A 71,443-nucleotide genomic window follows, 5' to 3' on the forward strand; every position below is an offset into this window, starting at 1 on the left:
CCAACACCCCTCTGACTAGTCCAGTAAAAGGGCCCCCTGCAAAGTCCTCTCCTACACATAGTTTGGGGAGATTCCAGGGCTTTCCATATGTGGATAGAAGCAAGACAGATCATGTGCTCTAACAGAGATTTATTCTTCTACTCCAGCCTCTTGCCTACTCTGTGCTCTAGGTCAGCCTGATGAGGATGTTGCCTCTCTGGGTACCACTGTTTCCATAGGATCCTTTTCTTTTTCTGATGGGCCCTAAACTACCTACCAGCCACTGCTTACGCTTCTGCTCTGTGCCATGTCATTCACCAAGCAATATAATACTGCAGACTCTATTGTTCCGGGCAGTGGGCTCCAACGTCCCTCCCAGGTAGCGTTTCCTGCTGAGTGGCACCTCTATTAATGAAGCACAAGAGGAAAACTTTTGCTCAAGGTTTTCCTTTTCCTTCTCTGAGTTGGAAGGGCAAAACTACAGTTCTGTATCTTGAGCCCCAATATCTTACACAGACTTTAGCACAAAGGCTCATCCAATTACATACATTCCTCACCAACCACTAAAATAGTAGTTATATCCTGGAATGAGGGAATGGAGATAACCTCACCCAGGATGCAAAATCCAGCAAAAACCCAGCTAAGCTCAGAATCCACTCATCCCTCCAAGAGCTATGGCTGTATTACTGGGTCGGTCCACTCTGCTGGCCCCTTGTCCTTACTTCAGGATGAGCTCCCTCCAGGAGGCACTTTACGCTGTTACACACAGGGGCTCCCAGTGGACCAATGTCTCCTTTCTGAAAGACCTGCCCCGACATTTCTGAACTACAAAAATTGGTGCTTCTCAGGTCTAAGCTGAGTTTCCCTCACACCTTTTCTCACATCCTCAGTATAAATATAATTACACTAATTAAATCGGAGATGGAAGTGGAGATTATAAGACCAAAGACTGTTCCCTGTGAAATGGATCTACAATCTAATGACTTATTCTTATTTCCTGGAAGTCATCTCAAGTGACCCCCTATCGAATGGGAGCCCATGGGACAATGATGTAGACAGACACCTTCCTACTTCTGTAGAATCCCACACACCTAGCCCTCTGTCACGGACCTGGAGATCGGAGCTCGGATGCACTGATTCTTCACTTGGACCTGCCTCAGGCACCAGGTTACCCTGCTTGTTACCCTTGTTTCCTAGGACCAACAAGCTCTGGTTCTGCGTCATTCCTTAGAGGCATGCAGCCTCAGTCTGCTGCATGGAATCTGCTTCGGATGCCTCACACCTCAACCAATCTCACTCATGCTAAAGAAATATCTACAAGATTCAGGGGCGCCTGGGTGGCTCAGTTGGTTAAGCGTCTGCCTTCAGCTCAGGTCATGATCCCACGGTCCTGGGATTGAGCCACACATCGGGCTCCCTACTCAGCGGGGAGCCTGCTTCTCCCTCTCCCTCTTCTCCTCCCCTCTGCTTGTGCTCTCTTGCTCTCTCACTCTCTCTCAAATAAATAAATAAAATCTTAAAAATATATATATATATCTACAAGATTTAATGAATTTTCAGATCTGGAACTAGTTGCAGTTTTTTTAAAAATATATTAAATTTTGGTTCACTCATTGTCAATGTCATTGGTAGACTACTCTTTCTATGCTCTTCCCTTAAAAGTGAGCTCACTGGGTATTTCACTAACACCAGAACTAACACGGACAACCCACCACGAACTCACCTGCCGTGACATCCTCCTTGGGATAGGTGGTTCATGGACACAGGTAGAATGTTCTTGAACCTGCTTTGCCAGACCGCTACATTAAGCCTTTCTCTGGTGGTTATACATTGGTGTCCCTCCTAAGCTCTCTCCCTTGAGGTACCATCTCTTTTTGTCCACAGTGTCCATGGATGCTAGCGTCACTGAAATCCCAGTGTCAGAAAAAAGGTGACTCTGTGATGTGACCAAAATATGTACCATGACCCGTCTGTACTTATTCAGACAAGAGCCAGGAATGAGGCTACAATTAATCTTTTACTCGGTGCCAAGAATACCAACACACGGGAAGTCCCTAAGAGATACGGTGTGTTTTTAAATAAGCCTGAGCATTTCTCCCAGCCTTCAGACGTCCAGCCCTTCTAGACATTTCTGCCAGCAGTTAACCCACAGCGCTGCACAGCCACTTCCTCTCTGCACAGAAAAGGTTGTCACAAGGGGAGAGGTGGTGCCCACAGGAGCCAGTGGGGGGGGACAGCACCTGTGAATGAGCTGCCACAGTCCTCTCCCCCGCACTTCCCTTTGGGGTTGACACAGGGCTTGTGCAGCCCAGACCACCTAAGAGAACTCACCTGGTACCATTTCGGCTTCCCTGGTGCCACCTGCTAGAGGGAGCGTCATTCTGCCCAGACGCATGGGTCTTCGGGGACTGGGTCCGGGGCCGCGGGCCATCCAGCCCTGTGCACTGCCCTACTCGCCATCGCCCACGTTCAGTGTAACTCTTCCACTCCACCGTTAGACAAACTGCCTTTCTAATTTCAGGTCTTGGCCTCTAGATTTCATTGCTCCAGAGCTCAACATCCTATTCGGTGTTATTTTATAACTGCATGTCAACTGTCCCTGCCACCTACGTACCACGATAACTTCCGACTGCACCTGTCCATTGCGCTGCCAGGCCCGCCTGGCAAACTCATTCTTACTCTTCTGATCTCACAATTGCTTCGCACGTTCCCCAGAATGTCTCTGGCCGTTTCCCGAACACACGCACCTTCTACACGTCTCAGTTCTGCAGTAGTCTTACTGTGGTGGTGGTGTTTGCTATAAGTCTCCCTTTGGGGCCGTCTGTTCTCTGATTTAAGGTCATGTATCTTCCCATGTTTGTATCACCAAACCACGACTGTGGCCGATACAGAGGATGGCGAAAGGAATGGAAGCTCTCTGAGGCATGGAGCATGCCTCTGTGGTCCGCGACTGTGTTCCCGGTGCCTGGCACACAGCAAGGGTGCAAGAAATATCGATGCAAGAATTCTAAGAGGACTTCAAGAATTTTAATCAGGATTTGTCTTCCTTACCTCTCTTTCCCAGCTAAGAGCCCTTTTAATGAGCAGCTTAGATAACGAAGCTTACGAATAAATTCTCTAAGAGAGAAGCTTTTTGCTTGGACGATGCTATATTATATTATTATAGATGCTGCCAATTTCTGCTCCAGACATGCCCCATTTCTGCGACACCCTCACCATCACGGGTGCAGGGATGGACTTTCCTAGTCACAGACTCCACAAGCAGCTCCAGTCCCAGAGAGGAGCTGTGGTGACCCCGGGTGGGGTAAGCACGTTCTCCTGGGGAGAGGCCCCTCATGTGAACTGCCTTGGTCACTGAGCTCAGAGCAGGTGGCATGTGGATCCTCTGCCACCAAACTGCTCTTGTGAGGACAGGAAGAAGATTGTGACAAAGTGACGACGTAGAAGGAAACTTCATCTGAGTATCTCTCAGTTTGGAATTTCTCTTCTTCATAGCAAATAACAGAAAGGGCCATAATCCTCTGCCTACCGCCCATGGCGTATCATCAATCTGGCTGCCAGAGCAAATGATATTTTAGCATCCCCTCCTTTACACAACAATATTATTTTTATTAACAGTCACGTATGTAATTACGAATCTCAGTGTGCACTAAAATCACCCACTGAGGATTTGTTTTGTTTTGTAGTTGTTTTTTAAAACTGTGTGTGTGTGATAAGAACATTTATAATGAGGTCCCTTTTACTAAGTGTTTAAACGTACAATCCAGTCTCCTTAACTCCAGGCACAATGTTGTAGGACAGATGTAATCATCTTGCAAGACTGGAACTTTGTATCTGTTCAACAGAGACTCCCGTTTCCCCTCCCCCAGCCCCTGGCAACTGCCATTCTTCTCTCTGCTTCTAGGTATTTAACCCCGCGCTAAGTGAATTAAGACAGTCACCAAAGGACAGACATTACACAGAAGGAGCCCTTCATCACCAAAATTGTTTAGAATTTCCGGCACATGGTGATAACACAAGCAGAACAACTTTCAGTTGGGTTTTATTATTGTGGTGTTTTTTTTTTTTTTTTTTACATCAGTATTTGTTACTTTATTCATATTTGGCAATTGTCCGAATAATGTCCTTCATAACAAAGAGGAAAACAGATTCTGGTCTATAATCCAATCCAGAATTATATTTTGCATTTAGTTGTTATTTCTCTTTACTCTGGAAAGCTCCTCAGTCTGTCCTTTGTAATTCCATACTTTTGAAGAGTATAAACCAGTTACTTTATAGAAGATGGTCTTAATTTAATATTGTGGTAAAGCATGTTGAAGGTGAAGCTTTAGATGAAAATAATTTGTACTTTCCCTGTTTCTCTTGGTATAACATTTTCAAGCTTTTTTTTTTAAAGAAAAATGTCAATCACAAAAGCAGAGAGAATAATACAATGAGCCCTATCGCCCAGATTCAATAATGAACACTTGCCATCCTTTTGTCTTCCATTCGCCCAGCGTTTTTGGTGGATATATTTTGAAGCAATTTCCAAGACATCAATATTTTATTTCAGATTTTAGTAGGCTCTAAAAAATAATATTTTGTTATACAATCATATCACCCACCTAACAAAATTATTTGTAATTCCTTAATATTATATGCTGCCAGAATTATATTTAAATTTCTCCAATTACCTTGAAAATGTCCTTTTAAATATTTGTTTTTGCATTTGATTGTCATGTTTCTTAAATTCTTCTTCCGTCTCTTCCCCCTCCTACCTCTTCCTCCCCTTCCTCCTCCTCCTCCTCCTCTTCTTCTTCTTCTCTTCTTCCTCTCCTCCTCCTCCTTCTTCTCCTCCTCCTCATCCTTCTTCTCCTCCTCCTCATCCTTCTTCTTCTCCTTCTTCTAAGTCTCTGCAGACGTTGCATCCCTAGTGATTGCACCCCACCATTGGTCCCCCGCTGTCTCCACCACATTGCCAGGTGGACATGCGCCTGTGGGCACCATTGTGTCTCCATCACCAACACAGCAGACAGAAAAGGCAAGTGTTTTATAAACAGACAGGTAAGAAATGAGAACTGAAGGATTGGTAATACTTTGCAATACGAGATGCCACCTGGATACAAGGATGTGCTCGGGATGGTAGGGGCTCCCGAATCTGATAAAATCCCCTAACCACTAAAGCTAATCATATCAAAAGCAGAGAACAGCACAACATGAAGATAGAATTTGTGCCAGAACACAAAGTCAGGCATATTTCTTCTGACCACTTCTGGTTATGAGCTTCACCAGGAATTTAGGGGAAAGAAATTGATGGCTAAGTCAGAATCAGAATTACACTGGACTTTGTAGCTTTTCCTTTCTAGTGGGTGAGTAGGATCTGACACTGTCTGAGTGAGGTCCCTATTACAGAAGTATCATGAAGGTTAAAGAAGGGATAGTAGGGGGGTGCCTGGGTGGCTCAGTCGGTTAAGTGTCTGCCTTCGGCTCAGGTCATGATCCCAGAGTCCTGGGATCGAGCCCCGCATCGGGCTCCCTGCTCCGCGGGAAGCCTGCTTCTCCTTCTCCCTCTCCCACTCCCCCTGCTTGTGTTCCCTCTCTCTCTGTGTCTCTCTCTGTCAAATAAATCAATAAAATCTTTAAAAAAAAAAAAAAAGAAGGGATAGTAGGGAAGGTGTAGGACACTTGGTAATGAACCATAGTTTACCAGCTTTCAGTGTGCTTTCAGTTTTATTGATTTGAATTCACTGAGAAACAATTCCTGCAGAAATATTTTGAAAGGCAAATCTAAAAAGACAATGATTTGGGGGTGTCTGGGTGGCTCAGTTGGTTGAGTGTCTGACTCTTGGTTTCAGCTCAGGTCATGATCTCAGGGTCGTGGGATCGAGCCCCACATCGGGCTCTGCGCTCAGCATGGAGTCTGCTTGGGGATTCTCTCTCCCTCTCCCTTTGCCCCTCCTCTCGCTCGCGTGCATGCTCTCTTTTCTCTCTCTCTCTCAAATAAATAAATAAATCTTTTTAAAATTTTTGAAGAAATAAAAATAAAAAGACAAAGGTTTTCCCCAAAAGGGTAACATAAGGATGAGTTCAAGAAACCATATCCGTGAAGAATTTGCACATACTGCTTGACACAAAATTAGTATTTAGTAAATGATGGTAGTAGTGATAAGATTCAATGCATTTAATGGCTGCATCCATTGAGCCCTGCAATGTTACAACCAGTTCATATGTACCAACCTGTCACATTCTTGCATTGGCTGGTACTTTTATTAGTAGTTGGTACTTCTTTAATTAGTCCCATTTTATATATAAGAGCACTGAGGCCCAGAATTTGCCCATGGTCACAGCCAGTTAATGACAGCGCCGGGTTTCAAACCCAGACAGTGTAGCTCCAAAGCCTGCCCTTGTAACCAATACACTACTAATTATGGTTATTAAATAAATATTAAATAAGATTGTTTGAAAAACTAAAATTGCTGTGAAGGAAATATGTATCGAGAGGGAGGGAGGGAGAGAGGGAGAGAAAAAAAAACAGTAATTTTTTCTCAATCAGAGTTCATCAGGGAAAAAAAAAAAATCCCCACTTGTGGAGATTCACTTCCTGAGACTCACTAGGAGGACCCAGGGGACCCGGCATATCAGGCCACGTGGCTTAAGATTTACTACACAGACCTCGTTAGGATACACAGGCAGATCGTAAGGGAAAGAGACAAGGCAGAGTTTGGATGAATCCATGGAGACATCCTCATGCTCTCTCCCTCTCTGGAGGATGCACACCTTCCCCAGCGAGGAAAATGCAGAGCCTGCGTGCCACAGCTCTGCCCAGGGAGCCCATTACAGACTCAGCATCCCGGACATTTCTGGCAGCTGGTGTTATGGGCTGAATTGTGCCCCCTCAAAATTCATATGTTGAAGTCCTAGCTCTCAGTACCTCAGGGTGTGATTATTTGCAGATAACCTCTTTAAAGAGATAATTCATGTCATGGGGGTGGCCCTTTCCCAATATGACCTGTGTCCCTATAAGAAGAGGGAATTAGGACACAGATGCTCACAGAGGCAAGACTGTGTGGAGACAGAGGGAGAAGAAGACCACCCACAAGCCGCGGAGCAAGGCCGCTGAGGAAACCAACCCTGCCAACACCTTGACTTTGGACTTCCAGCTTCTAGAATAGTGAGGAAACCAATTCCTGTTGGGTTAGTCGCCCGGTCTGTGGTACATTATGGCAGCCCCGGGAAAGCCACATAAGTGACGTCACAGGCACTCTCTGCCTAACACGTACCCGAATTCCAGACTCGAAGAAACAAAGCAGGTGTTTCGCATACACTGCATTGTGCTAGGAGTCTAGGCAAAACGAGCTACACTTACCAGTTACTCAACGGTGGGAACACTCCCGAAATCCAAGTTCCCAGATGCCAGCCGAGGGCCTACCTTGCAGGAGCCGGTCCTTCTGAAGATAGCCACCTTAGGCCTACTGTGTTAGCTGTTTTCTACACATGCACGCACATGCGTGGGCGCACACACACGCACACGCACACACACCCTGCCATGTGGAACAGCGTTGGCTTTCACTCTGGCAACTCTAAACTCTCTAGACTCCAGAGGATGACTAAGGGATGGTGAGTGTGGGCAGGGACGGTGGCATCACAGACAATCAGCCTCTAGCCTGAGCCTGAGCGAAGAGCCACTCCTGCCCCCAGCCCGCCATGGGGATCAGGCTCCTCTGCGGTGTGGCCTTCTGCTTCCTGGGAGTAGGTGAGTCCGGGGACTTAGCAGCAAACCCCAGTGCTGATATTTCCAGGCCCTGCTACGAGACTTTTCCCCACTCAGGCTTCCTGGCCTCTGGCTTCACCTCATCTGTCTTTCTCTCATAGGCCTTGTGGACGCACAAGTCACCCAAACCCTGAGACGTCTCATCGAACAAGTGGGAGCGAAAGTTGTGATGGAATGTTCACAAAATATGGACCCCGAAAGAATGTTCTGGTATTGACAAGGCCCGGGTCTGGGGCTGCAGCTGCTGCACTGGTCATATGATGTTGACGATACTGAGCAAGGAGACATCCCTTTCGGGTATGGCGTCTCTAGGAAGAAGAAGGAGGCCTTCCCCCGACCCTGGAGTCTGCCAGCACCAACCAGACATCTGTGTACCTCTGTGCCAGCAGTGAATCCACAGCGGGGCTCAGCCACATCCTCTCTGCACAAAAAGGGCAGGTATCAGGGGGAAGTGACCCTAACTCAGGGCTAGGTGGCCTCTAAGGAGGAACCAAGGCCACAGGCACACATCTCAGGCCCCACTCACCACCACCCCTCTCCAAGTCAGGGGCCCTTCTGAACTTAACCCACCCAACCTTACCTGTGGTCCCCAGCCTAAATTCATGAGACCCCACCCCAACCACCGGGAGACGTCTCTCACGTATTCACACTGGACACGCCCTGCTCTCCGATTGTTTACCCATCTCTCCTCCCCGTTCCTATCCTCGTCCCTCCATTGCCTACTTTGCCCCGTGTCTTTGCTCTTGACTGACGTTTCGCTAGAGGGCACTCACACATTCTAAACTCTTCCTTTAGATCAATTTTATTATCCATGTGCTGACTCAAGAGAAAGTTTGTGGAATTTGAATTCTGTTCATTCCATTGAAAAAGAGAAGAACACTGATAAAAATACATCCTTCTGAGGTTCTCGAAATGGTCAATAGTGTTTTACTGGAATGTCCTGATCGGGGAAGGAGTGCACTGTAACACAGAAGGTGGTAAGAATGGGTCGGACTATACCTGTATTCACAACCATCTGGAGAAAGTATCCGTTTGTTTATTTTAGGAATGAGACATACACTATCCTGTCAGTAAATATTAACTGAGCCTATTCTGCTTTGGGAATGCAAAAGAAATGTAAAGGGCATTGGAAATCCCAAATGTCAGGGAATTTGCAAAAGTAGTAACAAGACAAAACAGTCATATAAGATGTTTTGATTCAGTGCCAATTTTTTATGTTGTAGAATTCAAAGGAGTAAATCAACGTGTGTTACAATATTCAGGATTAAGTTCACATGAGAGATAGGACCTGAGCTGATTTTAGATCAAAATAAAGGCAAGAGGAAGTGTCAAAAGAAAGAAACATCCTGCAATGTTTCTGTGAGAGATCCTGCTGGAATGAAAAAGTGAATTCTTTCTCTGAGAAAAAGCAGGGATCACAGGTCTCCCAGCTGAGGCCAATGTCTAGAACAGAGAACACGCACCTTCCCAGAATAATGTTAAATGACAGAACACGTCTACAAACATCTATTTTCAGTGGGCTCTCAGGGTGTCTGGGAGTCCTGTGATTTCCAATAAGGTTTTTATTTCCCACCACAAGCATTGCACCGACTCAGAAGATGAACTTCGAGAGAGGGGAACAGTGACGAGCACTGTGGTTTCACTCCTGGTGCTTCCTGGGACCATCCTCACCTCAACGGAGACCCTCGTAGAAAGACCACCAACCTCAGACCCAGTTTCTGTCCTAATGCAGTGCTACCTGCTCCTTCCCATGCATCTCACCTCCCTAAGGAGCTGTCGCCCAAGCAGAGAGGTGGCACACATGAATTAAATGGAAAATACGCAGACACTGAATATCGTACATCAAATGAATTATACAAGACATATAAAGAGGTTGAAAGGATTGTAGACTGGGGTAGGAGACTTGAGCTTAGAAATAAATTGGATGAAGTGTTCTAAGGAGAGTTCACAGAATACGCTCTCAAAAGCACATAAAATTTTAACCAACGTTTACCATAAGAGCACAAGGAAACACTCAGAAAATGTAAACCATTATTTTGGATAAAGAGACATCACATTAGGATCCTGAAAAATTCACAGAAGGAAAAATGCTATCCTAAATCTCCAAGAAAGCAAGGTTTAAAATTTTGTGACTCCGGTAAATAGAACAAATTATTCTGTGTTAAATGAAAATATAAACAGGCTTTACTAGGACATGATGGGGAAGAGAAGATGGCTTCTTAAGAAACAGGGGCAATGAAAGGGAAGGAGAGAATATCCCCTTTTTTCTAGAAGAGAACTGAAATAATAAACAAGGTCAATGCTAGAGAAGAGAACATCTCCCCTTTTTTTCTAGACAAGAGTGAGATATCCCCAAGTAATTTATCTTAACATACACTTGTGACATACAAGGATTATTTTCTACTAATTATAAATGAAGAAACTAAATTTAAATAGCTTGCCCAAAGCTACACAGCTGATAAGTTAATGGCAGAAATCAGTGTTCCTGTATTGCTTTTGCAATGATCAGATAATCGAATCCAAGGTGGATAAATTTCCATGCTCACTTGAATGATTCTCAAATCCAACCATTAGTATAAAGATATAATTCATACAGCCAAAGATTTGGGTCTCTTATCTCTGTGCCAGCACCGTATCCAGGACCAAAGACGTTTCTCATGATGTAGCATAAACTTCCAACATTTCTATCTCGACATAGAACAATGACGTGTTAAGGGAAGAAACGGTATCATCCTATTGATGGACAAGTAGAGACAGCCATAAAAAAGGCCAGCTGTGTGTTTAAGGAATATAAAACAACTGAAACTAAGGCATATTTTCATTCAATTTCAGAACAGTGTGGATAAAATGATCTTCAAGTGATGCAAGACAAAGAAAAATGTTAAAAACCAAAACAAGCTGTAAATAAAGAAATGAGAAACAGAGCGGCTCACATTTCTCAGTAGCAACACTGAATGCCAGAAAACAATGGTGTAAAATAACTATGAAATCATGATAGAAAATAATTTTCAGCCTGCATTTCTCAGCTAACCCAAGCTATCCAAAAAATGCAATTTTCATTTCTGCCAGGATCTGAAAACTAAATAAATTTCCATTTCATCCTTTCTTAGGAAGTTCTTGGATAATGTGTCTCAGCAAACTGCAGGAACACATCAAAAAGAGAAGAAATCGTAGGATTCAGGAAATAGGGAATCCAATTCAGAATAACAACAAAGAAAAGCCCCAAGATAAGAACTGTGCAGAAGAACTGGTTAGCAACCAGTCCAGAAGGAAGCAGGGACACTCTAGGGTACATTTTCAAATACTGTCACAACATAGACTGTGATATGCTAAATGAGAAACTCCTTGGCTCAGGTCATGATTTCCAGGTCCTGGGATGGAGCCCCACGTCGGTCTCCCTGCTCAGGGAGGAGTCTGTTTCTCCCTCTCCCTCTGCCACTCCCCCTGCTTGTGCTCTCTCTCTCTTTCTCTCTCACAGATTAATAAATAAGATATTTTTAAAAAAGGAAAAAAACTTGGATTTTGAGGGGTACCTGGGTGGCTCAGTCGGTTAAGCATCCAGGTAACTCTTGGTTTCGCCTCAGGTCATGCTCTCAGGTTCGTGAGATGGAGCTCTGTGCTGGAGGCCCAGGGCGGAGCCTACTTAAGATTCTCTCTCTCCCCTCCCATTGCCCCTCCCCTTGCTCACATGCACACACACACTCTCTCTCAAATAAATAAATAAATAAATCTTTAAAAAAAAAAAAAAAGAAACTTGAATTTTGAGGTGGAAATGAAGAGCACAAAAATGGTGAAATGTGGATAGATATTAAAGATTTTTCTTGGGGCGCCTGGGTGGCTCAGACGGTCAAGCGTCTGCCTTCAGCTCAGGTCATGATCTCAGGGTCCTGGGATCGAGCCCCACGTCGGGCTCCTTGCTTAGCAAGGAGGCTGCTTCTCCCTCTGCCTGCCACTCCCCCTGCTTGTACTCTCCCTCTCTCTCTCTCTGGCAAATAAATAAATAAAATCTTTAAAAAAAAAAAAAGATTTTTCTTAAATTCTTTGTAATATGTAGGACTAGTGAAAGCAAAAATTTCAGCATTGTCTTGTAGGTCATGTAGCAGAAACACACAATAAAGATGACAATAATAACATTAAAGATGAGGATGGAGAAAACAGACCCATTTAGTTGCAAAGTTCTATATTTTAAGTGAATCTTTACCATATGAATTGTAAGTAAGCTGTACAAAGGTTAAAGTGAATATGATAATTTTTAGAGCAGTCACTAAAAAAAATTAAAGAAGTATATCTAAAATGTCAATAGTTAACAAATGAAACTAGAATAAAAAATTTTTTTTCAAATAATTATATAGGGTCTATCCTAGGAACAAGTTTGGTCTGACATTCAAAAATCAGTCATTGTAATTAACCTAATTAACACATGTATAAAAACTATACAGTTATTATTAGAGATGGAAAAAACATTTAACAAAATTCCATACCCATTGATGATAAAAATACTCAGAAAATTGGGAACAGAATAGAACTTCGTCAATCTAGTGAAGGACATCTGCAAGAAGCCAACAACGAACAGCATACTTAATGGCAGAAATGTTAAATATTTTAGCCCTAAGATAATAAACAAGTCAATAATGTTCACTCACACCACTTCTATTCCACATTACTGGAGGGGCTAGGCAGCACATTAAGACAAGAAAAAGATGAAAAGGCTGAAGAGTAAGTGATAAATTGAAACCTTTTAAGAGATGAAATCACCTTTTACAATTATATATCAAAAGAAACCTATAAAATTATAAAATTAATAAGTGAATTTCTTAAGGGCATGGGTTATAATATTAACAGGCAAAAATCAATTATATATCTTATATATTGCGGCAAACAATGGAATAATTAAATTTTAAAACTTGCATTTAAAAGAATGTAAAAAACCCAAAATATTTAAGAACAAATTTAACAAAAGGCACGTGAGAGCTGTAAACTGAAATCTAAAAATCGGTACTAAGAGAAATGAAAGGCAAATTTACAAAGTGGAGATATATATCATGTTCATGAATTGGAAGACTGAATATTGTTAAAATGAGTATTCTCCCCAAACTGATCTACAGATTCAATAAAATCCCAATTATTGTCTCAACTGGATTTTTTTTTTTTTTAGAAACTAAAAAGCAAATTCTAAAATGCATATGGAAATGTAAAGGTTCTAGGAGGAGGCGGGATCTGGTTAAAGCCTATGCATGATCTTTCAGGCCTCCCCACTGGCAATTACCCAAAGGGTAGCACACACTGGTGCTCAATGATAGATGGGGAGGTGGTGGTGGATACGTGGTGGACGTTGCTTGCTTGTGATGCCTTGTGAATGAAGATCCATCCTAGGTGAAGAGCCACACAGCTCCACTAGAGGGCAGACGAATGTTCCCCACATTCTGCAGAAGCTCATCCTCCTACTACAGGAGGGGAACAGAAACAGTAGGGAAGGAAGAGCACGTTGGGGAGGAAAGAGGAACTTGAGTTTGCCTTTTCTCAAAGAAGGTGAGGGGCTATCACCTAAAGATGCTGCCTTGCCTGCTACTTCTCCTGGGACAAGGTATGAAGCTAATCCCACAGGGAAGTTTGGGGTTAATGTTGATGTCGAGTAGAGGAGCAGAGGATCTGAGGCTGCCCATCGGAGGATGAGGGAAATGGATTAGTAGGTTAGTGCATTCTGACCGAATAACAGTTGGAAGAACAGTTGGAAGAACAAAATGGAGGCAGTGCCAGGGTTCTTTGGGATCCGAGGTGACACTGAAGCAAACAGTAAAAAGACCTTCCTGCCTGGGGACCAGCTTGTCAGCCCTCTCTCTCTCTCCCTCTCTCTCTGAAACTAGGCTCTGTGTTCGGTGCTCTCCTCTCTCAAAAGCCACGCAGGGCCATCTGTCAACGCGGGACCTCCTTGACGATCCAGTGTGAGAGCGATACCCAGCTCACCTCAATGTTCTGGTACCGTCAGCTCCCAGGACAGAGCTTGACACTGATCGCAACTGCAAACCAGGGCACGGAGGCCACTTATGAAAGTGGATTTACCAAAGACAAGTTTCCCATCAGCCCTCCAACCTCTACGTCCTTCAATCTGACTGTGAACAACCTGAGCCTCGAAGACAGCAGCTTTTACTTCTGCAGTGCTAGAGACACAGTGCCCGGCACAGATCAGAGAGCTGAGCAAGAACCTCAGCTAGCTACCTCCTGCCCGGCTCCCACCCAGATGAGCCCGAGGCCCCAGTCAAGGCCCCCGGCAGCGGGCAACCACAGGTGCAGCTGTTCATGTGCTTGTGGGCGGGTCTGGGTGTGAATGGGTCGACTGGCCAAGGGGAGAGAATCTGCAGGACAGACTGCAGGACGAACCACAGGACGTGCGGCGACCAGGAGGCTGAGGATAAAATTTCTTCCGAAAGAGTGTTGAGAAGTACTTGGTTAAAGACCATCGGATATAGTTTGCCTTCAAGTGGCAGGGTCAGAAATGACCTTTAACTATTTTATCTCAAGGCTCTATTTAGCTTGCTTTCCATCAGTATGCTTCAGAAGGCTCTTGGTCACCTTGGTATCGTACTGGTCCATTAGACCGATGGCATTATGTCGCATGTTCTCAGGGAGTAGGAACTAGCGCTCGCGATGCCTCAGTGTGACATACGCATGCCAGACCAACGTAAGGTCTGCAAAAGTTCAGGGAGCTGCCACATCGATGAACTTCCGAGTAGCCCAAGATCTGGGACATGTTGGATTAAACCCTGTAAAGTGAGAGATGAGCTGCTGAACCTCACATCGTCTGCCAAGTAGAAAGAGCTGCAATGCTTAGTGAGTCTCTCTGGACTTTGGAGTTACCATACACTATAGTTGTGGTCCATTTTTTGTGTCATCTGTAGGCTGGGGCAGCGTGAGAGGGGGATCTGTAGCAGAACAAGGCGTGATTAAAGCTGCACTGGGCCATAAACCAAGCTGGCCCAGTGGTTCTCCAAGTGCCTGTGGCAGATAGGGATTCTCTGTGGAGCCCCTGACATTCCCCAATAAGAGAATCACTAAGCAGATGCAAAGAGTTTTAGTGCAAAGCCACACTCTTCTCCCTGCCAACAACTTCGTTTCCTTTGAAAAACTGCCCCTAGGTCTTGATTTAATGCGTCATCATGACTTTCAAACTGTGTGTTAGCTGACCCTCAAATCTATAAGGCTGGACATGCACAGAGTATTCTGTTATTAACTGGTAAATATATGGGACCAGACTCAAGCACAGCTGGAGGAAGGCACAATTCTATTTCAAAAGCAAGCGTGAGTCTCATGGTACCCGCTCCTACCCACATGCCTTCACTGTCAATCCACGCCCAAGGGTGCATGGGGATTTCCGATTTCCTAATTCCAGGTGAAAAAGCACGGGCCTGTTTTCTGGATCGGGTTGCACGTTACTCTGGAATCATCCATAGAGTCTAACACAAGTGTGGTTTCGAAAGGGAGTGGTGAAGGGAAATCCTCTCAAGGGCCACAACTTGAGCCCGTAAATCTGGACGTTCACATTTTATGGGAGGTGAGATGTCCTGGGGTCATCGAGACATCTGTCACATGTTCATCTAGACTATTCTCTCACATTTTCTCCCTCTTTGCTTCTGTACTGCATTCTGGGTCCTTTCTTTGGAACTACTGGCCAGTTTACTAATTCACTCCTCTGTTCCAATAAGCCATTCAACCCTTCTGTCAACTTTGTTTATTTAAATTATATTTTCATTTCTGGTAAATCTACTTGGATCTTTTACAAATATGGGTGGTCATTTCTGAAAGCATCTTGCCCCTTGTGTATTTTTAAATTATTTTCTTTAAGGATATTAAATGTCTGCTTGGAATTTTTATCTGTTAATGCCAACATCTGATAATGTTTTGCATCTTTTTGTTTGTTTGTTTGTAGCTTCTGCTTCCTGTCACTCAGGGTGGCTTATTTTTTTATGTATTATATAATTTGATGTTGTGCATTATATAACTCATCTTTGGGAATTCCTTAAAACCTGGGCTAAAAGGAGGTTTTCCAGGAAATACTTATTTTTGCTTCTGTCAACCAACTGAGTTGTAACAGACCCAATATTTTTTTTTAAAAGATTTTAAGGCTAAGAAGCCTGCAAATTCACCTACAGATAAGCCTCAGATTGCCAGCACCTGATATTGCAGAAAAATTGTCTCCTAAGAAGCAGTACAGTATCGTGGGAGGAACTTGGTCTCCGTCATCTGACAGACCTAAGTTTAAAACTTGGCACTTGGGTGGCTCAGTTGGTTAAGTGGCCGACTCTTGGTTTCAGCTCAGGTCGTGATATTAGGGTCCTGGGATTGAGCCCCGAGTAAGGCTCCGCACTCAGCAGGGAGTCTGCTTGAGGATGCTCCCTCTCCCTCTGCCCCTCCCTCCACTCGCTCTCTCTCTCTCAAATAAATAAATAAATCTTTTTTTTTTAAGATTTTATGTATTTATTTGACAGAGAGAGAGAGAGAGGGCACAAGCAGGGGAAGTGACAGACAGAGGGAGAAGCAGGCTCCCCATTGAGGAAGGAGCCCAACGTGGGACTTGATCCCAGGACCCTGGGATCATGACCTGAGCTGAAGGCAGACGCCTAACCAACTGAGCAACCCAAGCATCCCATATATAAATCTTTAAAAAAAAATAAAACAAAACAAAACAAAAAAACAAAAAAACCTTGGTTCTACTGCTTTACCTCTCGGTGTCACAGATTCATTACATTTATCCTCGTATATAAAACGAGGATAATACGAAATTAAAAAATGAGGAACGAGAATTTGTTTTAAGAATGAGATGATATCACCCACATAAAACACATAATACTGTGCCTGGTGGAGACAAAACACACAGTTAATTTAATACTGCCTAAATTTCTTTCTCACTGTAATATTTGAAATTTTACCACTAGCAATTCCTTCCTCAAGGCTGGGTATTGCCCTCTCTGGGAAAATTTCATTTATTATTGCCATTGTTTCTCTTTCTTTTAGCTATTTTAATTACAAAGTCAATATGTATTATTGTAAAAATTGAAATCACTCACTTAAATAAAATTAGATCATATGATACATACTGTTTTATTATTTATTCTTTCAACCCAAGAATATTTCATAAATACCATTTCATGTCACAGATGTACTTTACATGTGCCTGGGTGGCTCAGTCAGTTAAGCGTCTGCCTTCAGCTCAGGTCATGATCCTGGGATCCTGGGATTGAGTCCTGCATTGGGCTCCCTGCTCAGCGAGGAGTCTGCTTCTCCCTCTCCTTCTGCCCCTTCCCTTGCTCTTGTACTCTCTCTCTCTCTCTCTGTCTCTCTCTCTCTCAAATAATTAAGTAAAATCTTTAACAAAAAAATATTTTTTAAATATACTTTACATTAACTTTTATAGGACTATTTCAATATATTGATGACTATCCTTTATATCAATTTTACCATCAAAACTAATGGCAAGGTAAATATCATATGCTAGACGACAGGGTTGTTTAATTTAAAAGCAATAGTATGTGTGCTGATTTATTTCCGTTACAGACTCAGCAGGGAACGTGAAAGCCCTCCCTTTACATGACTGGCCCCTTCGTAGTTAGTTCTCAGCTCAAATACCATCTCCCCAAAGAGATCTTTCCTGACACCTTAGCTAATACAGCACTTGTCAACCCAGCAGTCACTCACACCTATTACCACTTTATCCTGTTTTAATAATACCTAACCACCACAGTTTGATATAAATATATATACTATATACACATAATATATATATTCTTATTTATTATCTGCTTCCTGTCACTACGCCTCCTCACATGCATGTAGACACACACAAAAATACACATAAATGCCATGAAAGCAAGGACATTTCCTATCTTCTTCATTGCTGTTTCCTTACAGCTTAGAAAAACTGCAGGGACATTATAGGAATTCAGCCAGTATTTACTGAGGGTTACAGACTGAATTGCGCTCCTCTAGAATTCATGCAATTACAGTCCTAAGCCCCACTATTTTAAGATGTGACTGTATTTGGAGATTTGGTCTTTAACTTAAAAACGAGGTCATTAGAGTGGCCCTAATCCAATCTGGCCAGTATCCTTTTCAGAAGAGATGAGGACATCCTAGGAGAGACACTAGGGTTGTGCCCACAGAGGAAAGGTCACATGAGGACATGGTGAGAAAGCCATTGCAAGCCAAGGAGAAAGTTCTCAGGAGAAACCAACCCTGCTGACACCTTGATCCTAGAGCTCTAGCTCTCAGAACTGGAAGAAAGTCGGGGTGCCTGGGTGGCTCAGTCGTTAAGCACCTGCCTTCAGCTCAGGTCATGATCCCAGGGTCCTGGGATCGAGCCCTGCATCGGGCTCCCTGCTAGGCTGGAAGCCTGCTTTTCCCACTCCCCCCTGCTTGTGTTCCTGCTCTCGCTATCTCTCTCTGTGCGCCAAATAAATAAATAAAATCTTTAAATAAAAAAAGAACTGGAAGAAAGTCAATTTTTATTGTTTAAGATACCTAGCCTGTGTTAATTTTGTTATGGTAGCACCAGCAAACTAATACATTGAGTAAATAAATATGATTCAAAAGAAAAGAGGAAAATTTGCCAAGCAGTATGGATTTCCCTGGAGAAAAAGTCCACAAAAGTATTTGACTTTAGACAATGTAAGCCCATAAGCAAATGAACCAAATTGTCCTAATGGGGACAGAAGAGGTGTTTCGACTTATGTTTGAATAGAAAGGTGGCCCAACAATGTGTCAGCTCCCTCTGCTGCATTCCCATGGCTGGGGAAGGGAACAGATGTTATGGGTTCTAGAGACCTAAGCCCAGAACCTGCTCAAACACAGTGGCCCTGCAGTGGAGGGTCCTCAAATTGGAACAGTATTGATGCCTGTGTGGACTGAGCACTCATGCCGAGCCTTGGAAGACATTTGGAGATCCTCCTGGACAGGCTGACCAATAGGAATTGGACTAACCAGTGGCTGCCTTCCAAATGGACTACACATTCTAGAGTTTTTAGAATTCAAATGAGCAGAGAGAGCCCAATGGACTGATTGGACTTATTACTGAATTTGGCATATGGAGCTCAATCTGGATCTAATATGATTTAGAAAAATAAATACGCATGTCATTTATTAAACTCTGAGTATCATGGAATAAGTCAGGGCTACTACAATAATAACAACCCACATGGGTATTGCTCTTGGACTCTCTCCTGCCTTTGTTCCACTTACTACCCCCCAGAAGATGCTGGAGCCGTTTAGGCAGATTTAATAGGCCCAGGGATGGGACAAGGAGCAATGGAGATGTGAACAGAAAGACCATTACTTTACGGGAACCAGTCTTTTGTCAGAGTGCTAAAGTCTCCATTGCCAGACGCTTTCCACTCACCCCTCAAGTCTGAGGAATAGATAAAATATGCAAATGGAACTTTGCTCTGGGCACAAAACTTGCCTGTCTTCCTTGGCTTCAAGGTGGGGAGCAGGACGAGGGGGAGAGAAAGGGCAGATGCCCCCATTTAGCCAAACGGCCGTGGCCTGTCTACACGTCCACACCTCTGTCTCAGTGTGTTTTTCTGGACCACACAAATCCACCCTTCACTATCCAGAGTCAGTGACTTCCAGGCTCAGATAGTCAAGAAAACAGTTCTTACTGGACAAGAAGAAATTGTGCCATGGGAAAATATGTAGTTTAGAAAAAAATAATGGAGGAAAGGAGCTGGAGGTCGGAGAAAAGACAGCTCAGAATTTGACAATGTGGTTGAAGAGCAGTGAGGGACACTGGGGCCCAAGATGGAGTTGACTATGAGTGGAGGAGAAATACCTGAGTTGTGGGGGAATAGTGAGGGGCTTGGGGTGAAAGTGTTATAAAAAAAAAAAAAGACAAGTGATTTGGAATCTGACCAAAATCTACTTTTCAGACCACTGAGAGGTCCAAAAGCCCCAAGTGTGGAGCAACAGTATGGGGAATGAACTTAGTTTGAGTAGAGAAAGGGTCTGGTGTCAACTCCACGTTCATCAGCCAGGTGACCCAGGAGAAGTCACTTAACCTCTGAGTTTCAGATCCTTTGTTTGCTTGCTTCAAGTTTTTATTTATATTCTAGCTAGTTAACATAGAGGGTAATATTGGTTTCAGGAGTAGAATTTAGTGATTCCTCACTCACATACAACACCCAGTGCTCATCACAAGAGCCTGAGAAAGTGGCTTTGCTGCCTACCTCATGGGGCTGCCCTGGGGATCAAACAAGGAGAAGGGAAGCTGAATGTCCTCTGGTAGAGAGCAGGCAGGCTCTAGAGTCGACTATCATGCTGAAATCCCATTTCTACAACCTACTGGCTGTGTGACCTTGAACAAGTTACTCCACCTCTATAAGGCTCATTTTGTCATCTATGAAATGGGCAACCTCATAGGTGGTTGTTAAAATAAAGTGAAAAAAGATCCATGAAAGACTTAGGCAATGTTTGGTATAGTAAGCATGAAGAAACTATTCACTATTATCAGAATTAAAAACCAGTGGTGGGGCGCCTGGGTGGCTCAGTCCATTAAGCGGCCAACTCTTGATTTCAGCTCATGATCTCAGAGTGCTGGGATTAAGCCCCAAGTCTGGCTCTGCACTCAGCGAGGAGTCTGCTCCCTCTCCTTTGGCCCCTCCACTCTATCTCTCTCTCGAATAAATAAATAAATAAATAAATAAATAAATAAATAAATAAATATTTACAAAAACAAAACCCAGTGGTTTGATAGGCTAATTGTTAATGAACTACGAGACTGTCTTAGAGAAATGGTTCAGAAGGAAGATCATAAGGGCTGCATAGACTTATCCAGTTGAACTTGGGAAAAGGTAGACCTGAATCCATCCTACAGGTCTGAGCTTAAAGCACGACATCATACTCTCACTTAGAGCTATTTTCTCTGCCTATAAAGTGATTCCTGCTACGTTCAAGAAAACTGATTTCATACTATATTTTGGGTATAATAGTGTATTCTGAGGAGGAGCACAAAACATCAGGCAAAAGCTAGTCTTAAGGCTTTAGACACGGAAAACCCTCAAGCTCTTGGGTGTTCCCTTTTAGACAGAGTCAAAGCCACAAACTCCTATCCAAAAATTTCCTCCCTATTCCCCAATTTCCTATCTTCTACCAAGGATCACCTCCTCATAGTGTACCTGTCCAGGGAACACCGCTATGTATTCCTCTTCTTATCTGCTACCACAGGACTTCCTAGGAACACCCCATGACAAAGGGACAAAACTAAATAGCATATCTGGTGACATTACAGGGAAAGCCTCTATTATTGAGGCTCCACAACCTGAGTCAGCTACCCATGAGCACAGAGAGACACGTCATCCGCTCCTTAGCTGTGGCCTAGAGTGGAACAGGGCCATGACAAGGTCAAGCTCTGAGACCAGGTGCCAAGTGGAAGATTCATTCAATCTTCTATTTCTGCCAGGGAGCCAAGCATCAGGAGGGACCGGGAGGTACATTTTGTTCTCTGGAAACCTCTGGCTCGATTCCAAATAAACCTTCTCTTATATGGCACCTGCACCAATTCCCAAACTTCCAACACTGTCCACGTCTTCTGGTAGCCTTGAGGCCACCTCTGCCATTTTTAGATCTGTATTTGTGGGCAGGACAGAACCTTGCTGGTTCTCAGTCTCTTCCTCTATAAATGGAAATAATTTCATTCTGCATGTCTCACAATTAGAACACTTGTGAACAGTCAAATTCAAACGTATCAGGCAAATGCCCACTTAACGCCTCTTTCCAAGTGCTCCCGTCTGCAAGCCTTGGTGGGAAGGAAAGCCAGCTGAAAGCCCAGACCCCCACGAAACTCTGCCTCTCCCTTCTCTTCACCTCTTGACAGTGGGATCCTGGTTCCCCAAAGCCTTGGATGTGACCCTCCTGCCCAGTGGTTTCTACTTGGGAGAAGGGTCTTCATGCTTACAGATACAAGACTTCTCTCCCCTTGTGGGAGCTCCCGGTCACAAGCAGCCAGGTTTGCTTCCAGGATCAGCCTTTGCTTAGAGTAAGATGAATAAATCTCCATGTCAGAGGAACCTGGCCGTTCTTCCTCCTCTTCTCATCTCAGACTAAGAAGGACCAGCTGTGATGTATGGGGGTTTGGCTTCTTCCCCGCACCCCAGAATCCTCCCAGGAGTCAGTTGGTCTTCCTCTCTGTCCTCACAAGGTAAGTTTTCTTATCACCTGTGGGTCACAAATCCATAGATGGCCAAACACAACAGAGCTGACACAAGGCTGAGGGAAGGGAAAGCTACAGGTGTGTTTGGGAGGACCGGCGATCCTCCACTCTCACGTCCACCCTCTCCCTCACTTTGGGAGCTATAAAGGCTCTCCACCAGCCACTCAGCTCCTATACTTCTGCCATGATGAATCCACTTCTGATTCTTGCTTTTGTGGGAGCTGCTGGTGAGTTCCATGCATGACTTCAGGCCGCACTCGCCCCCCTCCTAGAAGAGATCCCTGCTCCACTCTTGCTGCTCATCTGTATTTACCTGGGCTCTGAGAGTTTATCTCCTGTGTCCGGCAGCCCTCCTTCCCATGCTTGGGCTCTGTAAGCCTCACCCCTCCCACCTTGTGCTGACCCCACTCCCGACCCTGTCATTCATCCCTTTATTTCAGGACTTCTTTGGGAGAGATTGGAAAGGGAGACCAGGTGCGGGTGGTCCATGCAATGAACCAGGAGTCTTGAGGCTTAGTTCCGGCAGCTCTGGGATAGCTCCCCTAGAGCTGTCCTCAACCCCAGGTACGCCGAGGGAAGCTGAAAGAACACTCATGCCAGAGTCCTAGACCTAGAAATTCTGAGTTGGCGTGGGGTGTGACCTGTGCATTGAATTTTTAAGTTTCCCAAATGATTTTAGGATCCCCAGGTGTGCAGCCAGGGTTGAGAACCACCATTCCTTTGGCCAGTGACAGTTGGCCTACCTTTGTCCTGCCTAATGGGCCTGGGGGCTCCTCTCCCTGGGCGCACCATGCAGATTTTCAGTGATGGGAAAAGCTGGGTATAGCCAGGGCTACTTAGCCAGATTTTCCCAGCTAGGCCAACCCATCCTGACAATCTGGGGCTCAAATAGCCATGAGGAGTATACCAGTGATGAGAAAGAGAAGCACTGAGTGGAAAGATAGCGCATTCAGACCCGTGTCACATTGACTGCACTGTGAGGGCATTGTCTGTGTCCTTGCCCCAGAGCCCCCAGTAGAGGTCTGTGCCCAAGCCCCAGTGGGCACCTGGCCATGTGCCCTGCAGACACACCAAGAGACTCAGGAGAGCTCCATGCTATGATACCTACCAGGGATGTGATGCTCCCCGCCTGCCGATCTACCATCTCTGTGCTTATTGAGGACTTCTGATCTGCATGATCCAGCCACAGGGCTCTGAACTCCACCCGCCCACATCTGCTGAATTGGCTTCTCCCTTCCTGTCTCCATTCAAGTTGCTTTCCCCACTGACGACGATGACAAGATCGTCGGTGGCTACACCTGCGCGGAGAAATCCGTCCCCTACCAGGTGTCCTTGAACTCGGGCTACCACTTCTGCGGCGGCTCCCTCATCAGTGACCAGTGGGTGGTGTCCGCAGCTCACTGCTACAAGTCGTAAGTGCTGTGTCTCCCAGAACCCTCTCTGAGAGCTGGGGTCAGCCCGGGAGTGCGGAGGTTGGGGAAAATGGGTGGGTGGGGACAAGAAGTTGTCACCGGCCACCCCCGCTCACAGGAATGAGGGGGCAAAGAGGGGCATTCAACAGAAAGCCTCGCACATCCAAAACCAATAGATGAAACAGCAAAGGCTATGGATCAGAACAGCAGGGAGGGACTCTTTTGGAGTGGTGAGGTCCAGTGGGAAAGCAGCGCAAGGACCTTGTATGAGTAACCTCTGCAGGTCTGGGGTAGGAACCAAGACTTTGTACTTCTACCAAGTTTCTGGGAGATGCTCTGGCTGCAGGTCCCAGGGCAGCACTTTGAGAACCACTGGAGTAGGTCATACAGGATGATGGCGCTCACCAGACCCAGAAGGGAGAGAGTAGAAGTCACTTGCATGTAGTTAGCAAAATTACAGAGGATGAGGAATATATGGGGAACTTCAGGTCGGTCATTTGTGCCTGTGGTTGTGTGCCTGGTGCGGGGGAGGGTTGTGGGGGAGGTAGCTGGAAAAGCAGGCTGAGGAGCAGTCCCCATGTCATCCCCGCTCCATGACCACCTACCTCTGAAGGAGAAAGTTCTTGGTCTCACCCCTGCTTGTACCCACCACCCCTCTCCTGCCAGGTGATTTTGCCACACTCCCACCCATGAGCAGGTGACTTGACCCTTCTTATGCTGAGACCCCTGGTACACATGGCCTCCTGGGGAGCAGGATTTGAACACCCAGGGCTGTGGGGCTGGTGCAGGAGGGCTCCAGGCAGTGGACTTATATAGAAGAGTGGAAGGCTAGACCGCATGGCTGTCACCCCCTTCGTCAGAACAGAGAACGGGCCACCATGGGAGACATGCGGAGCCACAGAGCTGACCAGAATGCAATCTTAAACCCTGGAGAAAAGCAGGCATACGGAGAAAAGGGTCTCCCCATGCTTGTCTTCCCAACAGCCGCATCCAAGTGAGGCTCGGAGAGTACAACATCGATGTCAAGGAGGGGAATGAGCAGTTCATCGACTCGTCCAAAGTCATCCGCCACTCCGACTATAACAGCTGGACCCTGGACAATGACATCATGCTCATCAAGCTCTCCTCGCCTGCCGTCCTCAATACGCGGGTGTCCACCATACCTCTGCCCACTGCCTGTGCGGCTGCTGGCACCCAGTGCCTCATCTCCGGCTGGGGTAACACCCTGAGCTCTGGCAGTGAGTAGGACCCTCCCTATTTCATCCTCCAACTTCCCCACATTTCCCAGAACCAGGCCTGCCCCTGAACTTGAACCCCACTACATGCAGGACTCTGTGCTGGGTCCTCAAAAGAGGTGAAGCTTTAAGGAGTTGACCCCCTACAATCAAAATGTAGGACAAATATAGCACTTGCTATTGTCCCATCTAGGGAGGGGTTCAGCAGGGATCAGTCTGGAAACTAAAACCCATTGTTCCTTGCTGGAGCTCACGTTCTTTTGTGTCCTCTCTGCCCTCAGTGTTCAGCACTGGATTGCTGTCCCCCACCCTGGCCTGACTCACATTCCTTCTTTCCTTGATCTCTCCCTGCTCCTCAAAGCCAACTACCCTGAACTGCTGCAATGCCTGGACGCCCCGCTGCTGAGTCAGGCCCAGTGCAAAGCCTCCTACCCCGGCCAGATCACAAAGAACATGGTGTGCGCCGGCTTCCTCGAGGGAGGCAAGGACTCCTGCCAGGTGACTTGACCCTTCCTATGCTGAGACCCCTGGTACACGTGGCCTCCTGGGGAGCAGGATTTGAACACCCAGGGCTGTGGGGCTGGTGCAGGAGGGCTCCAGGCAGTGGACTTATATAGAAGAGTGGAAGGCTAGACCGCATGGCTGTCACCCCCTTCGTCAGAACAGAGAACGGGCCACCATGGGAGACATGCGGAGCCACAGAGCTGACCAGAATGCAATCTTAAAAGGTTCAGATGACATAGGGCTCTGTTGGCCCTTTTTGCCTTCTTTATAAAACTTGTCCCACCTTCTTCCTCCCCAGGGTGACTCTGGTGGCCCTGTGGTCTGCAATGGAGAGCTCCAGGGAATTGTGTCCTGGGGCTATGGCTGCGCCCAGAAGAATAAGCCTGGAGTCTACACCAGGGTGTGCAACTTTGTACGCTGGATTAAGCAGACCATAGCTGCCAACAGCTAAAGCCCCCCAGTCCTTCTGCCGTCACTATGCTAATAAAGTGCACCTGTTACAACTGTCTGCGTCCCTGCCTGCTCCCGCCGGCCACCGCCCCCTGGGAACATCCTCCCAGCTGAGGTCAGGCTGGGCTCTACCTCTTGAAGATGAACAGACTGCCCCATTTCCCAAAATGTGTTCCATGGAATACTAGATTAGCAGTGTGTGAAGAGATGGAATCCAAAAAAATAATAAGCAGGGGCTCACGGGGACTATTTTCTAGAGAAAAATACATTTCAGAAGGCTGCATTAAAGAGGTTCCTTGACCTTGGAACTTCCCCGGGGTCTGGAGTGCAGTGCTCATGTGCGCCCATCCGGGGCACGGCTTGTGCGGCCTCACCACCTCCTGTCACTGGCACCCAGAGCTAAATCATCTCGGAGACACTCGTGCCGATCACCGTGGCCTCTGCTGAGCCCCTGATACACGTGCTCTTTCTAGCCCAGCGTGCACTCCCTCCCGGCAGCAAAAGGCCGCCCTGGGCCCTCCTTCCCACAACCTGCTCATGTGTCTGAGGGAGACAACCTAGCTCCCTGGGTCTCCATCCGTCACACTCCTTTGAAATCTGCCTCTTATTCATACCATAGAACGATACCCATGTGTGTCTACCACACTGGGCACTTTCCAGACATTTTCACTCAAGTTCCTTCTCCCCTCTGAAGTGGTTACTATCCCAGGGGTACAGGCAAGAAAGTAGAGGCTCAAAGAAAGTGGCCAGCTTACCAGATCCCTCATCCAGCAGACAGTAAACCTGAGTCTGGCTCCTCGTTAGCTGGCCCCAAGGCCCGTGTCCTCCCTGCCCCCTCCCTGTCCCCCCCACCGTCCCTCCTGCTGCAGTGGTGACCTGAGATGCTGCCTGGCTCTCGGCCCTGCTCCTCTATGGCTCTCCAGGCCATTCTCTGCCTCCCTGTACTTCATGAGGGTTCTGGTCCCTGGCCCTCTTCCAGCCCTGTGCTCAGAGAGATGCTGCACATTACATCAATTCCTGATTAATACCTTGCCTGACCTCCCACAACTCCCAAAATAGAACCAGAGCTCCTTATCCTGCAGATGTAAGGCTCTTCCTTCTCTGCCCCTCCGTCTCTCCAGTCCTCCCCTCTATCTCTGCTCCAGTGCTCAGAAATCCCAGGGGCTCCTCCAACAAGCCATGGACCTCGAATCTTTAGCCCTGGGCATTACTGGTCCATCTGGCTTGACGCCCTTCCCACCTGCTCCTTCACCCTCTTCAGAAAAGTCATTTCTGATTCCTTCTGCCCCGGGATCCTCCTTCCCCACTCCTGTGCTGGCCCTGTTGGTCCTGTGGTCTGAGCGAGGAGTCCTCCTCCTGAGGATGCTTACCGCTGCCACAGTCCTGTTCCTGCTGCCTAGTAACTGTGGATGCATCTACCTGGCATCCAACGGTGAGCTCCTTAGGCAGGAAATCTTGTCTTGCTCCTCCTGGCATATCTAGTGATTAAACAATGCCTACAATATACTAGGCAGTGGTGGAATGATTGATTAAAGTATGAGCTAGGATTGGAGGAGCATGTATGGAAGAAAGAAAGCACCTTCCAGAACACTGGTTCTCCAAGTGTGGACCCTGGCCCCAGGGGGCACCAGAATCATCTGGGAATTTAGGAGCTGTGCCAATCCCTTCAGACCTTCAACAGTGCCAATTCTGACCCAGACCTACTGAGTCAGAAATTCTGAGATGGAGCCCGGCCACTTGCATTTTCCAAGAATTCCACATCATTCTGATGGACACAGAAGCCTGAGAGCCATTGCAGTGGGGGTATCCCTCGGCCAGTGGTCTCTGGGGAAGCAGCAGCCACTCACATTTTCACTATTTTCAGGGACCAGAAGCTTCATGTGTATTATCTGATTTAGATCTCTGCATAACTCCCTAAGGTAGGCTTAGCAGCTCGCCCTGGGCCTCACCGACAGGACTGGAGACCCGGGCAGTCTGGCCTTGGGAGGTGGGCTTCCCTGAGGGGCAGAGCCTCAGTGGTCCCACCAGAGCCCCAGAACTTAAACATGGAGACCCGGGTGCTGGTTCCAGCTCTGTCATGTCAATCATGTCCCATGACAGGAACAACTCACTTAGCCTCTTCAGGTTGCAGTTTCATCTGAGGAAATTAGGAGACAAATTTGGGGTTTAAATGAATCTATGAATGTGGTCCGAAAGTTTCAAGAAGGGGCACCTGGGTGTCTCAGTTGGTTAAGCCTCTAACTGGTGGTTTCAGCTCAGGTCATGATCTCAGGGTCGGAAGATGGAGCCCCAAGGCCGGGTTCCAGGCTCAGGGGAGAGTCTGCTTCCCCTCTGCCCCTCCCCCTCATGCACATTTTCTCTCTCTCTCTGTAAAATAAATTTTAAAATCTTTAAAAAAAATAGTTGCAAGAATTACAACCGTGAGATTCAATTTGTGTATCTCCTTCCCAGGTCTCAGCCTCGAGAAAGGCATGAAGGTTAACACAGTTCCCCCTGCGGAGTGTGTGTGTGGGGGGGGGTCCCCTCCAGCACCAACCACATTCTTCTCACGCCCTCAAGTGGCCACCCCGAGATGGCAACGATTTAAGTCTAAAATAAATAAGGAAAGGCTGCCCCCTGCTGCGCAAGATGATGAATGAAGATGATGAATGATTCCACCTGCCTAACTCCTCCTACAAGGGAAAAAAAGAAAAGCTGCGCGTGTTCCTGGGCATATCGACAGTGTGACTGAGTAGCGAAGATGGGACAAACTCCATCAGGATTGAAAGTAGCTGCGACACCAAGACAGAGTGGTATTCTTTGTAAGGCCAGTTGGGTTGAGGGGTGGTCAAAAGGAAACTTACTTAGAGAGTAAATTGCTGATAAACAAAAGGGGTAAACGGGACAGGAAAATATGTGGACATAGATCAAAATAAATCATTACATTGATGAAAGTGTTCCTCAAGGTGGGACAGGACTAAAGAAGAAACTTGCCACTTTCCACTTGTTGAAAGCAATCAATGACCCTTTATCCAGGCAATGGCAGAGTGTTGTGAGATCCTTCACTATTCCTGAGTAAAATGCACAGACTATCTCTCTTTTTCTTTTTTCCCTAAATTCTAGGAGCCACGTTGTTGCACCCAGCCCGTGGCACCATCAGATAGCGTTCTGACATTCTCCACGGCTGACACCTGCCCGAGGGGCAAGCAGTGGGTCCCAAGCCCCATGCCGAAATGGAAATACCCAGGGTAATTTTGTGCTTGCTTGTTTATTTAAATGCATATCAATAAACCCACTACTAGAGATTTTTAATGCAAAAGATCCTGAGGACTACTCAGAAATATGCATTTTTCACAAGCTTCCTGAGTGATTGGAGACCCCGATAAGCAAAGTCAGGACCATAACACATCTTCTTACATAAACTGATCTTCTTTGGAAAAATAATGACTTTGTAAATGAAACAAGTAGGTTTTTTTAAGTAGCCCATTTCAAAATATTACTTAAAGCAATACTTTGTTGGTATTTTCTTGAAAATTTTTATTAAGTTTTATTTTAAATAGATAATATAGCTATATGGCTCAAAAATTGAAACAATAAAGTTGAAACTAAAAATGTTATTTTTACTTCTATCTTGTTTTTGTCTCCTCCACTCAGTCTTAGTAAGCAATCACCTTGATCAAGTTCTTTTGTATCCTTCTAGTGTGTCTTTGTGCAGAACCAAGCAAATAAATGTATAATTCTTATGCTCCCCCTTTGCCGGACAAAAGGTGGTGTACAGAAATGCTAATCTGCAGCTTGCTTTTCTTCCAGTTAACAGTATATCTTACCTTCCCACAGCAGGGAAACATTTGTGTTCTTTTTTAACATTGCATAATATTTCATTTTGTGGATGTATCCCAGGTGATTTATCCAGTCCCTTCCTGATTGGGTACTTGAGTTTTCCTGATCTTTTTGCTACCCCAGATAATGCAAATATTTTACATTTTTTTACTTGTATGCAAGAATAATCATAGGATAAACACCCAGATGAGGGTTTTCCAGGTGAAAAGGTAAATGCATTTGTAATTTTCATAGATATTTCCAAATTGGTCCCCACTTAGGTTGTATCATTTTTTGTGAAGTGTATATTCCACCACACACTAGCTAATGGTCTTCCCTAATTCAATGTTGTCAATCACATTGGTGAACAGATATTTTAATGCAGTTTTTGTCTGCAAGATTTTTTTCCCTATGGTGAAGCACCGTTTGCATTTCTTTTTCTCTCAGCCATCTGTTCTTTGCCACTTTCGTTGTGCTGCTGGATTATTTTCTTACTGATTTCTAGGAGTTCATCATCTACTGGGGAGATCAGCCCTTAGGATGAGGATTGCAGATGTTCTTTCCATATTGTCATTTCTTTTCTGATTCTGTGTATATTTTTCCGTGAAAGTGTGTCATCATTATGTAATGAAGTCTGTCCTTTATTTTTTTTTCCTTCTAGATTTTAAGTTATAGTTTGAAAGGCAATAAAAGGAAGCACCATCGAGTGAAATGAGATTTAGGCCACTCAACCGGAGGTTACATTTCAAGGTCATCTTGTGCAGGAAAATAAAACATCGACAGCATCTTAAATGTGTCTGCCCCTCAGGGAAAAGAGGGGAAGGCGGTGACCGTGATTACATTTGAGTGTTCCTGTGACTTTATGTATGCAGCTCTCCACATCCACTTCCCCAGCTCCCTTTTCCTAACCCTGATGTCTGAAGTCCACGAGCAGAGAGGCGGGCTGACAACACACCAGTCCCTCCACACCAGCACCCCCTTGGAAATGCTCTGCGCTCTCAGCTGTCGTTTTGTCTCTATCTAGGGAGCCCTACCCCTGAGTAGCTCACGTCAGTTCCCCTCCAGACCACCCTAGAGGTCCAGAGTTGGCCAAAGGGACGGTCTGAGTATTGAAGGATCCCATTCCCGGATGAAAGTTGTGGCCTCTGAGTGACACGGTCTCAGGGGCAGGCCCTGGGTAGAAAGGGGGCTGCTTCTTCTTGGGAGGGTGTCTCCCCACAATGAGTGATGAGTTTACAGAGGGACGGATACCAGGGAAAACTAGCCCTTGTGCCAACTGGCCTCGCAAAGACACACAGCTCTGGGGAGCCAGGAGTGTCCTGAAGAAAGGGCATGGGGGTGAGGAGGGCGCCCCCGCTCCCGGCCCATCTGTACCCAGCCACCACCTCACAACATGGGGAGTGATGTCACCGACCTGCCCTCCAATGCCCTGGAAGGAGCACCTGCTCGGGTGGTTTCTTCCAGACTCTGATGGGCAGAACCATGGGAGGGGTCGTTTTTTGTACAAAGCTGTAACATTGTGGGGACAGGGGGCCACGGTGATTCAACTCTACGAGAAAGCTTTACAAAAACCTTTCTGCCTGTCCCGAACCCCAGTTTCTCCACTCTTCTGAGTCATGGGCCCAAGGGTGGTGCGAGTCAGAATGCCTCCATCCCACCCCTATTCACCTGTCAAGCCAAGACCATGGATAAGGACAGGCTTAGATCAGGACTGAAGCTTGCAGACAGAGAGCCCAGGTGTAAGAAGAAGGCCTCAGTGGCCCCTCGGGTGAAGGACTCTGGGAAACTCCTTCATCCTAAGCCCCACAGAACTCATGGCAAGGTCAGTGGGAAGGTGCATGGAAGGTGACCCATCCTATAGAGGAAGAAGCCAGAAATATCCTGGCCCTCCATGGACCCGGTCACTGTCTCCAGGACCCTGCCCTCTTCTCTCTCGACCCACGTCCTTTTGATGGACTCTCAGAAAGAATTGAGAAAGTAGTGTGGGGCCCACTGGATAGATGCTGGCCATGCTCTGTGGCCCCAAGAGTTATTCTTCTGTGCAATATCTATAAAGCACAGGAGGGGTTTCTTATACCAGAGTCCTCCAGAGACCAACCAGGGCCCCCTCTTCTTTCCATGCCTCAAATTTGTTTGCTTCCTTGCTCCATGTCACTGTGTGAACACTGAACTTTTCTTTGGAGAAGGCACCAGACTCACAGTAATAGGTAAGACATACGCTGGGTCTTTCTAGGCCCCTTGTAAGTGAAAGTAGGTCCAAAGCGTCCATTTTTAGAGTGGCCGTATGCTGATGTGTATGATTTTACCTTCGGCCCAGGGACCAAGCTGACAGTTGTCGGTAAGGTGGGGGGGTCTCCAGGGAGGGTGTGATGGGGAGGATTCTATCCTGGGAGATGGGGGAGGGAAGGGATTGCCCAGGTCTTGGATCCTGGTTAAGGAGATGTCATCTCCTTTTCTGGGAACCAGCACATGGGAGGGTCCCTGTCAGGGCAAATCCACCCAGCCACCGGGGGGTCCTCTGTAAACTCAGAGCTGAGCCTCAGTGGTTAAGGCAGAGGAGGAAAAGGAGATGGTACTGCCCCTCTGAGTAGTTCTCTGACAGAGGGAAGCCTAGAGAAAGCCCAGAGGGCAATTAATGAGCGTCGACATAGGTCTGTCTTCCTCACGGACTGGGACTCTCTGTAGGGGCTTCCTATCTTTCCTTGCTCTGGATTTCATAGGAAGCCACACTGTGTGGCTCATTGTTTCCAACTGTCCAGGGATCTGGGCAAGCTCTGGAAGGGAGTGGGGAAAATATGAAGCAGGGCTGGTGGCTCTGGGAGGTAAGAGTTCCACGAACGCACCAATCTGTCCCCGAGTCCCAGCTGAAGACGGGGAGGTTTTGAAGTGGATCTGGGAGGCTGTGCTTTTGAAACACCCTCTATTTTGGGGAGGGGAGCCGGCTTACTGTTGTAGGTAAGTGCATCGGGGCAGAGGGCTGGGAACCCACAAGGAGGGGCAGGGGTCCATGTGTAGCCTCCACCTTGGAGGCTTAGGTTAAAGCACATTTTTATCAGAAAGCTCTGAATTCTTGTCTCGATGCAGACAGGCGGGGACAGCCTCCATCTCCGGTAATTTCATGGACAGGCTATGCTAAGTCCGTGTTCCCCTACTGGGAGGCAGGTAGTCTCCCTTTGGGGTCTCCTTGTCCATCTCCTGTCTCCTCGGAGGGCACCCCATTATGGCCATGTAGATGGGAAGCCTCTGGCCTCAGAGCTGCCTTAGTCCTGATGTTTTCTGCCGCGGCTCAGAAAGGAGAGGGACACGGGAGAAAGGGCTGGGGGTCACACGGCTGAATCGGTCCTCTGACCGGGGCATTTCACACTGCACACTAGTCCCCTCTCCACACCTCCTGGTGCCAAAATTCTGCTAAGGAAAGGGAGAGGAGAGCAGGCAGGTGCACCTGGGAAGGCAGGAAAGGGAGAGGAGAGCGGGCAGGTGCACCTGGGAAGGCAGGAACTGGATGCAGCCAAGGCCAGTTTTCCCACCAGCCTGTAGTGTTGTGTAACAATGAAAAACTGTATTTCGCAAGTGGAACCAAGCTCTCTGTCTTGGGTAAGTACGAGGCTGCTCTGGGGGTAGTGTGTTGGAAGAGTGCAGTCCCAGGAGGACGCCTGAGACACAGCAGGGAAAAGGCTCAGAGAGTGTGGGTGAGCAGAGGAGGTGCTGAGCCCCTAGAAATTCGGGTGGAAGCTGGTTTCTGGAAGCAAAGGCCCCAGAGAGCAATCCTGGGGTTTGTCACTCTCTCCCTGTGCTGTGGAGCAACCGGGCACAGCACTTTGGAGATGGCACTCAACTCTCTGTCCTAGGTAAGGAGCAGGACTGGGGTGTGGGGCCATTGTCCCTTGGACACAGGGTCCCCGTCTCTCCTCCCAGCCTTGGTTGTCAGGCGGGGGGGGCGGGGATCAAGTCAACTATCTTAGCCCTGGGGAGCTTCCAAGGAGCTGTGGCTGCCATTCCTCTTGGTGTGGATTGGTGGGTCCCTCTATTTCTTCTCCCTGAGTCTTCAGTCCTTAATGTTTCCTCCTTACTCTTTCCTTGGTTCAGCCTTCCTTCTTATGTGTGTGTCTGTGCCCCTTCTAAGCCTGCTCCTCTTTCCCCATAGTATGCTTGGACCTTTCTCCTAATGGGACCCCTCTGGTCCAGAGCCATGCATCCAGGAAGAGAGGGTGGTAGAGCCCGGTCCCTGGGAGCAAGGACTTGCCCTCTGGCAGGAGCTCGCCGTGGGTTTTACCACGGCTGCCTGCAGCTGTGTTCCTATAACTCGCCCCTCTACTTTGGGATAGGCACCAGGCTCACCGTGACAGGTACGGGGCTGCACTCTTGGCTGGGGGTGCCTAGGCATGACCGATCAGTCCAGGAGGAGGGACGGGGGTGTAAGGATAGGGCTCAGAGCCGCCCCCTCCCTCCCAGAGCTTCTCGTGCTTATTGCGGACCCACGGGTGTAGGGCTCCAGTTTATTCTTTGGCTTTGTATGTTCTTGCTCTGCTTCTCATTATTCTCTGGGACTCCTCTCATCTCTCCTATTTTAGGAGTCTGTTGTTTTACTTCCCCCCCCCCTTTTTTTTATTCAGATCTTCTCCATTTTCCCTCCTATTCTATCTCCAAGCCTTCACCATTGACTCCATTTTGGTGAGTTGGTCTGTCTTCTATGTTAAAGTCCTTCTAATATCTACCACCCACTCAGAACTCTGTGCTTGCCTTTGTGGTCCTCCTTCTCTGTCTCGACTAGCCTCCAAAGATCCATCTGTGTCTTCCTGAAGTGATCTAGGGCTCAGGAGGCAGTGGGAGGACAGAATGGTGAGACTGGGCTGGTTTGAGGGGTGTTTCATAGCCCTGAGGGCAGAAGTTCATGTCACAGTATCATGAGAGCTGCAATGGGTATCTGAGGGACACAGTGCTTGGCAGGATCAGAGGAGACACAACTGGAAACTTAAGCTATCTTCGTAACAGATAAGGTATAAAGAAGAGAAAATAGGCAGGAGGCCCCATTTTCTCAAACCTCAGGATCTATGCTGGGCTGGTGGGGTAAGGGGCCCATCACGAAACACTAACACACCATTAGCGTGCTCGGGGAGGAAGCAGACAGGCGGAGGACCGGGCATGGAAGGATGGGTCTGTGCTGGGCATAGAGACAAGGCCAGAGGAATGGGACACTTGGTCCTACCAGATTGGTTGGCTGGAACAGACTTTATCCTGCAGATGGGGGCTCATGCCAGCGAGTGTGATAACAATTAGAAAGTACAAATTACTGGGGTTCGAAATGCCCAGAGCTCTGGGGCTCATGGGGCAAGGCTGGGGGAGCTCGAGCAATTAGAAAGTGGAAATCTCAGCATCTCTGGGATGTATAAAATGGGGATAATTGGGCCAGCCCCTTGGGGTGTTAAATTGTTAGGGGCTAACTTATATGGAAATCTTTGTAAAAGGCTCGGCTTATCGGGGGCCATCCTTTTCATTCCTGTTGTTTATCATCACTGTGTCCCAGACTTTGGCCTTTTTCCCAAACTGTCTCTCAGTTTTCCCATTAGAAACACATCCCAGTGTGGCTAAAGTGGAGACATCTGGGTTTCCCACAGTTCTGCTCCAAAAAGCCCTTCCTCTGGTCAATAGAGACCCAAACAGAGGGCACAGTCCATTCCGGTAAAAAGATGGGAAGGTGAGAGATGGATGTGCTTTCTCTCATCCCTCTGTGTCTTCTCATGAGGCCTTGCCTTCCAACAACTCCAGAAATTCTCTCCTATGTGTCAGGCATGAAAAATGGCCTAGGACTTTGCAACATGAGCACTCTGACGACATGGTCCTTGGACTTTGGAATTCGTTCATACCCAGCAAGTTCGGCCGTGAACTAGGATTTCCAAAGTTGGCAGGGAGCCTTGCTGGGCGCTGGAAAGAAAAAGGCATTCAGCCCATGAGCAGTATCTTTCATGGGATTACAGCCACCCTGGGCAAGCTACCACACACCCGTGTGCCCCAGTGTAAATGGAATAAATGTGAAATATCTGATAACATAATAGCCAGAGGCTTCTTGGCTCCTCAAAGCAGGTTACGTGTTTAACACCCACCCACCCCCCCCACACACACACACCACACACACGAAAGAAAAGGGGGAAAAGTGAGTTGGAAAAAGCATTTAGAAAAAAGGATAGTCAGATGCAATGAGACAGTGTTTCCTCCGGGCAACAAAGCCTAATTCTCACGTGTGCTATCACCCAAACAGATACTCATACACTTTGTACAAAAGGAAACTGATAAATAGGAAAAGTTGATTGGGTTCCTAGGATCATGTTGCTGGTGAGAATCCTCAGCCTCAAATCCCAGGCCCACTCAACTCTACCATAGCTACGTCTAAGTCTGAAAGAATAGTCACTCACCGAAGAGGGCTTTGAATGGGGAAGAAAAACAGACTCTTTTGATAGATACGGAACAAGGCCTTGAGAAGGAGACTCTGCCGAGAAAGCCAAAGAAACCAGGACACACTGCTGCCTTAGGGGATGGAAGAGATAGTCTGCAGTATGCATCCATGGGGTAACCGAGAGAAGTGGCAAAGCTGAGGGAGAATAGAACAGGACAGTGACCCCCAAACACACAGGACCTACTACTACATAATTCTGCTTAGGAGGACTCCACTTCCAGCTTTATCTCTGTCTCTCTCTGTCTTTCTTTATTTCTGTCTCTGTCTCTCTCTCACACACACACACACACAGACACACACACACACACCAAACCCAGACAGCTCTCAGACCAGTCCTGGTCCCAACGTCTCTTCCCTTGCAGAGAACCTGGAAAAGGTCAAACCTCCCACGGTCACAGTGTTTGAACCATCAGAAGCAGAGACCTCCCGCACCCAGAAGGCCACACTTGTGTGCCTGGCCACGGGCTTCTACCCCGACCACGTGGAGCTGAGCTGGTGGGTGAACGGCAAGGAGGTCCAGAACGGGGTCAGCACAGACCCACAGCCCTACAAGGAGCGGCCCAATGAGAATGGCTCCAGCTACTGTCTGAGCAGCCGGCTGAGGGTGTCCTCTGCCTTCTGGCACAACCCTCGCAACTACTTTCGCTGCCAAGTCCAGTTCCACGGGCTCAGGGACGAGGATGAGTGGGACAACTCCAGCCGGGCCAAACCCATCACCCAGAACATCAGTGACGAGATCCAGGGCAGAGCAGGTGAGCGGGGCCTGGGGGGCTGGGCGGGGAGTGAGTGAGAGCACAGAAAGGGGGGATCCAGGCAGAAGACCAGGCGGACACAGGACAGGGAGGGAAGACTGAAGCCCAGCATGAGGGTGAACGGGCACCTCGGGGCTAATTCCTCCCCAGATCCTCAGCCCAGCAGAGCCTTGCAGCTGGGGTCCCCTCACTGTCCGAGCCTGTACGGCTCAGCGCCGAGGGGGGCGCCCCCAGCCCTCTGTGCCACCCCGTTCCATGGGGTTCCGGGACGGGGCAGCTCCGCGGGCGCAGCACCAGAAAGACCGTCTAGGCGTCTGCGAGAAACCTGGTCTGAGCCTGGGGGTCCGTGCTAACCCGGAGGCTGACTCGTGTGTTTGTGTGTGTGTTTGGTTGGTTCTTAACCGAAGCACAGCTGACAATAGTGTTGCCTTAGCGTCAGGTGTGCCAACTCGGCAGCTTTCCGTCTGCTTTAGGAGACGGGGTCTCTCATCCATTCCCTCCCCCTTCTCTCTTTCAGACTGTGGCTTCACTTCGGGTACGTGACCCTCTCCTCTGCTTGGTCTCCGTCTCCCATGGTTTTGTCCTGGAAGGCGAGCATGGAGAACCATGGAGCCCGGGGTGGGGGGTGGAGAGGCCAGAGACACCTGCTCACAGGTCCCTGTGCGCTCTCCCTTCCCGCCCGCAGTGTCCTATCAGCAGGGCATCCTGTCTGCCACCATCCTCTATGAGATCCTGCTGGGGAAGGCCACCCTGTATGCCGTGCTGGTCAGCGCCCTGGTGCTGATGGCCAAGGTAAGGAGGCGGGCAGGACGGGGCCCTGGAGGGGACACTTAAAATAGCAACTCAGAGCTGGGAGTAGCAAGAGACCTTGCTACGGCCAGCAGTGGGCAGTAGAAGAAGATGGAGTTCCACCCACATGCCTCAGAAGACACTACCTCTGGGATCACAGTGGGAGAGCCAGGCAGAGAAGGAGAAGCTGGGGTCACCTGAAAACCCAATGGACATTGTAAAGAGAACTACCATTCATCTTGTCAGCGGACCATCCTACTTCTTCTCCATTCCCATCACTCCTGACTCCTGCTAACCCCTGAAACCTTCTTTTCTTCAGGTCAAGAGAAAGGGTTCCTGAAACTAGCTCAGAGGCAGAGCCAGGACCTTCCAGCTTCTATTGCCCCAGTAGGGATTCTCCTTTCTCCACTTCCAGCCAGTGCTTCTCAAGAGCTGTTTTCATCTCTCTGCTCACCCCAATAGCTACCCCCTATATTCGTGCACACCTGGACGCTCATGACCCAAATCTCCCTAACCCAGGGGGGACCCTAGCCTGACTAAATTGACTGAATCAATAAAAATGGCCTGTTCTGGCTTGTCTGCCTTGTGATGTCTGGATATCTCTTCTGCCCATGGCTGACCTCCCATGTGACTCCAGTCAGGATAGAAACAAATAAAACAAATAAAATCTTAAAAAAAAAAAAAAAAGAAGAAGAAGCTTGCTTTCATACCTGTCACCCCGTTCATTTCAGCTGTCTCCCTGAGTACACTACCGTTTTCACTTGTCACCAAGCAGGCTTCCCGGCCGAGAAGAGAAGGCACTGACTTGGAGATGGATTCTCAAGTAGCACATGTGTCTTCCAGTTTAAGTCACAGATCTGTTTATAAGTTTCTCTCTAGTGAATTACATGGGTGTGAAAATGTGCCCTGATCACTCCTGGAAGGATAGAAAATAAAGGTCGCCAAAACCAAGAATCAGCCCTATTGCTATTTCTAGAAATCCTCTAAGAGCATTTCAGTTGTCTCATTGTCACCGTGGTGATGCGGGGCAGTCCTGAGGATGGCTTCTAGGCGGTGGTCCTCTGTTTCCTCGCTCCATGCATACCCCACTCCTCTTACCCTGCATCCCAGAGCCACCTGCTCTCAGACTATTTTGCACTCCATCACCTGGAGGCACATAGCACTCCAACTCCCACTTATTCTTGAAGATTTAGCCCCAATATCTTCCCCAGCAAGAAGCCTTCTCAGGCGCTTCCCTGTCTGAACTAGCCATCTACTCTCTCACTCACGGGACTGTAACACATGACTTTCTCTCTCCATTGCAATGCATGAGGCATTCACATGTGTGCACACTTCTACAACATACACACGTATATGTATATATATATTTACATACATGCGTGAGTGCACTAACCCACTCATCGAGCACACATCATTGCGATGTTCTGCTGGTCACCTTCAAGAAAATAAAGAGATCCATGTCACAGTCCCCAGGGAGCCTACCTGTTCACGAGGGGGTCATTCATGAATAGAAACAGTGGAATTACAAAGTGATGCTTTCCAATAGCAATGTGAGCTGTCTACTAAAATGCAGTCAGAGGCTAGCACTCAGTTTCCCCCTGGGATCATCAGGGAAGAGTCTGAGAAGGTGGCAAACTCTTCAAAGAAAGAACTGGTCTAATTACCCCTGTGAGGCGGTGGTTGTGACAGTCAGAGACATGAACCAGAGCCGAAACAAAGGGGTCCAGTACTCGCGGGTACTTAGCCGGGGACGAGGTTCCAAGATAGGAGGGATGAGACATTAGGCAGGCTGGTGCGTGCTCCTCAGAGGGTGGACTCATGCCACCAGCATGAGGCCTGGCACATAGGGGATGTTCATGATGTGTGTGGGATACATGAAGGATAAGGAGCTTGGACTCTGTTCAGGGAGCAGTGGGGAATTATAGAGGTTGCTTGCCCCCATGCCCCCTGCTATCACCTGCTCTATGGAATCCACCCTTCAATCCTCCCATCCCACCTCACTATAAATGCCTGTCTGTGCAGGTGGGCACAGACAGTCCCAGAGGGGAGACCTGGTGACATAGAATGTTCTGCCATGGGGCCTCTCTGCCCTGCCCCCACCCCATGAGCACCATGACCTTCCCCGGGCCCTCCCCACTTTAAATGTACTCCGAGTTTGCTCCCAGCCCCAGTCAATCAAACCTCTGTCACCTGCACTTCCTGCCTCTGCCCAGTGGTTGGGGGAGGGGACCAGAGGGAAAGAAACATTTTGTATCCTGCTGTAACATTGTGGGAGCTGGGGGGACCACCATGATTCAGGTAGAGGGGGTGCTTTTACAAAAAGCCCTGCCTCAGAAAATATCTCCACCCAGCTCAGGAAACACAGCTCCTGGATGGGGAGTGGCTGGGAGGTGTCTCTGGAGCTGGTCCCTGGGTCCCAGACAGCTTCCCAGGAATGTGAAGGGCCAATGCATCAAAATGGGATCATCATGACTGTTTTTGCCGTGTTTAAAAAAAAAAAAAAAGGGATCATCATCCAGCACTTTTCATAAAAACTTGTCCTTGACAAAAGTACTTACACATGCGTTATTTATTAAGAACTCACAACAACACTGTGCAAAACATATTACCCCATTTTTCAGATGAAGGAAATAAGGCCAGAGAGGTTGCAGGTCCTATAAGTAGTAAGAGACAGGGTCTAGCCTGGAACATTCCCCAACTCCAGCCCAAACCCCCATCACCAATCCCTGTTCATTTTCCACTTCCACTTGTCCCCAAGCCAAGTTGATTCTCATCTGCAAATTGGAGATGATCTCCCCTGGCATCTAGATTACTATGTCCAGCTAGCTCTGGAGGTGGGACGAGAGAAGCCCAGGAAGGAGGAGAGTGCACCCCCAGCTTGTGCCAAGGGAAGTAGGAAGGAGGAGAAATTCTTAGCAGCCCCTGCTCACTGTGCTAATACAGGGAGCAGCACTTTGGGCCAGGGACCCGGCTCACCGTACTAGGTAAGAAAGCTGCTCCCGGTGGGAAGGAGGGTGGGTTGCCCAGCTTGGACCATACCCAGGACCCTGGCCCTTAAGGAGTGGGTGTTGGCCCCTCCTGGGCCCCTGGTCGGGAAGGCGGGTTTGTGCCTGGGTCCCCAGAGCTGTGCAAACACGGGACAGCTGTACTTTGGGGCCGGTTCCAAGCTGACAGTGCTGGGTAAGTAGGTTAGCTGGGGCCCGAGCGCTCCGCGGGGTGGGATGGAGACAGGTGGGCAGCTGCCCGGCTTCTGGAGCTGCGCTAGAGGTGGGGCTCGGCGCCTGGTCCGGGACTCCCGGTTCTGGGTGCGGGGTGCGCGAGGGAGCGGGTTGGCGGGAGAGGGCAGCGCCGGATTTTTGTGCTGGGGCTCCGGGCTGTGAGTACAGAAACTCAGTATTTCGGCAGGGGCACCCGGCTGACCGTGCTAGGTAAGCGGGGGTGCCCCGGGGCGCCGGGGAGCGCGGTGGGGCCAGGGGATGGCGGGCCTGTTTTTGTGCTGCCCCGGGGGGCTGTGAGCCAAAATACCCAGTACTTCGGCGCGGGGACCCGGCTGTCGGTGCTAGGTGAGCGCGGCGCGCGGCGCGGCGGGGTTCTTGGCTGGGGGCCCGGGGCCGTGCTTTACAGCCTCCGCCCTGACCTTCGGGGCGGGCAGCCGGCTGACCGTCGTGGGTGAGTGGCCGCGGGACCCGCCGCGAGTGCCGCGGGGTCGGGAGGGAAGGCGGCGGCCCCAGGGCTCTTCCCGGCCCGACCCCTGGTGGGCCCCCCGCGCTGGGGCCGGGCTGCGAGCGGGAGCGGGGAGCGGCGGGGGCGCTGCGGGGTTTGCGTGTGGGGCTGGGCCTCTGTGCTCCTATGAGCGGTACTTCGGCGCCGGCACCAGGCTCACGGTCATCGGTGAGATTTGGGCGTCTCCCCCGCGCGTCCCCGCCGCAGCCCCTCGGAGCCGGGAGAAGGCGCGGGTGGGCCAGGGCTGGGGCGCGCGCTCGGCTGTCGGTCCGCGGGGTCAGCCCTGCGAGGGGGCGGGGACGGGGTCCTCGCCGGCCGGGCACGAGGGCGGAGGGCCAGGGGGCTGTGGGGCTCTTTTCCTGCTCCTGAGGTATTTAGGGGCAGGGGGAGTGGGGCGCGAGAGCATTGATGAGGACGCAGAGCCGCTGGATTGGGGGACCGGACTGAGAAGGGAAAACCGGGGCTGCGGGGAGGATGGGGGGCGTGTAGCTGCTATAGAGAGCGGGGACCGAGCCCGAGGGGCAGGAAAAAGTCAAGGACAAGCATGGGACTGGCGGGCACCCAGCCGGGCGGGCTCCTGGGGGAGGTAGATGGAGGGGAGGCCGCTGAACAGAGGAGAAAAGGAATGAGAAACAGGAGAGGAATAGAGAGGCCAGATCAACGTGAGTCAGTGAAGAAAAGAGTCAAAACAAGCAGGGTTAGCTGATGTACTGTTCAGCATTTAAAATCATGTTTAAAATCCCTGCCTTGCTCTCCTAAGCCAGAGAGCCCCCTGAGGTGTGTCTACAGCACCCATTCCTGCCCATGGGCTGGACTGGACCCTCAGCCGCTGGGACGCATTCGCTCCCGCCCCCCGCCCATGTCTCCCTCTGCCACCCAGCCTGAAATCTCGGACCTCACACGAAGTATTCCAGCGTCCACAGCCCAGGTGGTGGAGGAGGTTCAGCTGTTGCAAAGTACATTAAAATGCAGATATTTTGGTTGTGAGGTGAGGAAAATTTCCAGGAGAATCCTAAGCTCCTAGATCTGGAAAGGAACCTCAAACATCACCTGGTGAGGAGAATGTTGAGGCCAGAGAGGGGAAGAAACTCATGATACTGGTACATTAACCTGGATTATTTGATAACAATAAGCCCCATTCGTCGTTAGACTGTCATTAAGCTGGAGCCAATGGGGCTCAGCTAAACTCTGTCCAGGGGAAATGCCAGATTCCTCTGATCAGCAGGGGTGGGCATAAGACCAGACTTTAGAGCCAGATAAACCTGGGCCCCAGTCGCTGGCTCGCTGATGATCAGATGACCTTGGGCAAATGAATCTGTGTGAAGTTTGGTCCCCTCTACGGTACAAGGTCATCAGCAACACCTACCACTTATCGTTGCTGTGAGGGTGACTACCAGGAGACCCTACATATAGAGTATGCAGGGAAGGTGGATTGTTATAATTCGGCCCTTCTCTTCTGCACCCTTCCTCTTGGTGGTCACTGGGGAGTGAGGGGAGAGCGTGAGCCCAGTGCCCAAGGAGGGACAGGATTTGGCATGTGGATCATGGAGGGGAGGGCTGGGTGGGCGTGAGTGGTGGATCGGGAACAGGAAAGATAAACTTCACAATTCTGCCTGAGGCCCATCCAACCCACAAACAGAGCATATACAAACAGAAGCTCACTAGTACATACACTTACACCCACATAGGCAAGCTCACCCACACCCCACAGGGACTCACAAACATGGAAGGATAAACTGACCCTGCCCTCACGCGGAGCTGTGTAGACAGGGGCTTCAGAGTGTCATGGCGTCCTGTTTGTCCTGCCCGTTGCATCTGTAAACATTGTGGGAAGCATCACACATGATTCAAAGGACATCATTAATTTTGCAGGAAGGACTGAGTGGGGGCCAGAGGAGTACATTCAGTAGTGCCCCAGGAGAGCTGGTCCAATTTCAGAGCCAGGGTCTTTGAGACAAGAGTGACACCAGGCTGAGCAGAGAGATCGATGGAGCTGGGCAGTATAGATGTGAGGATGTTACCACCTCTGGTAAAGTAAAGACCTAGAGACATCGTACGGGTTAGCAAGTAGGAGTCGCAGGGAGGGGAAGCTGACAGGATGGGAAGCCCGACCAGCTCAAAACGAAAATGCCAGGCTCTTGTTAAAAATTATTTAGAATTTCAAGATGGTGACAACAGCCCTTAAGCCAAGGGTGGGGCCTTTGTAAGCACAGGGTCCTGTACTCAGGTCCTACACTCATGAAGCTGGCCCCGGAAGTTAGGTCCCATCCAGAGAAATGTGAAGGACATTTTCTCCATCTTCCAGGCTAAACTAGAATCTCATAATCTCATAATCTCATAAGGAGATTTTTCATTTTAACAGAATTGCTAAGAAATGAACAACAAAAAAATCAGTGGAAAGCAAAGAAGAAGGATAAAATGAATGGAGAGCAGACTCAGAAGAAGGGAGCCAGCCAGAAGAGAGGGTGGTCTGGGCCTTCACCCAAGACTCTGCAGAGGAGAGACTTTGGACAAAAACTGTATCAAAGCAGCTGCTAGCAAGAAGTTGCTCTGATGATCTCAGATGCTTATTTAGGAAGCTGACTGGTAGAAAAAAAGTATAACATTTGGAAGCAAAGGCGCAAAGAAAGTTGACGAATCCCTGAATTTGACCTAAGGAGAGATTGCTCTCTGAGCTGAGGAACCTCAGGGGGAACCTCAAAGCGGAGGAATGGCGAGGGAGGACCTCATAAACCACAAAGAAAGTCAGAAAATCTCACATTCTCATGAGCACACCATAAAACAAAAGGGTACCCTCGCCTGAGTGCACAACAATATGCCATTTGTAGATTGTCATCTGAAGAGAATCCCCAGCCCTCAAATGACCCCCTTTGCCCAATTCCCCTTTACTCCTCAGCCTCTTCGATTTCGAAGCAATTCACCGGCTGAGGACAGAGACTGTCTGAATGCTCATGTCACTTAACCTCCATGGCCAAATGAAGACACTGTCCCAAAGGCACACTGGTGGGCAAAGTCAGTTTTGGATTTGGATCCTATTATTCTGATTCCAATCCTGTGCTCACCCCTTGAATAACTACTACATAATATGGTGAAATGTAGACATGTAAGCCTTTTACTGATGGAAAAGAAGTCAAATAACGTCAATGAGGGGACATTACTCAGAATGTCTACAGGGTGACTGCAAAGGACAGGCAGGGCAGACGAACAATTACAGAGGGATGGGGACAGTGATGCCCAAACACACAGGACCTACTACTACATAATTCTGCTTTAAGATAGCTCCATTTCCAGCTTTATCTCTGTCTCTCTCTGTCTTTCTTTATTTCTGTCTCTGTCTCTGTCTCTGTCTCTCTCTCTCACACACACACACACACACACCAAACCCAGACAGCTCTCAGACCAGTCCTGGTCCCAACATCTCTTCCCTTGCAGAGAACCTGGAAAAGGTCAAACCTCCCACGGTCACAGTGTTTGAACCATCAGAAGCAGAGACCTCCCGCACCCAGAAGGCCACACTTGTGTGCCTGGCCACGGGCTTCTACCCCGACCACGTGGAGCTGAGCTGGTGGGTGAACGGCAAGGAGGTCCAGAACGGGGTCAGCACAGACCCACAGCCCTACAAGGAGCGGCCCAACGAGAATGGCTCCAGCTACTGTCTGAGCAGCCGGCTGAGGGTGTCCTCTGCCTTCTGGCACAACCCTCGCAACTACTTTCGCTGCCAAGTCCAGTTCCACGGGCTCAGGGACGAGGATGAGTGGGACAACTCCAGCCGGGCCAAACCCATCACCCAGAACATCAGTGACGAGATCCAGGGCAGAGCAGGTGAGCGGGGCCTGGGGGGCTGGGCGGGGAGTGAGTGAGAGCACAGAAAGGGGGGATCCAGGCAGAAGACCAGGCGGACACAGGACAGGGAGGGAAGACTGAAGCCCAGCATGAGGGTGAACGGGCACCCCGGGGCTAATTCCTCCCCAGATCCTCAGCCCAGCAGAGCCTTGCAGCTGGGGTCCCCTCACTGTCCGAGCCTGTACGGCTCAGCGCCGAGGGGGGCGCCCCCAGCCCTCTGTGCCACCCCGTTCCATGGGGTTCCGGGACGGGGCAGCTCCGCGGGCGCAGCACCAGAAAGACCGTCTAGGCGTCTGCGAGAAGCCTGGTCTGAGCCTGGGGGTCCGTGCTAACCCGGAGGCTGACTCGTGTGTTTGTGTGTGTGTTTGGTTGGTTCTTAACCGAAGCACAGCTGACAATAGTGTTGCCTTAGCGTCAGGTGTGCCAACTCGGCAGCTTTCCGTCTGCTTTAGGAGACGGGGTCTCTCATCCATTCCCTCCCCCTTCTCTCTTTCAGACTGTGGCTTCACTTCGGGTACGTGACCCTCTCCTCTGCTTGGTCTCCGTCTCCCATGGTTTTGTCCTGGAAGGCGAGCATGGAGAACCATGGAGCCCGGGGTGGGGGGTGGAGAGGCCAGAGACACCTGCTCACAGGTCCCTGTGCGCTCTCCCTTCCCGCCCGCAGTGTCCTATCAGCAGGGCATCCTGTCTGCCACCATCCTCTATGAGATCCTGCTGGGGAAGGCCACCCTGTATGCCGTGCTGGTCAGCGCCCTGGTGCTGATGGCCAAGGTAAGGAGGCGGGCAGGACCGGGCAGGCAGGCTGGAGGGAGAGGGTAGAACATCATGCATGGAACATGAGGGGATCTCAGAGCCTGACTCAGCCCTGATATATTCTATTTCTCAAGGAAAGTATAATGGGACTGCCAGACTGGGGAGAAAGTATGGGGATTGTATAGGATGCTGCATCCGAGGATGGGGAGAGTCGACCAGCTATACCCAAAATCAGGCCCAGAGTCAGGCTCTCTGAGCCCCCTCCTGCTGTTCATGGCCCCTGGGACCTTGACAATGCCCTCTCTTCCGCAGGTCAAGAGAAAGGGTTCCTGAGAGCAGCTCTGAAAGTGCATCCTGAGTTGCTCATCATCCTCACCCCAGATTCTCCTTGACGTGCTTCCAGTCTGCATTTCTAAAAGTTATTCTCTCTCCACCTCTTATCTCTTTCTTGATGGGATATCTGTCCCTTCTCTCTGCTTCCCTGCAGACTGAGCTCCTCAACCCTGAAACTGAAATAGACTAAAACAATAAAAGTGTCTTGCCGGGCCGTGTTGTGTCTTGGGGCTATCTATGAGGTTCTGTCCTTTGAAGATTTAAGGAAGGGCCCACCCCTGCAGCGTATGGAGGGACTGACCCTTCTCTCTAAGCAAGGCTGCTTGCTCCTGTTCATCCTGACTGACCCTTCTCTCTAAGCAAGGCTGCTTGCTCCTGTTCATCCTGATGGAGGATGGGCTCCATGGTCCATACCCAGGCCAGAGATAGGCTTGTTTAGGCAGGAAGTCAGGGGTGAGAAGGAAGTTTGATAGCCAAGAAAGGATGGGGGAGGTGGAGTCCCTTGTTGGTGGCCTGCTCTGTTCCCGACTTGGGGCTGGGCCCTGGCACCAGTGCCATCTCCGTTCATCCCCACCACACCCCTGGAAGCAGGTGTCCTCCCTCCTCTGTGGGTGAGGAAGCCACAGTTCACAGATCAAATGACTGGTAAGCGGTGACACCGTGGCACGTTCTCTGGAAGATGGAAATTCGGGAAGTTTGTTCCAAGTAGTGGCCAGAACGGTGTGACTGTCCCTGAGGGACCATGGAGTAGCCACCCCCAACTTCCCGTGCAGGACCCACAGGAACAGACCGAAGGGTGTATTTGTTCCTTAGCAATGCAGTGACAAAGGACCACAAACTTGATGGTTTAAAGCTGTAGAAATTTATTCTCTCGCAGTTCTGGAGTCCAAAATCAAGGTGCAAGCAGGGCCGCACTCCCTTCAAAAGCTCTAGGGGAGAATCTTTTCTGCTTGCTGGTCCTTGGCTTGTGGCAGCATCCCTCCGACCGTATGCCTGTCTCCACATCACCTTCCCACGTCCCTGTGCCTTGATTTCTCCCTTATTTTTTTCTTATCAAGATGGGAGTTATTGGATTTAGGACACACCTGAATTCAGAAGGATTTCATCCTGGGATCCTTGACATGTGCATCTGCAAAGACCTTGTTTCCAAATTGGGTCACTTTTGTTCTGAGGTTCGGGGTGGGCATGAAGTCTAGGGGGACACTATCCATCCCACTGCACTGAGTGTCCAGGAACTGGACGTGAGGGGTTCTCCAGACTCCGCTCCCACAGACCAGGAAAGGACACAGCCCAGGGCGGGGGTGGCCTGGGGAACCCATCACGTGCCTGTAACTTCCCATCAGTCGTAATTATTTCTAGATTTCTCAAACTGCAGCTCAGTTTTTTTCTTTTTATTTATTTTTATAATGACTAAAAAGCCCCCCAAAGGGGACAGAGTTTAGGCCCTAGACCAGCACCCGGAAGAGCCGTGCCTCCCATGCTTTAGACACATGTGGTGTCTCCTCACAAGGGTGGGACGGGAGAGGAGCAGCTGAAGGGACAAGTAAGCTCCCCAGAGAGAAGAGGGCATTGTGTGGACCAGAGGGGGTGGCCTGGGACAGGGCATTGGAGGACAGGTATTTGTGGGTGCAGAGCAGTGAGGGGGCTGAGAAGGAGCAGGATGGAGATGGAGGGGGAGGTGGGGAGAAGATAACCCCGCACAGGAGGGAAACGGGGTCTGCAAGCTTGGTGATCCTCACCTGGGGCGTGCTGAGCAGGGGAATTAGCAGCTGGGAGGATGTGGGGGGAGATGCCGGTGGACACCTGGGGTTTGCCAAAGTGAGGGACGTGAAGAATGAAGGAATGTCCTCAGGAGGGTGAATGACCCCCACCCTCCCGCTCCTGGAGACATAATAGAGCTGGAGAAAGTTACAAACATCATCTAGTCCACACTGCACACCCTGTTTGACCCAAGGAGAGCCTCCTTCCCCTTATCCTTACAGCTGTTTTCTTGTCTCCCTCAGACAGCACCCCCCCACACCTCCCCAATATTCAACTCAGAGCACTAGGAAGTTAACCTCTTCTGCCTCTGCCCCTCTCTCTGGAATCCAAGTAGGTCCTTCTGGACCGATTCTGGGCATCCCATGCATCCTTCCCCAGGTGAAACTGAGCAACGACAGGTTAGATGCAAGGTGATCATATCATGTAGTGCACGAATAGGGACACTACTGAGGGTGAAAGATGGGATTCTGGGACAAAAGAAGTGACTTAGCAGGTGCCTGGGTGGCTCAGCAGGTTAAGCAGGTCATGATCCTGGGGTCCTGGGATCGAGCCCTACCTATGTCGGGCTCCCTGCTTAGCAGGGAGTCTGCTTCTCCCTTTGTCCCTCCCCCTTGCTCATGTATGTTCTCTCTCTCTCTCAAATAAATAAATAAAATCTTAAAAAAAAATGAAGTGAATCAGGATTGTCCCGGCAAACTAGGACACATGGCCATTCCAATTAAAGGGGCTCCCAAAGAGTTTCTGGGTCCAGAGAATGGGAAGCACTGAAGCGATTCCTCGCAGGCCTGGACCTGTCTGCCTATTCTAGTCTCAAGGCTCATCTAAACTTCATCCCATTGAAGACACCTGTGGGCAGAAGGTAGCCCAGGGGCAAACTCCACAAGTGAGACCAGTACAGGGCAAAGTGTGCTTATTGATTGAAGAGACTTAGAAGCCAGGCATCTCTAGGAGGATGCCTGGGGTCCCCAAGTTCTCACCATTCCCGAGGGCACAGCTGGACTCACCTTAGGAAGCACTCCAGGAGAGGAATCTCAACCCTGTGACTTTTAGAGATTTACTTAAAAATTAGGAGGGAAAGGGGAGCATCCAACTGGTCAGGTCATCAGGAGAACATCTTGGTAGGGGGTGAGGTTCCTGTGGGGAAGGGCTGCTCAAGCCACTGTCACTTGCCCAGAAAAATTTTCCTATCAGCACTAGTATCTGAAAGACTCACACGCCCTCCTCCTGTGGGGCTCATGGTCAGGCTACACAGGCTGGGCAGTGGGGATGGGGGCAGAAGGTGCTGGGACCATCCAAGAGACAAAGATTTTTTCTCTTGTAAGTAAGTGATTAGGGAAGAAGGAGGGAGAGAAGAGAGAAAAAAAGGATTTCAGAACAAGAGAGGGTGGAAAATGAGCAATGGATCCTGATAGATCTTAATATCTCCATTTCCTGCCCTGAGGTATTTCCCTATTTTTCCTCTTCCATAGGGACCCAGGGAAGGGGAGCCTGACTGATCTCAGCCTTCACAGTCAGTGTGATACACAGTGCTAAATGTCCTGTGTAGGAGGACATTCATGACGTCACTACTTAGGGATGGATGTGGGAACAGATGATTGGCACTTGAAACCAAAAACATGCTCAAGCCTACATGTATTTTCATTTAGGGGTGCTAGGAGATGCTAATGGGGATCAGGAATGGCTAAAACCCCCATGTCAATTCTTAGAACCACTACTGACCTATGGATGAATTGCTCTTCTGCTCACCCATTGACCTCTTGTCAAACTTTCATGACCAAGTTCACTTTTACTCTGTCCATGAAATTACCCTGTGCCCATATAAGAAGACTTCTAGTATGGAAGGCCACCAAGCCTGGGCAACAATTTTAATTACAGTTCATTCCCATTGTTTGTGGCAGACTCCTGTAGTTACCAGAATGGTGATTTCTGGGCCTTGATACCCCATAATCTGAGATGTTATCCACCCCATCTGGGCCCCAAACACAAAGAATTTCCTGCCTTCATCCAGGGCTGGATATGTTCCCCTCCCACCTTGGAGACTTTCTGTTCTAGAGCTATGTTTATGGATCTGAGGTCCCCGGGTTCCTTAACACACCATTCCTCTCTGCCTTCCCTTAGCATTTATTGTGACCGCACTTGGCCATATCCTGAATCATCTCCCTCCAACAGAGGACCTAGTCTCTGCTCACCACACACTCACAGTCCCGACTACATGGGGAGTCTCCTCCATTTCTGTCTAGTGTCCTTATTTTTGCTGTACTTGGAGTCCTAATAGGGTTCCCTCCGTGGGGAGGATGGGGTTCCAGTGATAAATGAGTGGATCTGTACGTCAACAAGAGCCCACAGCCGTGACTATCTCCCCAGGAGCATCCTCAACCAGCTCTGAGTATCTCAGCCTGTCCTCTGTGAGTCTGAGGGGTGGTCTTCACAGGAGACTGCCCTCCGGTGCTTCCTGTGGACCTAGCGCCCTACTGCTTCCTGATCAAATGCACTGACGGAAGGAAGTGCTTTTTTTAAAATGGCGACTTGAGGGTGGTCCTGGGCATGACCCTTCCTGTCCAAGTGCTAGGTCACTCCAGCAATTACAGCTGGGTCCTTTGCACCCTCATTCCCACGGTGAGACTTCGTCTTGACTGGGTCTGGGAATTACACACGCTTTCGCTGGTAGGGGTTCTTGTATCCCCCCAGTTATGCTTGACCTGTCCTGGGAACAGGGAGCTCTCCATCTGCCTGAGTAGCCATTTCATCACCGGATGGCTCTTGTGAAGAATTCTGTCCTGTTTCCGTATCCATCAATCTCAATATCACACCTGTCACACCCCTCATTGACCATCACAATACTCCCAGGGGAGCACTTCCTGTGTCAGCTAGCAAGCCCACCCCAGCCGAGTCTACACATCTCTGAGAGACAGAATAAACCCAACCCTTAAAAGCTGGAGTTTGCAGAGGAGAAAAAGCCTGCAGCAGAGAGAGGAGAACATTATGACAACAAAGAATATGCACTTCCGAGCCAGAGAGACCTTGGTTGAAGCCTCAGATCTGCACTTATCAGCTTTATGACCACCTCTGAGACTCAGCTTTCCTTCTTATAAAATGGGCTGAATCACAACCCTGACTTCATAAGGTGGTTTCATCTTATTAATGCACACAACATGCAAAGCTGCTCTCCCAGCCTCAATAAATATTAGCTACTATTATAAAAATTTATTATTAGCCTAAAGTTTATTTTCTGGCTAAACATTTCCAGTTCTCTCTCAATGTTTTTCTCATATGGCCCAGTTTTGAGCACCTCCAACTCTCCACAGCCCAGCCACCCTCTTCTGAAAACATTTATGTTTGTTTTCAGCCTTCTACTTTTCTAAAAGTGTGCTGTTCAGAACAGAACACAGGGCCACGCGGGTTCGCTATTGTCTACACTGGGTCTGTTAGGGCAATTTTCAACATCCTGTACCCACTCACAGAACTCACTTTTGACTCAGACCTTGGGTCTTTTTCACAGGTTCTGCTATGAGTCATACACTACCCTTCCGGTGTGCAGACAGTTGCTTTTCTCTTTTTGGGGGGTTGGGGAGAGATGAGGGGAGACAGGGAGTACTTGTTTAATCTTATCACATTTCTTTAGCTGATCTCTTCAACCTGTCTAGTTTCTGAGAGTCTAATTCTGCAGATCATTGTATTGACCCCTCCATCCTCTTGTCACTTGGGTCTGAGGGTTGCACCTTATGTATTCTTCTACAAGCAGCTCATAAAATTCATGGCAAGATCACAGCTCAGTACAGAGCCCACGTTCCTCTAAGCTTTGTCTGAGATCCAGGAGCTGCTCAAACACAGAGAATTAGCTTCTGGTCCTCCTCTGTCCACAGCTGCATGGCCCTAGACAACTCCTTTTGCTTCTTGGGGCTTCTATCACCTTATTTGTGAAGGGAGGAGATTGGGTAAAGTGATGTCTAAAGAATCTTCAACCTCTGCTCTTTAGATTCAGTGATTCAAAGTCTGCAGGCCCCAAATCACCATGAGGAAGAGAACTCGGGGAATCTAAGTTTTTCCCAGACGCACATCATTCACACAGTGACACAGCCTCAGGGGCTGTCTCTGAGGGGGAGGGGGCTGGTGCCAACCCTGGAACCCCACAGTTAAGGCACCTGGAGCCCTGACACCTGTTCCTGGCCCTCCTCCAGGAAGGAGGCTGGGCTGGGCTGGGCCATGAATGAGGAGAAGAAAATAGTGTTTCAAGGAGAGTGGCCTTGAATCAAAGGCAGGAAGTAAAAAGATCCAGTTTGGGGTCTTTTGGGAGACAACTGGGGGAGGTTTGGGGATGTCTAAGCGCAGGGCTGGCTGCTGAGCTCTTTATCTCTGAGTAACATCATAACAGCCACCCACCTGCCCCTAGCTCATCTCAGGGGTCACAACAGGATGTGGTCTGACATTTAGCAGGTCCTGCATCTGGAGGCCTTTGAAAGTCCTCCCCCCTCCAGCCCCCCTTCTGAGCATCATGAGAACCACAATCACCACATCCTGCCCCAACCCCTTCCCTGCGGCTCTTTCTACTGAGCCTCCGGTGAGCACCGTGGCAGTGGAAAGAGAACTACAGAGGGAGAGGAAAGGCCCTCTAGAGGGGAATCTAGGCACCGCAGCTCCCCGTGCAGACCACCCCACCCCCAACACGTCTGCACCTGCTGGAGGTGACACCGAGATCAGAGGCTGCAGCCGGTGCCCTGGAGATAGTGAAGAAGGAAAACAGGTGCAAACCGCTCTGGCCCACTTGGGGTCCCTCCTGGCCTCACATCACTCCGGCAACTCCCTCCTCCCACCTGTTCCCTAAATGTGCACCCCCACCTCCCCACCTTCCCCCATTGCACCCTCCTGCTTCCTTCCATTCATCTAATGAGAGGTGCTAATGAGTCACAGGAAAGGCAGCCCCAGATAATCAACAGACTGAGCATGGGCAGTCCCTGGATATCTGAGCTGGTGTCTGTGTGCTGGACTCCCTGGGCTTCTCTAAAGCCTCATCCCCTACTGCTGAGGCGGGTGAGGTCTGTGTGATGGCTATCTTCAATCCCAGCTGGCTAAGAGGAGGAGGGAGAACATAATGCAGAGAGAACAGAAAACCAGAGAGAATCCCCTGGAGGAGGGAGTGGGAAATGACAGGCTACGTCACAGGCCAAGCGTGCTTGGGCTACACCACACTCCACGCAAAGCATATAATCCTGGACAAAAATATGAAACAGCCCAATTTCAGCGTCACCAGCTCTCCAACCCTGGATCTTTCCTGACTTCCTCAGCCGTTGAGAGCTCCTGGCTCACTCCCTATCAATCCCATGAGTGCCTGAGATCCAGGCAAAACAACTTGAGTTTCCTTGGCCCCCGGCATGTGGCTCTGGATCTTCCACGTGCCAGTGGCCTAGGAATGACATGCATAGGAATTGTGATCCTGCCATGCCTCCAAAGTCAGCCAAGAATGGGGTCCTGGAAGCTCTCCTAGAAAGGAGGCTGCCTCATCTGCACCAGGCATGAGTGATATTGATGAATTCCTTGCAGGAGAAAGTATATCTGAGCAGCATCTGCCATCCTGAGCTAATTTCCTTTGTCCCCTGAAATTAAGGTGATGGTAGATTCCTGAGTCCTTAGACATAGGGAAACCGTTAGGGCTGAGGACTCGTATTCATGAATAGGGCAGATAACATGGAGGATGTTAACTTGTTTTGATGAACTTGGATGGCTTTCAAGCCTCTCCTTGACAAGCTTCCCCTTACCTAGTAACGTCCTCCTGTCTTTCTGTCACTCTGTGCAATGATCAGGGTTGTTCACTCACTGCTTTTCTAGAACTTACAATATTCACTGGGAACTCCACATTTCTATTCAAACAGATTCTCTGGCTGAGAATGTCATTTTGCTTATCTAAATGCTAGCTTCCTAAAAACCTAACCATCACTAAAACTTCTCCTTTGTGACGTTTTCCAGAACTTTTGAATATCTTACAAGAATGAAAACCTGTCTTACCTCTCCTACCACTTGACTAGTAGTGATTACCTGGAACAGCTCTCTGTGAGGGATTCTGAGACTGCATCAATCCCCACCAGAAACCACCAGCATCTGAAGGGATACCACACAGGGTACAAGTCTCACCGGCTTGCCATCCGACTATATTCAGCATTTTTAAATATTTACTACATGGCCTAAAATTTAATGTTTTTTTTTTTAAATAAGTCTTTCTTTTGGGTAAGTTGGGATCAAAATATCTTGTAAGCTAAAAGAGGAAAATAATATCTGTTGAAAATTGGACCCTGTAATGGGGCGTTAGAACACCATCTCATTTAATACACTGAATCCAGTGAGGGAAGTTTGACAGGTGAGGAAAGAGAGATGAGATAATTAGCCCAAGGTTAAAACCAACTGGTAAATTTAGACTCAAAAACCAAGGTGCCTTAAAAATACAGAGACAGAAAAGATCAGGCAATGAGGAGAGAAGTCAATAGGTGAAGCACGGGACATCTGGGCCAGTAGAACTGTTTGTAGGACACTGGTATCTTTGTCGAAAACCACAGACAGGTACAGCATAAGAAGTAACAAACTGCCACACCAGTGTCAGATGTTAATATCAGGAAGCTGGGGGAGCAGAGGGACAAATACGAGAATGTGCTCGATTATCCATCCGCTCAATGCTGATGTGACTCTAAGCCAGTTCTGAAGGTAATCTGGCAGCACTGTTTCAGGGAGAGATCCAACTCTGCTAATGTTCAATAATCAGCTAGCAAACAAACATTAGCTTGAAACGTTGTTTACTTTTTAAGTGTGAACCAAACTTGAGTTGCAAATGTACTGCTTGCCTTAGTAAATTAATATTTTCACACATGGGGGAGAAAAAAGCCAACCAAGTGCCTTGATTAAGCCATGCTGTGACTACGCCTAGCACCATCTTGAGTGCAACTTCGTTTTCCTTTCTGATCCCTGTGATGGCTCAGAGCGCCCAGCCCAGCATGTGCTAGCTGCTTAGCACAGAAGCAGATTCTGAAGGGGCAGCAGGAGCCCTTGGGCATTCGTAAACACCATCTTGATCACCGTCTATCTGTGTCTCAGATTTTCCTCCGCAGATCGAAAGGTACTGAAAATAAACAAATGTTTGAACTGTCCTAGACGAAGTGATGCCAGGAACAGAGTATTTTAAGATTCTTGTGCCCCCTCGTGGAGTACAAAGGATATTAGAAAAGAAAAGCTTGTTAAGAATAAGGAGGACAAGGGAGGGATGAGGGACTGATGGATGAGGAAGGAAGCTCCGTTGCCAAGGGAACTGTAGCATCTCTTCCCAGCCACCCCCAGAAGCCTTTTCCTCTCCTTCATTCTCATCCAAGTAATTTCTCTTTTTTAGGGTTTTACCATTATACACGTGTGCCCTCAACTTGTTCCCTCTTTTGTATGTCTTTGGTCATCATCTGCTTTTCTGCTCCCTTTTGCTACAAGGGAAGGGATGAGACACAGTAGAATACGAATTAAAAAGCCTAAAATCCAAAACAATAATCACAATCCCTAAGTGTAGTTTCTGATACTAACAAGAGCACAATTCCAGCCCGCAAGAGAACAGCCTACTGAACACCCTGCCCCTTCCCCAGCACAAAGCCTCATCCAAGTTTCCCTAAGACATCTACTCTCTGCAGAAAGATCAATAGAAGGAGACTCTCCAGGTGATGAAATTTAGCCACTGAAGTCACCTGAGTTGGCATCCTCCTACTTGCCCACCTGTCTGCCACCACACCACATCCTGCTACTGGTGTTTCCCACCTCTCTCACTCCCCAGTGTGGACAGACAGGAATTCAGGCAAAGAGAGTGTGAGGCAAGGTCCAGCTCACTTTGAGGGCTGGAGTATAACAGCCCAGGACAACGCATCCGTGCCCTGGGAACTTGACTACGTGTATGCAATCCACAGGTCCTACACACAAATATCTTTTTGTTCTCCCTGAGAACTTAGTAAAGTTCTTTTGGAGAATCTGGCTGATTCCGTGGTTCTCACAGTGGCTGACAATCAAACACCCAAGTATCCTCCACCCAGCCCCAGAGTGAGGGCTCCGGGAGAGGGTGGGGTTTTTGCACAGATGTTTACCCCACCCACCTCAGTGTGAGACTCCAGGCGCAGAGGTAGAAGCCAGAGTCGCTGAGGAGGAGCTTCTCAGAACTCAGGATGAACTGACCATCCTGGGGCCTGAAGGCTGTGAAGTTCTGCTGTGTCTCACGAACTATCTGGTCAACACTTAAGGAGGAGAAGAGCAACTGTGGGGTCCCTGCCAGGGACTGCCAGTACCCATATAGATAAGGGCTTGATGTCCCCTTCACGGTGCATTCCAGGGAGAGCAGGCTGCCCACAAGCCGCACCCTGACAGGTGGCCATTGGTGGATGGTCTGAGCTCCGATACCTGAGGGAAGTGTAAAAACCCATTTAGCGTGAAGAACCCCAATGGAGCTTGCCTTCCTTCCTGACCCAGGGGTGGCTCAAGTCCATCCATGGCTCAGGCATATGGGATCAATCCATCGGAGGGAGTAGACCGGAAGGGCTAAGAGTGCAGAAGAGCACTGGGCAAGGGGAGACCAAGAGAGCAAACTCCTTCCCAGAGGATAGAGAAAACCAAGACTCAGCATACCAGTCACTAGGATTCAAGTCCCATATTCATTCCAGAAAATGGAAGGCATGTACTAAAGGGAGTCAATCCAACAGCTGAGACCCTGGATTCGAAGGGTTGGCATGCGTGAGGACTTGAGGGGAGGTTTGCCAGAGAGAGCAGCACCCACCTAAGAAAGTGCCCAGGAGAAGGGCAAGGAGACAGCAGAGCATAGTTCAAGCCAGCCTCAGCTCAGCTAGTATGGTTGACACCTCCTCATCTGGGCCAGAGCTGTGGCTGCAGGGCTCCTCCCTCTTGCAAATCTGCTGCCACAGAGCAGAGTGATCATTTCCCCTCAAGCTGGGGAGGAAATGAGGCTGGTCCTTTCTTAAGTGTGTGATGAATCACCGCATCCTCCTTGGGAACCAGCTTTACCCTGCACCTTATCTTTACTGAAATCCTGCTGAAGTCCTAGTATGTAAATATGTTGAAGGACTCATTATTTACCTGTAAACAAGAGATGACTCTCTGGCTCCCCCAGGAGACCATTGAGAGTCATCGTAACCGAAGGAGAAAGTGTGACAGCAGCAGGGTGATGAAAAGGGATTTCAGTCTCTGAAGCTAGAAACCAGCTATAGGACATGTCACCTGGGTAGCTGGAAAGGAGATAAAAGCGGATCAGAGCTCAAGAGATTTAGGTCTTCAGGGTATTCAAAGTAAAAAAGGCTCAGCTCTGAGGAAAGGAAGCCATTCTGACAGCCAACCAAGGGATCTGCATCCTCTTCATCCCTGGCCCACAGGATCTGAGACCTGGACAGGCAGAGTCAACTAGTGAACTGATCAAAGTTGGACTCTGTATTCCCTGTGCCTCTAATGACCTCCCTAGATCTCATTTATGCTCCAAATGCAACATGAGGTAGAGGAAACATCTTGGGGACTTGGAATCAGACCTGGGTTCAAATCAGAGCTCTACTCCTTGCTGGTTTAGGAAGCCCTGATCTTCAATTTTCTCATCTGTAAGATTAAGAGAAGGATTAGAATACCTCCAAATGGTTGAAAGATGCATGTTGCCTGGTGCAGGCAACTCTTACAAGTGTTGGCTGGGTTTTGGACTCAAGGGAAAGCCTGTGCTTGCAGCAGGCTGGGAGATTTACAGTGGGATGGGATGAAGGGTGGGGGCTGAGGGAATGACACACGAGAAGCATTGCCAAGCCATCGATTCATAATAGTTGAGGATGAGAATCGGCTAAGCAGCTGGTAGAACCTCATTCTATTGAAATGAGACATAAGACCCCAAGATGCCTGGAGGACAGCCAACGTGTCCCAGCCAACCTCCTCTTCCCTCTTCCTTTGCCATGCCCTGTCATCTGAAGATTCATTTTCAAGACAATTATCCTCTTTGGATTGGCTGTGATGGAGTGCCTTAAGGTGAGTACCTAGGAAAGGAAGAAATAGAAGTGACCTAACAGGGAGAAGGAGCCTGAGACAAATCAAGCATCTGTGTCCCATCACCCTTTCATCAGGGTCTAGTGATGTAATATCTTTGTTATTATTCCTGATGCCGCAGTCACACGATTCAAAGTTAGCGTTGGGGTTCTAGCTTCTAACAGAGCGTCAGCTGCAACACTGTATTTGTGGGAGAGTATTGGGTTTTTTTAATCTTTCCACATTTAATGAATCCTTTTATAATATTTAAATAATGGTAAATCAAGTGGTAAGTGTAGTATGCATTCTGTGAACATTTAGAACATATGAAAAATTGCTATCGCCAACTAGTTGTTCACTCTCAGTTTTTAGAAGTTCATTGAGAGGACTCAATATAATATGTATTCATGTCAGGATTGGAGGGAGTGAGCCCAAAATGGACACATGCCCACAGGCACACACGCAGCCTCTTTTCTCCTTTTCTTTCCCTTTCTGTCCTTCATGTCTGCCCCTGGGATTTTTATTGAGCGAGTGAAGGGAGGGAGGCAGAGGGTGGCCCCAGATACAGGGCGAAGGGAGCGTTCTTGCTCTTGATGAGACCATGTCATCCCTCCATTTGGCTGGCAGGCTTTCACACCAGCTAAGGCTGTGTGGGTCCTGCACAGCCCATGAGAACTGACGTAACTCATCCCCTGCATTGGCTCAGTGTCATCACCACGCATGGAGAGCAATGTGGTCTTCCTCCTGAGAGATGGCACAACAGACTGGAGGGCGAAGAGACATGTCAGCCAGATCGGGGGAGCCAGCTGGCTCCTGACTCTCTGATGATTGTCACAACTCAGTAGCTTGGAGCAACTTCCATATGGCTCATGCCTTAGAAAAATAGCTCCTCACTCTCTGTCCCCATCTGTAATATCGCTTATTCATTCAATTCATTCAAGTCATTCATATATTGAAATGTGGATGAGAATATGATTCCTCTACTCTGTTACAGCTGAGGGAGGAACCGGCCATATCTCTGGCCCAGATGAGGAGGTGTCCGCCAGACAAGCTGAACTGAAGGCTGGCTTGAACTATGCTCTGCTGTCTCCTTGCCCTTCTGGGCACTTTCTTAGGTGGGTGCCTGCCTCTCCGGCAAGCCTCCCCTCAAATCCTTTTGGTACCATGTTGGGTTTCTCTCTCCTCACTAGATTCTTAATGAATCACTACTGACAGGATAAAGCTTTATACATGAAGAGAATGACAATAAATTTAACTCTTCTCTTTTTAATTTTAAAACTGAAATCTATCCCTAAATGATGAATTTGGAAGACACTTGGAGGGTCTATCTGTTCCTCTGTGAAAGAGCTAAAAATTACTTTGGCTACGGGAAAGGGAGGAGGGTTAGCCAAGGAGGGGTTCCTGCATTTTCCTGATCTCTCTTTCTCTGTGTCCTGGCCTCTATACCCTGATCAGTAAAAGAAATGAGAGACAGGTGTAGAATCAGAAGCTCAGAGGTTCTTGCAGAGGAGAGTTATGCTAATTTCCAGGGTGAGGAGAACCAGGTCCTGGGTCCGTACATGTCACTCATACCAGACCGGTAAGGAGAAATGGCTGTGGGGGTGCCTGGGTGGCTCAGTCATTAGGTGTCTGCCTTTGGTTCGGGTCGTGATCCCAAGGTCCTGGGATCGAGCCCCGCATCGGGCTCCCTGCTCAGCGGGAAGCCTGCTCTCCCTCTCCCACTCTCCCTGCTGGTGTTCCCTCTCTCGCTGTCTCTCCCTGTCAAATAAATAAATAAAATCTTAAAAAAAAAAAAAAAAAGAAATGGCTTGTGGTAAGCAGAGTAATGCCCCTGCCAAGTCGTCAGCATCCCCAATTCCCAGAACCTGTGAGTCTGTTGGGTTACATAGCAAAGGGGAATTAGGGTTGATGATGGAATTAAAGTTTCTAATCAGCTTTGTTTAAAATAGGGACACTATCTTGGGTTACCCAGGTGTGCTCAATGTAAGCCCAAGAATCCTTAACTATGGAAGGGGAAAACAGAAGAGAGAGAAAGATGTGGTGGCAGAAACAGAGTCAGAGAGATCTGTGTTTCTGGCTTTGAAAGGCAGAAGGGAGTCATGAGCCAAGGAGTGCGGATGACCTCTAGAAGCTACAAAAGGCAGGGAAATTATTCTCTCCTAGAACCTCCAGAAGGGAACACAGCTGGGCTGTGACCTAAATGATGTTAGCTTAACAAAACCTGTGTCAAACTTCTGAACTATAGAACTGTAAGACAGTACGTGTGTGTTGTTTTAAGCCATAAAGGTTGTAGTAATTCATTATAGCAGCAATGGAGAACAGATACATGGCTCGACAACGCATCTTGACAGAGAGACCTGAAATAGTCTCTCAGGAACCCCAAGGCACTCAGGATAGATTAGGAATAGCCATGCTCTCATTCATGTGAAAACATCAAGCCTGAAGAGACCTCCTCGTTGAAATATGAAAGACATAGAGCATCCTGCATGGATCAATAGGGACTGAAGGACAGACAAACACACCTAAGAGGCAGCAGGTATAAGTGGGGACAGAGGCTGAAAAGCAGTATGAACGAGAATTCTGAAGAAAAGATAAACAATGACCAAAGACCAAGTACCCTCCCTGCCAATGCCTTGACACTTCCTAAGCTCCCCACCGAACCAGGAAGAAAGATAAGGAGAAAAGCATTGTCTGAGAAACCTGTCTGAGAAACCCCTTAATGAACCACGTGTGTACCCCAATGGGATGGGAACTTAAAAACAAAATGATACTAATCATAGAAAATAAAATTATTTTGCCTACCCAATATCGGAAGCCACAAATTTCATATCCAACTGACACGCATGTTAAATCCAACAGTAAGTAGGGGCTATGGAAAACACACAAAAAAATAAGATGTGATACTTGCCTTCCATTAACTTATTATCCATTAAGTGAAAGGTGGGAAAGTCATTCAGATAGCAAAGGCTAAAGGAGTCTGGGGACTTCTGCTTCCCACCATGATGAAGAAACTGGTATCCAGTTAGTCCTCTGTCTTCGTTTCCTTGAGCCACTGTAACAAAGTACTGCACCCTGTGTGGCTTAAAACAACAGAAATGTATTGTCTCACAGTTCTGGAGTCTAGAAGTCCAAAAGGAAGATGATAGCAGGGCCGTGCTCGCTCTGAAACCTGGAGGGGAATTCTTTCTCCCCTGTTCCTACGTCTGTTGAGTTGCTGGCAATGTTTGGCATGCCTCAGTTTGTAGGTACGGAACTCCAGCACGGCCTCTGTCGTCTCCTCACATGGCCGTCTTCCTACAAGGACACCAATCATATCGGATTAGGAGCCCAAGGGACTCCAGTATGACCTCATCCTAACCCAACTAATTACATCTGCAATGACCCCATATCCAGTGAAAAGATCTTTCAAAAACCTTGGAAAAACTTAAATAACCCACCACCAGGAGACACACACTACAAGAAATGTTAAAGATTATCTTTCAGGCAAAATTAAAAAAAAAAAAAAGTCCAGAGGGAGTTGGTAAGACAGCTGTTGGGAAGAGGTGGGGGGGCTACGATATAAAAGGGGAAAAAAAAGCTTGGATGTATAGCACTGACCAGTATCATGAATATAAATCTTTCCTCCGTGGCCAGACTCAAGCTATCAACAGTTGAACAACGAGGTCAGGATATTTCTGAATATATAACAGCTGGGTCTCATGAGCTGCTATAAGCCAGCTACAGAAGATTACTGATGGAATATCAATAGTAAATATGTGATAAATATAAAAATGACACTTTTAATTTTTTTAAAAAATAGCTGATTTTCTACTTCCAACCAAAATGAAGTAAGGGACAAAATATATAAAACAATAGTGGTTAAGATGTTAGACATCATGCAAGGAAGGACAGGAAAAGTCAGGTGAGTTTTATAATTGCCTGAGCTGCTCCTTTAAGAGAGTTTCCAGGCTGTGGGCACCGAGGGGAAACCCAGGTAGAGACCAGCGAACCCCTTGAGCTGAGAGAGGAGAGAGCTGCCCAAAAAGAGAATTTTAGAAATCTTTAGATCTTTAGTATTTAGCAGAGTGCCGATCAGAGCACGGATGCAAGGAAACTATCTGAGGCTGGAAAAACCACCACTCAAAAGGATTAAAGAGAACAGTGACTGGATTTCACATAGGGCCAGAAATAGTGCATATTCTCACCAGCCAGACTAGAAAACCTTAAAATTCACAGAGTATTGTGTAGAGTACTCGAAGTGCTTTGCCTCAGGCAGGGAAAATAATTATCCCTAGCCTAAATGCTGGTCCGGTCCCACCTAACAAATATTTAAAGCCAGACACAAAAGGATCAGATTGTTTCCAAGGAAGCTAACTGTGTTCTAAAATAGAGCCCAAGAATATTTATAGGAATATAAAAATCCCAACACAAAAGTAAAATTCAGTGTGTGGCATGCCATAAAAAATTACCCGGCTTGCAAAGAAGCCAAAAAATATAATTCATAGTGGGAGAAAAATGAATCCATCAGAACTAACCCAGAACTGACACAGATACGAGAATTATAAGACAAAGACCTTAGCATGATTATTATAAGTGTATCCCATATGTTCAAGAGGCTAGAGGAAAGATGTTAAATATAGACATCGAAGATATTTTTTAAAACCCCCAAGTCGAATTCTTAGAGAGGAAAACTACAATGTCTGAAATGAAAAAAAAAAAAAAATTTACCCTGGATTAGATCAATGCTTATCAGAAACTGCAGAAAAAACTATTCGTGAACTCAAAAGCATAGCATTAAAAACAAACCAGAATGAAATCCACAGGGAAAAGGAATTTTTGAAAAATAAACAGACCATCAGTGAGGTATAGGACAACTTCAAATGGCCTAATACACTTGTTGTTGGAGCCCCACAGGAGGAGAGGGATGGAAAAAAGGGAAAAAAATTAGAAGAAATCATGACTGAAAAGTTTCCCCATTTGATAAAACTCTAAACCCTCAGATCCAAGAAGCCTGACAAAACCCAAGCACCACACATACACAAACGCATACACGCACACACCCCAAAGAAGACCATAGTCACATTGCTCAAAACTATTGTTAGAGAGATCTTAAAAGCAGCCAGGGAGTAAAGACATGGTTTGTACAGCGGAACAAGATTAAGGAGGCAGAAGTTTTCCTGACAAACACAATGCAAGAGGGAAGAGAGTAGAGCAACACTTTCAGGGGAATAGAAAAAAGGCGTCAATCTGTGATTCTATACCAAGTGAAAAGCTTTATAGAATCTTTCTTAAACATGCTTGTTCTTTTGCCAAACTTCCACTCAGGATGCCAGCTACCTTTTCCTCCTCTTGCCACAGCCACTCCCATCCTCATTACTGCCCCAGACAGTTCAGCTCTTGAAGAGCACAGCCAGCAAAACCACGGTGGAACAGTGGGTCAGCCCCGCTGGGAAAGCAGTTCCATCATAGCCTCGTTTTACGTAAGCTTCATTGTTTCTGAGGTCACCCTCTCTCCTACACCCCCTCACTGAAAGTGACTCATAAAGTAGACGAAGTAAGTCTCTATCTAGGGAGAACTCTGCTAGTTAGAAAATAAGATTCTTCTCCCTGTTGGTACCCACAAAAACTGGTAAAATTACAAAGATCGTTGGGGAGGGTGGTGATCAGTGTAATTTAGGGCTCAGATCTTGCATTTACAGTGTCCCAATTCAGCAGAGGAAAGTCCAAGCAAAAGACAGGAGTTTTCATGAGATATCAGGCCTGATTTGGGAGTCCTTGACACAGAGATAAGGGTTGAAATGTTTGGAATGGATGAGATGTCCAAAGTGTAGGAAAAGAACAAAGGTCCAAAAACAAGAATGGATGAAAATCCATACACTTTTGGGCAAAGGAAGGAAAAAAAGCTTGAGAAAGAAAGAGGGTAGTCCTAGAAATAAGAAGAGAAGTGGGGTGGCAGCTGGGAGCTAAGTGGAGACGGTGACCAAAAAGAGAGGGTGAGAATATTTAAAAGGCCATAAAAAGATCAATAAAATCTGGAGTGTGTGAAATCACTGGTATCGTTGATGGGAGGCGGTGAGAGCCACGGATGTGGCGCACTCTTGTGACAAATGGCAGGTGGGTGGAGAGACCAGAGGGGAGTTAAGGGGGACAGTAGGGTTGAGGCAAGTCTTTTTTCCCAAGGAAATTGCAATCTGGTTTTTGTTCAAAAGGCAAGAGGAGGAAATCTGCGAAGACAGGAAAATGAAAGATGCCAAAGAGAGAAGGTAATTGGGAAACAAGGGAAGCAGGAAGAAATTAATTCTTGGGCACTGAGAGAGGGGGAAGTTCTTCCTCTGAAACAGGAGAAAAGAAATTTTGAAAAATGTCGCAAGGATAGACTTGCAGTGAGGAGGGCCAAGAGGCATATTGGAAGATGCTGACTCTAACTCGTGATCAGTGAAAGGTGAATTTAAAACAAACAAACAAACACCATTTCACCCATCAGGTTGGCACAATTAAAAGAACCAATAATCTCTGACGTTGGTGAGCATGTGGGGAAATACATACTCCGTTTACACAGCTGGAGCGGAAGCGGCAGCAGTCTTTGTGGAGGGTAATCTGGCAATGTTTATGAAAAATGTACATAACATTTACTGAGCAATTCTCTTCAAAGGAACAATTCCATAAAAATACATGTACATGCAGGCAGTCAATTTTGCTAGGATTTATGTTATGGCATTGTTTATAAATGGCAACATGTAGGAAACACATAAATACCCATCAGTAAACGGATGGAAAATAACTATCCATAACATACCGTACTAGGCAGCGGTACTGTTGAATGAAATAAAGCCATTTGTGGTACCATGGAAATATTCCCAAGATATGCTGTTAAGTAGAAAAAACCAAGTTGCCAAATAATATGTATAAAATAATACAATTTATATCAAAACATATTCCCAAACACATACACAAAGCAGTTTATGTATATGTGTGTGTGCACGGGCACACTCATTCATTCCACCAGTCCTCACTGAGTGCCTGCTATCCATTCCCACGTGGCTTATTTTAGTAAGGGATGCAAATAAAGAGAGAAAAAAGGGGCTGGAAAAATGCACACCAGATTGATACTAATAGTTATTTCTGAAAAATAAAGCAGCAAAAAATGTCAAGAGAGCCTTTGTCTGATTTGCAGTGTTTGTATTTTTGGAGCTAGATGTATTTATATAACACTATTGAGTACCATCCACTGAGCCCGGTCTCACTCCCCTTATTTTGAGCAGGTAACTAAATGAATTAAAGTCATTAGGCTCAAACCCCATCATCTCTTCTTCAGTCCACAGTAAATGCCTATTGAGAAAAGCATCTAAAAAGGTGCCAGAATAGTTCAGACTCATAGAAAGTCAGGAGGTCCATCTGCAGATGTATAAGTGACAGAAACAAGGAATGGCATGAGTGAATGGTCCAAGACAGGGAGAGAGAGAATATGTGGATTGGAAACTCTGAAAGAAAAGATGCTGAGAACGAACTGTCTTGTAAGATAAAGGCACATTCAGTGCTTGGCCCGAGGGGTGTGGGATCTAAGACCTTGTGGGGTTAAGGAATCCAGAGACTGAGCTCCTACCGGGATGTGGGGGGGGGGGAGGGGAGCGGGGGCGCTCTGGAGATAAGAGCGTAGATCAGCTACTGAATCATTCTAGGAGGTGATATGGGTCAGCAGAGGAATCTAAGCTATCCGTTTCAAGAGGGGTGTGGACTTCAAATAATGAGGAGCGAGGAGCGCAGGAAGGGTGGGAGAAATGCCCCAAGCGTACTCAGTGCGGGCCGCCACCCTCCCCGACCCCTCCTTCGGTGCCCGCATTGGAGAGCTCCCAAGGGGAGAGAGAAGCACGAGGAGCAGTATCAAAAGAGAACTAGACAGGGCGAAGGTGCCGGTTCAGAAAAAAAGGTGAGAGAAAAAGACAACTATGTACCACCGAGCAGACACGAGCTGCGTAAAGTCAATAGCAACGGGACGAGCCCGGTGCTACCAACAGGATGGAGGGTGGGGACCAGGTCACACCGCGGCGGTGGTGGAAGCCGGCGCGCGGAGCTCCGGGTGTGGCTCCCGGGATCACGGAAGCCTTGGCAGGTGGCAAAAAGGACAGCCATTCAGAGGAAAGTCAGAAGGAGAACCGGGGCGTCCGGTTGCGGTCACTCCCAGAGCAAGGTGTCCCAAAGAGGGAAAATGAGGCTTTGGATGGGAGAAGCCAATGCACATGCACACGCACACGCACCTCTTCTCTCCTGCGCACACCCTAAGATTCCAGCATAAGACTTGTGATGAGTCACATCAATAGCAACGATTATTTGACCTGTCAGGGGTGTTTACTCCTGACTACACTACTAAGATCAGTGAGGATGTGACAAAGCCTCACTTAGAACTCCGCTTAGAATCTTCCAGCGCTCTGTTCGAAGGCGGGTCCTCCATTATAATGGAGCTTCTCTCACTGGAGCAAGTTGAGACAGAAGCAAATTGGGAAATTTTCGGGAAAGTGAAGAGTTACTGAAGAAAGCGTCTTATGAAAAACAATAAGCTGCATATGCAAATTGAAATTCCCAAAACAAGTTTTAAAATTAGTGGATTAAAGAGATAGAAGGCATGGGCAATTTCTTTTTTCTAATAGAGAACCTGCTATTATGTTCAGGTGCAATCTAGTGGTTTCCATGTATCATCGCCCTTAAAGTAAACCTGCATCATCCTATTCCAAGTCACTAGTAAGGGCATGGAGGCTTGGAGAGACTAAATCACCTGCCCAAGGTCACACAACACAGGCATCATCTGGGTTCGGTCTAATGCTTACCGACCACAAAGCTCGTGTGGTTAAGCTACTACACTACATTATTCCTCACCGGAGAGTGAGAACAGCCAGGATTCACATTGCTGTGTGCAGAGAAACATGCCCTTCACCCCGACTATCTATTTGTGTTTACGCTTCCTCAGGCCCTGTTGTTAGTGTTGAAATGTTTAACAGCTCTATCCTGACGAAGACCCTATGCTCCAGGGGCTTTGATTATCAACCCCACTCCACAGATAAGAAAGCTGAGGAACAGATAAGTTACATAATTCTGCCCACGACCGCAAGATTAGCGGGTACTTGAGCCAAGAGGCCAGCCCAAGGTCATCTGGCACCAAAGCTTCAATGATGGTGGTGTGCCCATTATCAAGGTAAATGCTTGCTTTTGCTTCCCGCCGTGGAGACAGAAACAAGAGAAAGCTCAGATGGGAGGCAAGAGATGAAATACTTTTAATTTTCCTCTTCCCAAGAGTGTTGAACAAGCAAAAAACAAAACAAGATTTTTTCCTGTGAGCATATGCATTTGCAGTGTTAAGAATTTCAAGTATTTGGGGCGTCTGGGTGGCTCAGTCATTAAGCGGCTGCCTTCGGCTCAGGTCATGATCCCAGGGTCCTGGGATCAAGCCCCGCATCGGGCTCCCTGCTCCGCGGGAAGCCTGCTTCTCCCTCTTCCATTCCCACTGCTTGTATTCCCTCTCTCGCTGTGTGTCTCTCTGTCAAATAAATAAATAAAATCTTTAAAAAAAAAAAAAAAAGAATTTCAAATATTTGAAAGACAAGGGGAATTTCACAAAAATTGGGACTTTCAGGAAATGACTCTTTGGATTAAGAGTCTCCAAGGGAAGCCAGATACGCTCAAAGGAAGAGTGTTGTGAAGAGATCAGGGAATATGAGAAAGAGAGAAAAAAGTCCAGAGTTGAATCAGACTACAAAAATACTACTACCACTAATAAACACTTATTTAGTACTTATTTAAGGAAGCATAAGATGCAGCTAGAAGTCAGTAAAAGATATGCCCAGGGCCCAAGTAGGGCCTAGGGATATGCACTTCGATAAAGAACCTTCCTCTACCTTTTTCCTCGTAAGCTAGAGGTCTCCTAAAGACACCATTACTTCATTTGATCACAGTAGTAAAAAACAGTGAGCGTAGTAGCTAAGTATGTCTGCGGAGACTTACTCATGAACGTATCTATATCTGAAGCATATTTGCTTATATTTCAAATATCTCTCTACCCATAAGGACATAAATATTACATTTAATATGACCCAATGATTGATGGAAGCAAGATGAACAGTGAATAACCTAGGAGCTCCTGCATGGCAAGGGTGTGGTCTTTGGAGGTTTAATATTCCATCCTTCACCAAGGAGTTGAAAAGTACAGGGAGTTAAGGTGAAGTGAGGACCCCTAATGGATGCATAAGGTCATTGTCAGGGATACCATCTTCCTCCTCCAGCGCTCCTCTGCACCACCCCTCAGGTCCTTGGTGAAGTAGCTGAGGCAAGCTCTGCATTAGAAGGCTGTGTCACCATGTGGGACACACACACACACACACACACACACACACACACACACACACCCTGAGAGAGAAAGGGAGAGCTGGCTTCCGCACGGTTCGTAAAAGCCCTAGGTGTGGCCGCTCCCTCTAGGCCTAATGAAACTATAATTAAGGAAGAAACAAACGTGAAGCAGAAGTCACCCCTATTGTGGTATTTTCACTAACAGCAGAGGCTTGTCTAGGTCAGGTGAACTCCCATATTTCTTCCGAACAATGTCCCCACGTCCAAGGAAAGTGAGGGATAAGAAGACAAGGATAAAGAAAGAAGCTGGTACAGAACAACTGGTGTTCATTGGAATGAAAAACCGAGAAGGAAGGAATTGAGAGATATTTGTCATGTGTGTGTGCCATACTACTTAGAAATGGCACACGTCCAACATTTCTATACGTTACATATCTAATGTTGTGAGAACATGAGAATCTGTTAGAGAGACCAGAAAGCAAATAAAGAAAGTAAAGAAATTAAGTGTAGAGAGGTAAGGAGCTTGTGAGACATTGGCTGTATTCTTAAGATGTGCTCAATATAAATAAGTTAGTGACTTCTGACACGCATACAACTAGATAAAATGTTGCCTGAATGTGCCAAATACAGATAGAAAGGGATGGGGGGCGGGGATGGGAAGGATGGAAGGAAGGAAGGAAGGAAAGAAGGAAGGAGGGAAGGAAGGATTGATGGGAAGGAAGGATAGGAAGGAAGGAGGGAGGGAAAGAGAGGGAGGGAGGGAGGAGGGGAAGGAGGAATGGGGGAGGGGAGGAAGGAAGCAAGAAAGCCGCAGGTGCAAATGAGACTGACCACACCAGCAGAGGGCAGAGGGCCAGGCCTGAGGAGCAGTTTCCAACTAAAGGCGGGGCAGCAGACCCAGGCATACAGGTGAAAGTCTGGGGAGTATGAATGATTATGAGGATCTCATTAAAGGAGTGGACTGGTCAACAGGGCTTATAAGAGGGAGGGCACTTGGCTTCTAACTTGGGTAATTATCACAAAGCATCAACTATTCTCTCTAGGATAAATAAACAAAACAATTACTGTCATTTTAAACCCTTGAATTGTTTATCTGTAAAAATAAAATCATCTCTTTAGTTGATTATATTGGGAAAGTTGGTCTAGGTAAGTCCATCTAAGAGTCCATATCATAAATTCCCACAATGGGAGGTCTCATGGTTCACTAAGGTCAATCCATTATATTTATGGATGAAAATAAGGAGTCCTAAAGTTCAGTAATGTTCATTACTCGACACCCATAGCTTGGTAGTGGTGGAGCCAGGACTTGAACCCAACCATTCACAGACTGAGAAACTAGGACCTGAGAACCTAAGATAAGGGGTATTTGGAATAGGAGTGGATGTCAGCGAGGAAAGAAAAGTATTCCTCCCTGGAAGGAAGCTTTGGCTACAAAGAGGCATATGAAGGGACTCACAAAATGTCCCAGAAGTACAGAGAGAGAGAGATCAGTTGGTCAGTGGTAGAAGACAACTTCAAAGAAGCCAGCTTTACCCAGTTTTATGAGAGTGAGGGCTTAACTCCCTTAAAAAACATTGCATAGATGGACAGGAAGGAAGTAATAGAGGAAGGACATCTCCAGGAGATCTGCTTTGTTGACCACCAAACGATTTCTATGTGGCACCACACCCCTTCATGAGGTCATCGTGGCCCAAGATGCAATCCCAAGTTTTCCAGGCTCATAAATTCATACCAGCACAGAAAGGGCAGATCAGTCTCTCATGGTCTATCCAAGTTCAAAGGTTGCTTGATGACCTAGAATACCAGTTTATAAATTTAAAATTCAATAATGAAAAATAAAATTGTCACAGGTTCTGGGGACATGCTCTTTAGCCCCAGCACATAGTTTCCTTGGGAGAAGGAAGGCCTTATAGGAAGGCAGATGATAACTGGAAGGTCATGTGGGGAATACAGGGGGCTCAAATGGTTTATTGTATCCCATTCGGTTAATCAGGTGCATCTACTTGAACAAGAGGAATTCTCCTGCATTAAGGACCACTCATTCATTCCTTCATCCATTCATCCAGTGTATAACTTTTATATTATCCACTCAGATCACAGTGACATCTTCTTGTCTATCTTCTCAGTCCATAGAATGGCCCCCCTACACTTCCCTTCACCATTTGGGAAGGGACACCTCACCAGAGTGTTGTGGGATAGTCTTCACAGATGAATATTTAGTTCCCTTATCCCTTCTCTTAACTGAGCCCAATACTCCCACATAATTATATTATTATTTATAAAATTCTCTACTATTTATTTTTGTACCTCTAAACAATATTCACAATGGACACGTCCTTACATCTTTCTTTATCCCTTAAAAATCCATACCACCTCTTGACTCCTTACTTCATAATGTGATGTCATTGGTATCCTAAATTTCATCTTTGTTTCTTTTCCTTCCTTCCATGCATGAAATTTGTCATCTATAATTTTACTTATACATTGTCAAGGTTGACACCATTTACATTCTATTCTGTAGCATGACCAAGTATTATGTGCTTTGTCTATGAAGTTGACTCTGAAAGCTGAAAAGTTAAAATGGTGTTTCTGTTATCATGCCTTCACAAATAATTATTTTTCAAAGTCATAGAGGTATAACTATAGTTATTCTCTTGTATAACTTTTATTGGTTTTACTGGAATTAGAATTCTGTGTTTTTTTTAATTAGTTGATAAATTATCATATTTTCAATTTATTTTCCCATGCTCTCTACCAGGTAAATTATTCTATTGTGGCAAAAAGTGCTCCCCAATATCTGTTCTCCACTCTTCTATTCTAATAAACCAAAATTAAATTTAGTCGGGCATATGAGGGGTGTCTGGGTGGCTCAGTCAGTTAAGTGTCCAAACTCATGACCTCAGCTCAGGTCTTGATCTCAGGGTTGTGAGTTCAAGTCCTGCATTGGGCTCCACACTGGGCATAGAGCCTACTTTAAAAAAAAAAAATGTAGTTGTGCATATGGAAATTTGGAATTAAAAAAGCACTTTTTCCAGATTTGCTTATAGCTAGGCAGAGCCATGTGACTTAGGGATGAAAGCTCCAGTGTGGTATGCAACTTTCACTAAAAGTCCTAAAAGGAAGTTAATACATTCATTCTGTCCTCCTTCCTTTATTCTGCTCCTTGGTGCCTGAGTGGGATGCCTTTGCTCAAGTTTGGACTATTAGTGCTCTGGGGAGCACAAAGCAGAAAGCTGTTCCACGTCCTAGACACTGTGTAGCTTCTACAACCGCCCTGAACAAATGACATTCAGGCTTTTATGCAAAAGAGAATAAACTTCTCTCTTGCCCAACCACTCTGCAGCCTTTTTAACCAGCTCTCTGCTGCCTCACTCTGGGCTTCTTTTAT

The 71,443-nt window shown here is 47.7% G+C and overlaps 1 protein-coding gene and 2 gene segments (V, D, J or C); all 3 read left to right on the forward strand.

Annotated features, from left to right (window-relative positions):
- The first annotated feature begins 22,110 nt into the window (after positions 1-22,110).
- On the forward strand, positions 22,111-25,525 carry LOC118532188 (anionic trypsin). Its single transcript, XM_036086605.2, has 5 exons — positions 22,111-22,150; positions 23,176-23,335; positions 24,320-24,573; positions 24,932-25,068; positions 25,373-25,525. Exons 1-5 carry the CDS (start codon positions 22,111-22,113, stop codon positions 25,523-25,525), a joined length of 744 nt encoding a protein of 247 aa, XP_035942498.2.
- A 5,481-nt stretch (positions 25,526-31,006) lies between these two features.
- On the forward strand, positions 31,007-37,891 carry LOC118532187 (T cell receptor beta constant 1-like). The segment is given in 6 exon segments: positions 31,007-31,167; positions 33,040-33,170; positions 36,136-36,525; positions 37,043-37,060; positions 37,211-37,317; positions 37,634-37,891. Coding segments are annotated over 6 exon segments (828 nt in total).
- Positions 37,892-39,011: 1,120 nt separating this feature from the next.
- Positions 39,012-46,180, forward strand: LOC118532169 (T cell receptor beta constant 1-like). The segment is given in 6 exon segments: positions 39,012-39,069; positions 40,701-40,877; positions 44,470-44,859; positions 45,377-45,394; positions 45,545-45,651; positions 45,946-46,180. Coding segments are annotated over 6 exon segments (771 nt in total).
- The last annotated feature ends 25,263 nt before the right edge of the window (positions 46,181-71,443 follow it).

The sequence above is a fragment of the Halichoerus grypus genome, chromosome 12 (assembly GCF_964656455.1).
Source record: "Halichoerus grypus chromosome 12, mHalGry1.hap1.1, whole genome shotgun sequence".
Classification (NCBI taxonomy): Eukaryota; Metazoa; Chordata; class Mammalia; order Carnivora; family Phocidae; genus Halichoerus; species Halichoerus grypus.

Excerpts from the sequence above, each read along its gene's own strand:
- LOC118532188 (XM_036086605.2), top strand. The coding sequence starts at position 22,111 with ATGAATCCACTTCTGATTCTTGCTTTTGTGGGAGCTGCTG. Across the intron at positions 22,151-23,175 it reads TGCTTTTGTGGGAGCTGCTG|TTGCTTTCCCCACTGACGAC; the intron begins GTGAGTTCCATG and ends TCTCCATTCAAG. Across the intron at positions 23,336-24,319 it reads GCAGCTCACTGCTACAAGTC|CCGCATCCAAGTGAGGCTCG; the intron begins GTAAGTGCTGTG and ends TCTTCCCAACAG.